Source organism: Erinaceus europaeus, chromosome 17 (genome assembly GCF_950295315.1).
Source record: "Erinaceus europaeus chromosome 17, mEriEur2.1, whole genome shotgun sequence".
In the NCBI taxonomy this organism is placed as follows: domain Eukaryota; kingdom Metazoa; phylum Chordata; class Mammalia; order Eulipotyphla; family Erinaceidae; genus Erinaceus; species Erinaceus europaeus.
The window spans coordinates 35,374,429-35,446,517 of NC_080178.1; the positions used below are offsets into that span (position 1 = coordinate 35,374,429).

Below are 72,089 nucleotides of genomic sequence, written 5' to 3' on the forward strand. Positions count from 1 at the left end.
ACACCTGCAGACCTGCTTCACCGCCTTTGAAGCGACTTCCCTGTAACTGGGGAGCCGGAGGCTCAAACCGGGATTCTTAGGCCAGTCCTTGTGGTTCGCACCACGTGCGCTTAACCCGCTGTGCTACCCCGACTCCAGGGAACATTCACTTTTCAAGCAGTGTGATTTTTCTTACTTTTGGTTATTGAAAAAATGTTTAGATCATAAACTTGAAACTTTGTTCCTCACAATGCAATCATGTTAGAAATTAATATTTTATTTTATTTTAATCAGAGCGCTGCTCAGCTCTGGTTTATGGTGGTGCCAGGGAATGAACCTTGAACTTCAGAGCCCCCCACCCCCATGAAAAGTCTTTTGCATAGCCTATTATGCTATCTTTCCTGCCTCTGAGATCAGTCTTAAAGGAGAATCAGTAATACCTGAATTTTATGTTTAATATCACCCTTGATCATGATGAAAATAAAAAAAAAATTTGTGGGTTTGACCTTAGACCTCTAGTACTATTTCAACACGAATTAAGCAAATCTAAAATTATTCAGAATTCCATGCAAGGCACTGCTACAACTTCAGCTATCCTACCTTCATTGTTTTTAAATATAAAGCGTACTTTTAAGGCAAAGTAGACAAGTGTTTTAAGTCTGGTCTTAAATTGTTTTGTTAACACTATAAACATAAATCAGAAAGTTTGGAAGTTCTCAGCAGTGTCAAGAGGTTTGATTCATCAAAAGATTATTCTGAATAGGTACATGATCTTTCATTTCTAAATATCCCTGCCATTTCTGACACCTGTATTTTTTTTCCTTGGTAAAATTGCACCACACACTGGAAAGTAAAGATACAGACATTTATTTGTATAATGTCAAGAGAGGGTAGGAATAAGAAGACTGGCCATAGATACAACCAGACTCTTGGAAATGAGAATAGGCTTTTCCTATAGCATAAATGGTGATGCAGTCACATGACCTGAACAGGTAGAAAATTGGTCATTTGATCTAACTGAGCATCACTGAGAAAGATCATATTTTCCCATGTGCACTGTCTTGGTATTTTTTCAGGAAGACTAAATTACCAGAGCTTAAAACCTGGTTAAGAACAAAGCTCATTTTCAAATTTCAAGTAGGAGACTAAGCATCCTTTAAAGTTAACATAGTTCTCTATAAAAAGGTTAGGATAGAGCTTTTCTAGTATTTTGTAAAGTAAGTTCAAGTATCTTTAATTATAAAATCTAGCTCCTAAATTGCTATGCAGTACCAAAGAATATGTGCCTGCACTTAGCCTACACCCCTGGGAACCAATACAGAGATTCTTTGAGGTGGCCAAGCCCTGCTTCATACCCATTGTCCTTTACTGCTTCTTGTTAGCCTTCATATTGTACACACATTTAATATTCGACAATAAACTTCACCATCTGTGCTGTAGGGTAGTTTGTATTGGTCATGTGTTCTGTCAAGTTGACAGAGGTGCAAAGCTAAATGTGTGACACTCTAAGAATATGCATATATTTGAATAATTTGACTACTTAGTCCAACAATTTGCAAAGATACTCTAGAGGATCACACATCCAGATAACACTTCCACAGAACGGTTAGTTTCCTTTATTTGGGGGTGAGGGGAGAACAGGACTATTTCTAGCTAGTGCTTGCAAGTTCATTGAAGTCTTGTCTCTGGTAATTAGCTGTGTGAACTCTGGCAAATTATTTTGTGGTGCTGAGCCTCAGGTTCTGCATTTATAAAATGAGATTAATAATTTCTGTTTAGTCTTTAGAAACTCTAAATCAGCTAATATAAATGAACTCATTTTGTTAACTCTAAATCCCTTAGGTAAACTGAACTGAGTATATAATATTATTATATATTCAGTCCAACAGCACATTCTTGATAACCACAAGAGGGTCCAGGGAAAGAAACTGTTTATAAATCTTTCCCTTTCCCTAAATTAATGTTGGAGTGTTTAGGGAAATTCTTACATCAATGAGCCTTAGTAACTAACAGGTCAAACTCCTTTGCGACTACAGGAAAATGCACAAATACATAAAACTGCCTATTAAATAGGAAAGGGAGGTGGAGGGAGATGGAGGGGAAATTACTGACACCCATTTATACATCCCTTAATATTGTTTTCTCCGGGTGTGTGCTTGGATTTTCTACATCTGAGTTGCTTGGGGGTACTTGCTAAAATGCTAGCTCCAGGACCCTGCCTCCCCATCATCTCTCCTGGGGGAGAAACCTACACTTTAACAAATAATCAGGTGATTTTTTTATGCCACATTAAGAACTGCTCTCTTGTACCTTATTCTAAAATTTAAGGTCTGACCTTATTTAAGGTCGAACTTATTCAGCTTTAAAAAAAAAAAGCTTTAAAACAGGAACTTAGGTAGATGATTAACAGCGTTTGTCCAATGGCTAATTGAAAATTATCTTCTGGACCCCTGCCACTTACTGCTGTCCGAAGGCTTGACTAGCAGCAGATCCAGACCCCAAAGATTGCTTTTTCTGGTGGAAGTGGAGGCGGGGCCAAGGTGGAGTTTCAACAGAGCCCTCCCCCCTCCCCATAGCGTACTTTAAAATAGAAGGCTTTTTATTTATCTTTGTTGCCTAGGTTCATTATTAAAAGGGCTGGCTTATGTGTTTGTAAGTTGGATAGGGAAGGAAGTGGAAACATCTGCAAAAACAAGCAATGCCCTGGAACGGAACTCTTCTAATAAAAGATGTATCATTTTAAATGCGCTGAATTTTGATTCTGGTAATTCGTGCACAAGAGTGTCTATTTCGAGGCACCGTGGAGCCCTCTCGTGGACTCCCACCCACTTTCCCATTCACCGTTGAGAGGGCTGCTTGCGCAGCCGCTCCCCCGGCGAGCTAGCATGAAGCCTCTCTGCCTCTGCCCAGATCAAATGGAGCTCCTCTCTCAGGGGGTGCGAGTATTACCTCCGCCATGCAATTTCCACTATCAATAATTTAACTTCTTTGCTGCGGAACAGAAGGAGTACATACCGGGCACCAAAGACTCACCCCCTCCCTTCTTTCTAACCAAAGGGAACGTGGGGAACACTAATACTAATACTATTATTAATACTATTAGTAATACTAATACTAATAGTCTGGGAATTTACAGGCCGGAGTGCTTTCCCTCAGTAGCTGCCTTGATGTTTACTTTGACAAGTAGTGACTGAAAAAGGTGGGTTTCTTTTCTTTCTTTCTCGTTTCATTTTTCCTCTGGTTTGGTCTGATGGAAAGCGTGTGGCTCTAGTGAGGTCTGTCATTGCCTCTGCTTCCCAGTCGGAGCAAGGAACTTGGTGTAACGTTATCTGGAGGGCGTTCATCAATTAAGAATGTTGTTATTATCTTGATGGAATTCCTATTAGGCAAACTCATAGAGGTCAATGCACGAACTCTGTTTAAGCCGGCTTGTTTAAGGCAACGGAGTAAACCAATCCCACCCTCCAGTCTGTACGATTTCATTGTGTGCTCTTGTGTGCCAGCTCCATCGTGCGGGAAGGTGCGGGAAGTTGTGTCTGTGGTCCAGGCAGCGCACGCCCTCTCCGGCAAAACTTGGGTGCTGGGAGGAGGTCGGGAACAGTTGCCAGGAAGGGTAACAAGATCCCGGGAGTCAAATTCGCACTCTCTCTCTTCTACTCTAGCGCTCACTGCCAGGGTTTCGCGAAGGGCGCGGGGTTCCCGCCTAGGGGGCTCGGTCGCCCCTGGATGTGGCGAAGGGGCATGTGCGCTGCGGCCCGGTAGTCCTGCGGGGGTGCCCAGGGAGGGCGTGCAGCTCGCGGGGCTAGGTCCTTGAGCCCCTGGGGCTGGCGGCGCTGAGTTCTTGGGCCGGGGGAGCCCCGGGAATCCCGAGGGCTGAGCCGGGAAGAGGAAAAAGCGCGGCGTCCCCTTTAAGCGGCAGCCCCGCAATGGGCTCGGTAGCGCTGGCGAGCCGGGGAGGGGGGGGGGGGCAGGGGGCGGCGGCACTGGACCAATCCAAGCGCAACCGAAGAGCTAAATAATGTCTGACCCGGTCTCGAGGCGCAGGCTGGAGCTCTGGGTCCCCGCCGCCGCCGAGCCCGGGCACACCAGCCCGCACGCTGTCCCGCCCTCCCCGCTGCGCCGCGGGCTCCTGAGCGGGGCACAGGGGTCAGACACTTGAGCCACTATTGCCACCGCTGCTGTGGGACTGGCGGCTAGCGGCACCGCCACGGGAATCCAGGCTGGGCTCGGGGGCCAGGAGCGGGACAACGATGTGACTCCGTCGCTGGGGACCCGTGAGCTTTGTGTGGACTCCGAGGTAAGCGAGCACCGGGCGTAGATACTGACTCAGGAGCCAGCGGTCCGCCGAGGAAAAGTTGACTGGGGCGGGGGCAGGGGCGAAATTAGGAGAATTCAGAACGCCTTCCTCTCCCTCCAGGACAAGGGGGTGGGCTTGGAGTTGCCCCCACCCACCCAGAGGAAGTTTCTCCTTCCATCTCCAACCCTGAGTGGTAGAGGGGACCCCTATTCCTGGAGAGTCTCGGAGTAGTGAAGAGAAGGCTAAGAACAGCCTTGCAGTTGAGCAATGGGAGCTGTGATGGGTGAGCCCCGGGGTGGGAGGTGGGAGGCCCCCCCCCGCAAGCCCCTCCCTCCCAAAAAACCCTTCCGCAGTAGAGAAGGGGTCGTGAGTGAGAACGTGTAGAGCACCAACTGTCGGGGGCCCTGGCTGAAGTGAGTTTTTCGGGGATGGGATTTGAATCCCTCCCATGGGCTGTCCTGTGATCAGATATGAATCCGACCCCCGTGTCGATTGGCGCGGGGCTAGGGGGAGGGTGCTGCTTATGCTCGCAGCCCATATCCCAGTCCTCTGGACTAGAGCCGGACTTCACATGGTCGTCTGCTCTCCACGAGCTGAGACCTAAGTGGATTATTATGCGGGTCCAGGGCTGATCTATCTTGGAGAACTTGGGACACTCCGGCCGCTCAGGGCTGAAAAGAGGCTGAGAACTTTGCGGGGGTGACTGTGCTCACCTTTGCCTACACCGCGTGCCTTCCTACCCCTCCCTCCCTTTCGGGTACCTTTTAGGGAAGTAAAAGTTTTGACTTTGGGGGCTGGGCGGATCCAGCGCAAAGATGACTAGAGTTGGTCTTTGGGGGTGCAGAAAAGAAGGAAAAGGTACGTGAATCGTGTCTGAAAAGAAATAACTGAGGACCCTGAGACGGATTTACGTCCGACGGACAGAAAAGGGCAGTTGCACCCTGGGCGTACCCTTAACTCAGAATAGCCTCAGGCCACTATTGAGTATTCCAGTCTGCCGGAGGGTACTATGGTTGTGTTGGGGTGGAAGGACAAGGGTGCAGAGGTGATGGGGTTGAGGGGGAGGGGCAGGGCAGGGAGAGCGGCTGTAGGGTAGGTAGAGGCTGCCCTCTGCTGGCCAATCAGCCCACAGCAGCTGCTGGGGGGCGAGAAGTGGGTGGGGAAGCGGTTAGTGGTTTTGAGGGATTCTTTGGGAGTTGGTAAGAGGGACTTGTTAATGTTTTGGACTGCCTACTTGGATGAATTTTTGACTGTTAGAGCCTCTTTTGCACCAGTGCAAAAAAGTTTATCCCGCGCTGGGAAAGCTTTGACAGGCTGTGTTTGGTTGTGTGTTAAGTCTTCCTGGGTCTTATTTTAGGGCCCTTCAGGTACCTTACACTTGAACATTTCCTGACAAGAATGCAGGAATGTTCTTGGCTAGAAGCAAAGAAAAGCATATTTGTGAATGTTTATTAATTCTTCTGGTACAGTGGTCTTTTTAAAGCCAAGCACTGTATAATTGGGAATGTCGATTTTTAACTGCACATCAAATGTACGATGTTAATAAGTACTATCAACTGACTCGGTTTCATGGAAAATGCCCCTACCCTTGTATTTTGTTATCTGAAAAAAATAAAAATCTGTTTTCAATACATCAGTTATTAAGTCAAAAGTCATTCAGACCTTAAAGTTTTATGCATAGTTTTCCGCTTTTATTTATTGAAGTCTAATTACAGATTTATTTCACATAAACTTGGAAGTCCTCAGTGTTTACCTAATGATACTTCATTATCATTTTTTTTTAAGTTGGAAAGCTTCTGAGACGGTGACATGCAGTGCTTCACGTTCTTTCACATAATAGATCACACAACACATAGAACTTACACTTCAAATTTTTGACCCTAGGAATAACCCTTTAGAAAAAGTCACTAAGACCTCTTCCCTGAATATACATGTCTTGTTTAAGAAATTTCTTTTGTGAGTTTGCCTCTGGACTAGCAGCAGAGGTAAGAGAAAGGAAAGAGACACTTGTTGAAATGTAACCATAACCTTTGTTGGAATTTGTAACATGTTAGTCATCATTACTGGAATTCCAGGGCTATAAAGTTGTTGTCTCTCTACTTCCACTATATTTTGCTAAATGTGATAAATGTTGGTAAATACAGATGAATAATACATATTATAATAGGAGAAACCTTATGTATGTAGAGTTATTTTCAGTTATTACAAAATGTTTTATATTTATAAATGATACAAGCAGAAAGAAATGATTTCCAGGTAAACAAGACTTACGTACATGTTTTGAAACATTAGAACACTGCAGACACACTTAGACATCATACTTTTTTCTTTAAAAGCAAAATAGCAAGAGTGGTGTTTCACATGCAGGGCTTGAATTACCAGCTGGAATTTTTGTTTATTATACAATGATATTTGATATCATTTAAGATATATAGTAGCTCAACCACTGCATATTCAGAAAACAAAGCATATAGGTAGTTTGTTTTAAGATGTCTTTTTAATAAATGGAACTTGGACTGACAAGCAAAAGGAATCTAGAAAATGGCAGTTGCTTAAAATGATCACCTCAAAGTGATTTATAGCAAGGGAGTTAATTGACTAAATCTCATAATGATCAATGGAGGGCAAAATGGTGCTGAGATATTGATTCATTTTGATTTTTTCCAAGGATAGGGAAATCCTGTAAATAATGCAAATCTTTACAATTCTGGCTCATATTCCTTGTACTTTCTGCTTAGTGGGGCACCACTAGATTGTTAACTATTACTTTCTTCACAACTCTTAAGAATCTGAGCATTTTGGTAGTCCAAATGCAGATAACTGATAATCTCATTTCTTTCTGGCAGAAATAGTTTGAGTCTTTAATTCAACATTCACAACAAAACTGAGCATGTCCTGATACCTAACAGTATAGCAGAAAAGTTAATTTATGTATTTTAAACTTGTCTTCAAAATGTGTTACTGCCCTTACTCCAGCTCTATTATCCAGGTAGTGGACCTGTGGAACATAAACACCAGAGTTTTGGATTTCATAGTCTCAGTCTTCTATTAAGTTCCATATTGAAGATGTTCACAGTGGAAAGGTCATAGACAAGTAGTTTGTTGACATTTTAAGATTTAGGGAACACATCTCAGAGCACAGAGAAAAACTATTTTAGACTTCCTGAATGAAAATAGAGAGCACAGAGCAGTGTATGGAAAACCAAGTGTCTTTCCGAGTGAAAAACACTTCCATTTCAAATGTCCATAACACTTTATTTATAGTAGTGGTTAACAGTTTTCCTTCTATGTCTTTCTTTATGGAAGATTTCAGTTTGCTAAGGGGGCTAGCCTAGCCCAGTGCTAGTCACTATATCCTCCTAATAGGGTAATTGCTAACTTGTTTCAACTTGTTTTCAAATGATTGTTATGGAGCACTCAGTTTCCACTAATTGCAAAATTGCTGCTTAATTGAAGGACTCTCAGCCATCTATTGCAGCCATTCAGCCACTGGCAGGTTTTGTGATCTCAAACTGTGAATTGCATTTTAAAGAGGATTGGAGGGGGAGAATTCCTGGGAATTTTACACAGAACTGCTGACTGTGTTCAGATGGAGGAAATCATTTGAACAAGAGTCACATTAAGTTGTGTTGTGATAAGTTTTCTTTATTAGAATGAATAAGATACCCAGATGAACTTCAAAAGTGAATCAGCAAATTTATTGGTTATACTCTGCAGCCATTTACTGTTTAGTATGGAGTAATGTTAAGCAATAAATGATGTTGGCAAATGAAATCCTTATGCTATTTGCATGTGGGGTTTAACCCTAGGAAACTTCCCTGTCAGTATTCTTAAATTTAGACATGTGTCCTCAAACTCCCCTTAAACCACTATGTAAGGAATAAGCTTGTTTAATCCTAAATTCATACTTAAGTACGCCTAATGCTTTCCAGAATATTTAAAACAGAAGCCTTAGAAAAGACATGGACCTGGTTTGGAAGACAGCATAATGGCTATGTATAAAGATACCTATGACTCTGAGGTCCAAGTTCAATTCCCAGCACCACCATAAGCCAGAGCTGAGCAGTGCTCTGGCTCTCCCCACCCCTCTACCAACCATTAAAATAAAGTTAAGTATTTAAAAAAAATGTCATGGACCAAACAATTAAATACTATAGAGAATGATTGTTGATGACAGATTCAAGGCAAAAGAACTAATGTATTAAATTTGAAAAGCTTTCTCAAGTAACAGTGGTAAGTTGGTATGTTTTTTAAGTGGAACAGGAAGATTTTCTCATTTCTGTAGAAAAACATGAGTTTATGGACAGATAAAAAATATGGACATTTTCATCTCAGTGTAAGTGTTGAGGGACTGGAAGACTCAAAATCAAATCCCTTGGATACTTGAGTTCTTGGTTAGACATACTGCATACTATACACTGAATACTGAGAAGTGGCTCATTACCTTGATGCTTCCTCATGTGTTGCCTCAAGTCTGAGGATGGATTGTACTAGATGAAATGGGGCACTGGATCAGAGTGTTTGGGAGAAGTAAAGTAAATTTACAGGCTTTAGTGACAGCCATAATAAAGTAAAAATTTATTTCCAAGGCCCACAGGGTAACAAATGTTACATAGTTTTCTCCAAAGTTTCACTTGAAAGAACTTTTCATTGGTTGTCATGGTAGTAATATCCTGATTTTGAAAGCTCACAGAACCTAGTGGCTCTTAACATGCTTTAATCTTGGTTTCCTTTGGTCTCACTGAAACTTTATAACGACCGTCTGTGTTTTTGACATGCCTCTGCAGTTTTGGAGGGAAGAAGCAGTCAGAGGAGGATTCCTTTGATTCTAAGACCATGTAACTAGGAAATGTAAAAACTACAAGGTTAAAAAAAATTCACTTAACTTCCAATTGACTTGTTAAAACAAAACTAGAAGGCAGACATCCTGCCATTTAATTAAGACTTCTATGTATGAAATTTAGATTGTCATTAGTAAATTCACAGGGAACAAATGGACAATTTCTGTTAATTAAAGCAACCCATCAGAAGTTGCAGCAACACAGCAGTACCACCACCTAGACAACAAAATCACCCAGCTTTGCCATTCATAAGATTTATTTGCAATTTGAGCCACAGTGGCTAGGATTTACTTGCTACCCTATTCACATTTGGTGAGTGTGTGTATTGGGTATGCGAGTTACCAATACATTTGGTACTGTAGATGAGATTTTAAACAGGCAAATCCACAATATCTACACTTAGAATTCCCAGTGTTTAATATGACCAAATGTAGAGTTGCCTGCCAGGAATAAGGACTAACCTCCTTTTTAACACTTAATAATTTTAAGGATATGTACTCTGAAGCTTTGAGTACAAAGGTTCTGATTTTATTCACTTGCTGCAGGCAATTCATTACATTTTCTGAGATACAATATCACCAAATAAATTGAGTATAGAGACTTTAAGTATGTCTTTGATCTGTGATCTAATTTTAACTTTAATGATTTGAGAAGCCTAAAGAAAAAAAAAAGGATCATAGATGTAGCAAGACTTTACACACCAGAAAGCAAGAAAAAGTAACACAGAATCTTCTTCTGAATAAAGATATAAATCTGAACTTGCAAAACAAACAACAAAAAACTGATGTTCGAATAAAAATCCAATACTTACAAGTTAGCTTGAAATTCTTTTATAAAAAATATATGTTTGATTCATTTTTGCATGATTTTACAATAGTATTTGAAGCAGTGTTAGTAAGAGAGAAATTTTTAAAAATATTTTTTTCTTTTGGGTGTACCTTTTAAATTTTCTTATTATATTTGTTGGATAGAGACAGCCAGAAACCAAGAGAGTAGAGGGGGACAGAGAAGGAGAGAAAGAGATACACCTGCAGCCCTGCTTCACCACTTGAAAAGCTTTTCCCCTGCTGGTGGGGACCGGGGACTTGAACCTGGGTCCTTGTGCACTGTAACGTGAGCTCAACCAGGTACACCACTACCTGGCCCCAAGAGAGAACTTTGACAACATACTTTGATTAGAGTTGTTTTAAATTCTTACTAGCAATGTAAGTGATGAAGGAGTTTCATAATTATTGGTAAATTTTATTTTGCTAAAGGATAAGATATAGAATAAGTAGGGCAATTCTTCTTCTTCTAGCGTTTGCCCTTCTTCCGTAGCCAGTCAACAGCGTCAGGTTGAGCCTGATGTAAAGTTTCGAGACCACCTTTGAATCTGGAGAGGTGGCAGTCGTTGGCTATGTGGGTCATAGTCTGTCTGTAGCCGCAGGGGCAGTAGGGCAATGATATATTTTAACACCTATTGTAAATGTCCTGTAGCTTAGTCAGTTCTAATTTTTTTATTTTTATTGCATCCAGGGCTATTGCTGGGACTTGGTGCCAACACTATGAATCCACTGCTACTGGCAGCCATTTTTTCCCACTTTATTGGATAGGGCTGAGAGAAATAGAGGAGGGGGAGATACAGAGGAAGAAAGAAATATAGACACCTGCAGACCTGCTTAACTGTTTGTAAAGTGACCCCCCTGCAGGTAGGGAGCCTGGGGCTCAGAATAGGATACTTTCCTGGGTTCTTTCATACTATGTACACTTAACCCCGGTGCACCACCACCTGAACCCAACTCTAAAATTTCTTATGCACAATACGATTCACACATTAAAATTATCATGCTTGAAACATAAATATTGAAATTGATTAAGATAGTATCTACTGTAAACTTACTACTAGATTTTCATTTAAATGTTTTCAAATTTTTGGATGCCCATGGAAGTGCCAGCTATTGTGCCTTAGGGAATGGAAAAAGAGTGTTAGGTGTGTTCCAATTTCTGGTAAGTGGGTTACCAAAGAAAAACATTATATTGTCTTACTTTATATCATCTGTAGGAGCTCTTAGGTGCAGAAAACTACTTTTCAGAGAACAAAAAATACAAAAAAATCGTGATTGAGCTAACTTGGAATAGGTGACCCTGAGACATAAAAACGTAGCCCAGAATGGCTTTTATCTCCTTTAGCAACTCTAAGTACATGATGGTAGCTACCTGTAATTCTGGGTTAAGAAGACCTCCAATGCTTCCCAGCTCACTGAGAAAGAATGTCCTAATTGATTGTGCACACATGGCTGTGGGATTAGAGTGGCAGCATGTGTGATATGCTTTTGACATCCTTATTTAGAGAGCATTCTCTTATGACACTAATGTATGAAAAACTGGCATTTGGAGGAGTAGATTTATTTTGTAAGATCAAATCTAAGACCAGTGACATAAAGATTCATACTATCTAGAACTTCCAGTTACAATTGAATTAAATAAACACTGAATCCTTACTGTATATAAAGTACTTTATTAGGAGGAGTTATATTCTAACCTAGTAAAAGAGAAACTTCTTGGAATATCTTTTCTTTTTTTCTAGTTTTTTTTTTTTCTGTAATGAATATTTAGCTAGAGGTAGAAACCTTTTTAGAATGGGTGTATAACCCCACACCTATGGACATCTAATTATTGATATGGAGGTCCAAATGATTATATGGAGGATGAAAGTCTCTTCAATAAATGGTGCTGGGAAAATTTGGTTGAGACATGCAAAAGAATGAAACTGAACCACTTTATCTCACCAGAAACAAGTCAACTCCAAATGGGTCAAGGACCTGGATGTTAGACCAGAAACTATAAAATACTTAGAGGAAAATATCGGTGGAACACTTTCACATCTAAACCTCAAGGACATCTTTGATGACACAAACTCAATTGCAAGGAAGACTAAAACAAAAATAAACCAATGGGACTATATCAAATTGAAGGGCTTCAGCATAGCAAAAGAAATCATCACCCAAACAAAGAGATTCCTCACAGAATGGGAGGAAATCTTTACATGCCATACATCAGACAAGAGAATAGTAACTAAAATATATAAAAGCTCACTTAACTTAGCAACAAAAAAACAAATGACACAATTCAAAATTGGGGAGAGAATATGAACAGAATATTCACTGTAAAAGAGATACAGAAGGCTAACAGACATGAAAAGTTGCTCCAGGTCACTGATTGTCAGAGAAATGCAAATAAAGACAACCTTGAGATACTACCCCTGTGAGAATGTCATACATCAGAAATGACAGCAACAGCAAATGATGGAGAGGTTGTGGCCCAAAGGATCCTAACAAAGACACAGAACCAGGGCCAGGTGTTGATGCACCTGGTTTGAGCGCACATGTTACGGTATGCAAGGACCCAGGTTCAAGCCCCCAGTCTCCACCTGCAGGGGGAAAGCTTTGTGAGTGGTGAAGCAGGGCTGCAGGTGTCTCTCTGTTTTTCTGTATCTCCCTCTTCTCAATTTCTGGCTGTATCTACCCAATAAATTATTTATTTATGACACTACTTATGAAAAACTGGCATTTGGAGGAGTAGATTTATTTTGTAAGATCAGATCTAAGACCAAAATAAAATAAAATAAAATGAAAACAAAAAACAAAGACACAGAACCTAGATATAAACCAGGGCCCATAAGGTAAACTGGTCTTGTCAGTATATAAGGTACAGTTAATTATAAATAGCATTAAATGACATAAATCATCATAAGGTCTTATATGGTACAATAAATCCTAACCATGGGATTTTCAAAGTAAACCAAATTTCCAAATAACTTGGTTATAGCAATAACTATCTATTGCCTTTTTAAGCCGTAAGACAGCAGGAACCTCCCCCATTCTCTATAAAACCCTTTTTTTCCCAGTCCTGGAACCTCTGGGGTGTAGCTCATTTTCCTTTATGTTTCTCTCAGTCCATACCATTTGATATTGCATCTACTGATCTCAACAAAATCAATGCAACAAGTACCACCTCTACATGTTTCACTTTAGACAGTGTCCATAGATGCCAGGCATGGAATGTCAGCCCTTCAGCTCCATTATTCTGATGAGGTTTTTCCTATTTCATTGGACTCCTTAATTCCATTTCAGGTGGCACACTTCCTAACAAAGCCTCAGAACCCAGATATAGACCAGGGCCCATTAGATAGAGCACATGTGCATATGTATCCATAAGTTAGGGGAAATATATATATACTTTAAGGTGCACACTAGTTTGTAGTGTAGCAAGCAAGTAGAAAGACCTGGAAAAGACACCATGAAGTACTTAATCAAATAGTTTCTACTTCAGCCTAGATACCCTCCTCACCCACTTCCTATTTCACTTCCCTCAATGACTCTAAGGCTAACCTTGTCAGATAAAGAAAGGACTACAAACATTGGATAAAGGCAAGAGACCGACATGAAGGTCACTACCAGGTCACCCCATCATCTGGGGCCCCAATCAGTGAATCTTGGGATTCCCATATAGATATGATGGGCCTAAACCTCTAATTGATCCCTCTCTCCACCATCACTGGTCAACTCTTATCAAGAACAGCATCATGGACCCACTTGTGGGCCTCTACCTAGCCCTCAGTGTAGAACAGCAATGGTACGGATTGCCTCACTCTCCAAAGGGAGACTGGTCAACATACGCTGCCATTCAAGGAAGACAGGTCCTATGAATGCAGCCTAGAATGTTCCTAGCAATGACCACAGAATGTGAGCTCAGAGGTTACACAGACTCCTGTGCTGAATATGGGCCCCAGATCAGATCAGTGGGGTTTAAAGTTAATGGTACTTATATAATTTTCCCATATTTGGGAGCTACTCTCTGCCCTGATCCAGCTTTGTAGTCCTATGTCCACCTGCATGTTAGCTATCGGGCTCAGGCAAAAATAAAGTCATGGGCCCCTTGGGATATACCTAAAATAGACTTTCTAGCTTCATCCAAAATGGAGACCCCAAATCTCATCTGCTATATTCTTACTTTTTGGTTCCTGATTATTAAATAATTTGTTCTGCTTAATATCTCAATACTTTTCAGCTACCAAGTTGTAGATGCTACCATGACACCAATCTGACTTCCCTAGGTAGATGACTCACCAATGTGTCCTAGAACCTCACCTCTCCAAAGCCCTGCCTCACTAGGGAAAATTAGAAACAGGCTTGGAGTATGGTTTGACCTTCCAACACCCATGTTCAGAGGAGAAACAATTACAGAAGCCAGACCTTCTACCTTCTGCACCCCATAATGATCCTGGGTCCATACTCCCAAGAGTGAAAAAGAATAGGAAAGCTTTGGGAGTCAGGCAGTAGCACGTTAAGCTACTGCTTAGCAAGTTAAGCACAGGTGGCACAAAGCGCAAGGACCAACATAAGAATCCTGGTTTGATCCCCCAGCTCCCCACCTGCAGGGGAGTCATTTCACAAGCGGTGAAGCAGGTCTGCAGGTATCTATCTTTCTCTCCCCACTCTGTCTTCCCCTCCTCTCTCCATTTCTCTCTGTCCTATCCAACAGCGATGACATCAATAACAACAACAATAAAAAAGGGCAACAAAAGGGAATAAATAAATAAATATTTTTAAAAAATTGCAAAAAAAAAAAAAGAATAGGAAAGCTGATGGGATGCAGAACTCTGGTAGTGGGAATTGTTTGAATTTGTACCTCTTTTATCTAATAAGCCTGTCCATTATAATTAAATCAAGTACAAAGAAAATCACTACCCTGGTCCCCAGGAGTTTGGATGTATTCCCACTATTCCTTGCACACTAGATATAAAAGTGCAAAAGTGACCCAATCAGGGAATTAGAGTTGAGCAGTAGTTCTCCACTGGCCTGTAAGCTGACTGAGTTCTACATATATGTACTTCCATCCCAACACATACGTTTGCCTCTGTCTGGGACATTCTATTCCTTAACTGTTATTGTTACCAAATAAGCCTTAATATTTCACCATATCTTGCTGAGTACCATATACTTGTAAAAATAAAAATATACAAAAATGTTCAAAACAACCATAAATGGTAAGAAATCTGGAATTATCATTAGTAATAATAATAATAATAAAAAAGAATGGGTGTATAGTAAACTTAGAGGTTGGTGGTAGGTACACTGTGAAGTACCTTTGTACTCATTTGTTCAGTGCATAGTCTATAAGCATGCACCTTATTATTAGTTGGCTAATAAGAACAATTTTATTTCCATCTTTGACTACTCTGAGGTCTGTGTGGCATCATGAATTGAATATCAGAGATCTGTCACCCCTTTCTTTGCAAAATTGTATGTTCTTATGTCCACACTTATATGTAAATGTTTTTCCTTTGAGTCAGATAGAATAGAATGTTAGACAGAAGCAAGAGTTTAGATCAGGTTCAAATATCTGAATTGCTTAAGAAATTTACTTTGACATTAAATCTCAGAAAGAGTTTCAGCCACTGAACTATATATAAAACTTCTGACCAGTTACCTTCCACTTCTAGGAACCAAAAACACCTTCAGATATTATTATAGTATTTCAAAGAGTTTCTCTTTTAAAATAAAAGTTGTAACAGAAATTGACTCCTTCAATTCCACCTGGTTTCTAACATCACTTTTTTTTTTTAACTACAGTATTTATAACTTAACTTGCTCCTCTGTAGAGCAGAGATTAGCCAACATGGAGATGTCATTAACACAGAAGTTTAGATCATAGAATATAAAGCTTACTATAAATATTCATAAATGTTTATTGTTGAGGATCTTTCATACTACTTTCAAGAATTAATATTGTCAGTCAACAAAGTAAACAGTTAACTGTTTACATTCCCTTTAGTATGCTTATTTTTCTCCTTTTTCAGAGCTTTTCCTTTTTGATTCTTTTACTCATTAATTCATCAAACACTAATTAAGTGTCCAGTATGCTCCAGGCACCAAGGTCAATTATTTCCATATATTGATCCATCCATTTTCAGCTGCTATTTGATAAGAGACTCCATTGATTCTCCTATTTAAAGATTTCCATTACTTATTCATATACTCATTTCAAAAGAGGACTGGTCTTTAAATGTTTCAGTTATGAAGTACATTTTAGGAGATTTTAGTTTCTTTTAAGTAGTTAATTTTTTTCATTTCTCTGATTTTCAGGTATCATTTTACACTCACATTTAAGACCATGAAAATTCTTGTCATATATTTCCATAACATTTTTGCTATTTGAGGCTATTTTCCCAAGGAACTCTTGTAATAGTGATTATAGAAGTCACAGTGTAAGAAATTCTGGACCAGTGATGTGAGTTGAGTGGATTTTTGCCTTACATACAAAGACATGTTTGGTACTCTAGTATTCAGGAATTTGTCTTTCATTTGACAGTGTTTATAAATTCTGTATGAGTTTTCCCCCAGAAGAAATTTAAGTCCATTTACTAGAAGGTTGCATGATTATGGTGACTAATAAAAAGTAAGGGGGGGGATCACTTTAGTGAATACTATCTTTCTTTCATATCCACGTGTGTTTAAATCTAGTCGTAGTGTTTCTTTAGCATTTGTTCAAAACTACTTTCCATTTATTTGCTCTTTTTCACTAGGAAGTTAAAAGGAGCTTTTGTTCAAATACATGATATAAGAATCTATATGTGGTGTTCATGAATCAAATAAATATGTTACTATAACTATAGTCTAGAATTATTGACTTAGAAATGTTTCATCTTGATAAACAACAAGAAAACAAATTTGTATATAGTTATTTTGTGAATCTTAAAATTTATAGTACCAAGAAGCAGTAATACTGTCCTAATATCAAACCAATAATGATGCCTGTAGACTTCTCTTCAATCCTAAACACAACTCTTGAAAAGAGTATATGGTTTTTAATGTATCAACATTATTCCTGCATAGTCTTAGTTTCGATTTTACTATGATAAGGACCATAGGAAATGAACTACTGGAAAACAAAACTAATGGAGGACCAGCAAAATTGTTCACTTGGATAGTGTGTGTACTTTCATGTGTACAATCCAGGTTTGGGCTTGATTCTCATAGTATTTAAGGAATCATCATTTCTATGGCCTCTTTCATTCTCCCTTTGTCCCTCTACCTTCTAAAAAGTAAAAATAATAGTTAAGGGGAAAAAAAAAGAAAAAGAAAGTACTATTGAAGAATTGGTGAGCAGAGTTCCCCAAAGGTAGGTGTCCTCAGAATTTAACTTGAAACTTTACAAGGAAATACAGATTAAGTCTTTGTTCCCAAGGTTTTATAGATTTGAGTCTGGGCATATGTCTAAAAACTTCTGTAGGCTGTTTAGATGTGCAGGTAAGGTAAGGTATAAATAGCTTATCTATAAACCAAATAAATTAAATATCCTGTGATTTAGAGAAACTAGTATTTGGATTAGAACATAGTTAGAAGGGATTTAAAGCCTTTGAAACAATCAAACATCCAGAGGCTTTGAGGTGAGGGACTTGCTTCTTCTTCTAGCGTTTGCCCTTCTTCCGTAGCCAGTCAACAGCGTCAGGTTGAGCCTGATGTAAAGTTTCGAGACCTCCTTTGAATCTGGAGAGGTGGCAGTTGTTGACTATATGGGTCATAGTCTGTCTGGAGCCGCAGGGGCAGTTCGGGTCGTCTCTGGCTCCCCGGCGATGGAACATAGCAGCGCACCGGCCATGGCCTGTTCGATAGCGATTGAGGAGGACCCAATCATAACGTGCTAGGTCAAAGCCGGGTTGACGCTTGCAGGGGTCTGTGATGAGGTGTTTGTTCTTTACCTCAGCTGACTGCCAACTCTGTTTCCAAGAGTCTGGAACAGAGAAGTTCAGTGTAGGCGTAAGGGATCAGATTGGATGACGAGACATCAAGCGTTGGACAGGGTGGGCGAAGATATCCGCGTATATTGGCAGGTCCGGTCGAGCGTAGACGTGGGAAATGAACTTAGATGATGCCGCATCCCAACGAATATCTGGCGGGGCGATGTTGCTAAGAACTGGCAGCCATGGAACCGGGGTGGAACGGATGGTTCCAGAAATTATCCTCATGGAGGAATATAATTTGGAATCGACCAAGTGGACATGGGGGCTACGGAAGCATACTGGGGCACAGTATTCTGCAGTGGAATAGCATAATGCCAGAGATGATGATCGTAGTGTGGAAGCGCTCGCGCCCCATGAGGAGCTGGCCAGTCTTGCAATGATGTTATTCCTCGCACCCACCTTTGCTGCATACCATTATATATTTTCCTAAAAGATTATTTCCTAGTCAGAAATCAATGAGAGCAAAAGACTCAAGACAACATTGCTGAGTCCAAGGAGTCCAAGGAGTCTAGGCCTTCTCCTCCTCCTACACCTCATAGTAGGTCTGTGACCTTGTAACAATTTTTACTTCTAGGCTCTCTGCTTTGACCTCTTAGTAGGATAGTTGTAGGAATTAAATGTTTCAGTACATCTAAAGTGCTTAGAACAGTGCTTGGCATAGTAAATGCCTAATGAATTTTAGCCACTATTGTTATTATTAGCACATTCCAGCCCCAAAAGAATATCTTTTATGACTTATTAAGACAATAAAAGAGCTTCATCAGCATACTTTTTGCCTAAAATTGCTTCACTTTGTGCCACAATCTATTTTGTTGTAATCCTTGGGGTCTAATTTGTTTATCCATGACACTGTCCTTTCTTCTAACTAAAACCTCCTCATTCTTTTAAGACTCAACTCAGATATGATATAGCAAAGCACATGGCCTATATGAATTCCAAGGTTATCCATGTCTTATCTCTCTGATTGATAGTTAATTAGATAAGCAGTTGTATAACTACTAAACATTGTTGGGTCTCTTTTTGGTATTAGATTCTATGCCATGAACTCTTACTACAGTGCTCTAATCTAGAAAAATATTTGAGCACATCCTACTCAAGATAATGTTTGACATTAAAACAACACTTTCTGAGCATAACAGAAACTTCATGAAGCATTCCAGGCCTGGGACCTGAATTTCTGCACATGATAATCAAGCTAAGGTCCATTACTAATTATACCTGTCACTTTGGACTAGTCACTTAAATTCTCTGTGCCCAGAATAATATTGAGAGAATCCTTTTATGCCCTATTATGTCTATTTTTATATTGGGGGGAGCTTCCTAAAAGGGTTCATGGCCTAAGGAAAACCCTAAGCTCTTCTCTTGGTGTAACTACTTATTCCTTTCCATGAGAAGAGTGATTAATCTACCAGTGAGACTCAGTAGATTTGTCACCATCTGGATTGTACATCATATAAACCAAAGCAGCAGATCACTGTGATGAAATTGAAATCAAGTTTTTCTTACTTTGTGGGACTACCATGTCCAAATTTATAGGTTCTTGGCATTCTAACCACTACGTATCAAACAATAAATTCAGGTCGGCCTTCTCAGAGGTTCTTCTCAAACCTATTTTTCTGTCAGCATCAATTTGTATCCTAAAGCACTAATTCAAGCTAGTAAGAAATAGACATAGCTATGTTTTCTAATACTGCTATTCTTGCATGAAGTGACTCTGTACTTTGATTCCCATTTGGATACTTGTTTCTATTCTGTTCTCAATTCATAATCCCAAGGGGAAAATGTGTAGTTACCCCAAGTATAATTATAGGAAGTTGAATAAAGGATAATTTTTTTAAAAGTCAAGCAAGATATAATCCTTGCCAAAAGAAACTGTGTTGCCAGTTAACTTTTTTCTTTAATATATTCTAGTTTTAATGTTATATTAAAGTGATAGATACTTTGAAAGCAAAAAAAATGATCTCATACATTGTCTTGGTCCCCATAGCAGACTGATGCATAGAAGGTGTCATATATAGTATATAAAGGTTATGTAAGTATTTACTAATAATTTATGCCCTTTCATCATGGAAAAGATAAAAGATTTCAACATGGGAATTTCAGCATTAAATATTTCTTTCTATTTTTTCATCAAATATTTCATATTTAAACTGGAAAAGCACTCTAAGTCAGTTCTAAGTAAGTATCCATAAATGAACCCCCAAATATTATTAACACTGAACTCTTCATAAATACTGTGTGTTATTTATGAGTCATGCTAAGAGATGAGCAGATCTCATAGTATACAAAATATCATCTATATGGAACAAAATCTGGGTCATCAGCTTGCCTTGCTCTATTATCTCTTCTCTCTTCATTTTTTCCCCATAAGGATTGTCCTTTGCCTGTGTCAATTACATCATGTACTGCACTAAACTTAATTGTTGGTTTATGTGTCTCACCTGCTTTATATTCCTTCCTTCTAACTGTGAAGGCCATAAAAGCTAGGATTCTGCCTCATTTATGGTGATGTTTCCAGTGTTTATGCTCAGAGAATATTTAGTAAATGGAACATACTGAGTTTTTTTAAATTAACAATGTAATAATTATTAACAAAGTTGTAAGATAACAGAGGTACAATTCCATACAGTTCCAAGTGCCAGAGTTCTGTGTCCCATCCCCTCCATTGGGAGTGTCCCTGTTCTTTATCCCTCTCTGGAAGTATGGACCAAAATTCTTTATGGGGTACAGAAGTTGGGAAATGAGAGTTGGGCTGTAGCGCACGTGGCGCAAAGTGCAAGGACTGGCATGAAGATCCACTTCAAGCCCCTGCAGGGGAGTCCCTTCACAGGCAGTGAAGCAGGTCTGCAGGTGTCTGTCTCTCCCCCTCTGTCTTCCCCTCCTCTCTGTCCTATCCAACAACAACGACAACAAGAATAACTACAACAGTAAAACAAGGGCAATAAAAGGGAATAAATACATAAATATTTTTAAAAAGACAAGGTTAAAAAAAGTTAGGAAAAGAGTGAATTTTAGGAGAAGACTAAAGCACAATGATCTGAAGTTTTAAGCTTGATGCATTGATATCCAAACAAAATTAGATAGATAACCTAACTGGAAAAATAGGCAACCTTTGTGCTCAGGAGAATAGGGGAAGAGGAAGAAATAGAATTCTGAAAATACCTCTGATTTTTTCCCTCATGGAACAAACATGGCCTACAACCCAGTTTTCTTCACATGAGAGAATGACAGAAACATAGTTACATATGATCTTAGCTTCAATCAGATGACCAGAACTACAATGATAAAACATAAGCTTGTATTCCTGACTTTAACATACATATTCTATATGTGTCTGTTCATTACTTTTGTATTTCTGTAAATTTATTTTTTTAAATAATTGCTTTTGATGTTGTAAACCTGAAACTAAATGATCAGCAGTATAAAAATTAAAAGTGACTGTGAGTCCAGCAGTACTGCGCAGCAGGTTAAGTGCACGTGGCACAAAGCACAAGGACTGGCATAAGGATTCCGGATAAGGCTCCCCACCTGCATGGGAGTTGCTTCACTGGCGGTGAAGCAGGTCTGCAGGTGCCTGTCTTTCTTTCCCCCTCTGTGTCTTCCCCTCCTCTCTCCATTTCTCTCTGTCATATCTAACAACAATGACATCAATAACAACAACAATAATAACTACAACAATAAAAAGGGCAACAAAAAGGAAAATAAATAAATAAATATAAAAAATATTAAGAAAAATAAAAGCAACCTTGAGGTAAGACTGAATTATTTCTCTTAAAAGCAACTGACAGTTATTTGGGAATGCCTCCAACTCCTTAGGCCTTTGACTTTCTTGTGATGTTTGCACATCAATTTAAGCTCAGGATTCAGCCATTAAATAATCCATTAAGAGTTACCATGTTAATTAATCCTGTTTCACATAAATCTGTTTATTTTTAATCTGTTTAATTTTAATTTTAATTATTGTTTTTTACTTTAAAACTGGATATACAGAGAGATTGAGAAGGAAGAAGGAAATAGGGAGAGCAAAAGAGAGACACTTGCTTCACCACTTGTGAAGTTTTTCCCCTGCAGGTGGGGACAGAGGGCTTGAACCAGGATCCTTGTCCATTTTAACACGTGTGCTGTTAACATGATCCTGCTAACAGGGTCCTTGTACATTTTAACATGCGTGTCATTAACATGCACCACCTCCCATGAAGCTGTTTTAAAGTTTTCCTAAAGTGAATTACATCTAAACTTGGTATAAGTTCTTCATAATCCTTATTGATTGAATAAGTGAATTATTAACTAAAATGAACCCTCTAGAGAAATTTCTGCAAGGAAACTTAGTCTGCTATAAAACATGAAGCTGGAGTTAGGAGGAAACTGTATTTGACCCAAACTGACCTGGAAAATCTTTATTTATTTTATTATTATTATTGTTATTAGATTGAGATAGAAATTGAGAAGGGAAGGGAGATAGAGAGAGGGAAAGAGACAGAGAGACACCATCAGCCCTCTGCAGGTGGAAACCAGGGGCTTAGAAACTGTGTCCTTACACTGCATTGTGTGTGCTTAAGTTGGTGTGCCACCGGCTGGCCCCCCACCTGGCACATCTCAACATAGATTAATGTCAAGGTCTATTATTGCATTGAGATGTGGTCCCAGAATGCATTGCATTATTTAGACTTCTTAGATCAGCTAGAACCAGGTACCACCATAGGACTGTCCTTCATCAAAGTAGAAAGCAACTCTTCAGTTCCCTTTACTGATAGCCCTCTGGTTTCTTAAATAGACACCCAGAAAACAGTACCAAATTAGGGCACCCTCAGTGAACTTCCTTTTGTGGTTATTTCTGTGGTTATTCCACTTGGAGTGTTCAACCTCAGGAAGGTGAGGAAAGCAATGATTTAGACTTTCATGATTAGCTTAACATTGTCGTGCAGCTTTGACCAATCTTTTAATAAGAGATCTGCTTTCCAGATGATGGTGCATATGGAGAGGGAACTTACTTTTTCTTTAATTTTTTTTCATTGAGTTTTTAAATTTGAGGTAAAATTAGATAGCATTTTTAGAAGTGTTTGAAATTTGCATTTGATTTTTGAGTTAGAAGTCTACTTGTAAGTGAAAAACATAAAAACTTTGACAACTATAATGCTCACAAGGACCAACGGCCACATTATTAAAGTTATTCATTTAACACTAATCTTATATTTACATTTAAGTCTATATCCTTAAATTTTACTCTCAGGACATATCAGGTTTACAGAATTTACACTGTATCCTACTGAAGATGAACTTGTAAAGAGTCATTTAACTATGCTTTCCTCTTTAATCTGACTTTGCCAGTCTGTTTTTGTTTCCTATTGAAGGTTTCAAAATTAATTTCCTTCCACCATCTTAGTGCTTCAGAATAGAAAAATTGGCAGGTGAGAGGGTCCAGGTTCAATTCCCTGGCATCACTACTAGTCAGAACTGAGCAAGATTTTGATAAGAGAAAAATATTTAAAAAATGGAATGAGACATTTGGGGATTGGCTTTATTCCCCTTCTTTGTTTGGCCATAGTCACCTTTAACACCTTGAAATGCTTTACCTCAACAGCTGTTTTTAGTGTTTCCCTTTGTAGTTTATAAACCCCTTTCCCTTGTGTGGGTGACACTTGGCATGATGTGGTGATTTGGGTGGGGTGAGAACTCTTATTCACATCATGTTGTAGACATTTATGGATTAGTTCACCCATAAATTTGCTCAGCTTGCTGGCAAAAATTATCATTTATCTGTCATTTCATAGAATTATGGTTCTTTTTCTTTTTTAAATGTTTTTAAAGTTTTTAATCTTTATTTTTATTTATTTTATAGAGGTAGCGAGAAATTGATATGTAGAGAGAGAGAGAGAGACAGAGAGACAGAGAGATACCTGCAGCACTGGTTCACCACTTGTGAAGCTTTCCCCCTGCAGGTGGGGACTGGGAACTTGAACCCGGCTTCTTGTGCATTGTAACATGTGCACTCAACCAGGTGTGCCACCACCTGGTTCTTGATTGCAGTCACCACAGTATACACAGCAAATTACTGGTGTGAATCCCTTAAATATCAGCTGTATCTTATTAAAGCGGGAGTCTTTGGTGCCAAAAATGAAGCCACTAGGTTGATTTTTTTAAATTAATCATCTTTAATTTTTTACTGTTAAATTTATGTTCATAACTCAAAATTCAAACAAGAATGAAAAATGTCCATTGAGAAGTCTTACCCCACTGTGCTTAGCCTTTCTCCATCCAATGCATATTGTCTCCAGGTGATCATTTGTGTTAGTTACATACATGCTTTTTCTGAAGTGTTTTATATAAATACAAGGAAATATAATATGTATCCCTTCATTTTTTAAACAAAAGGCATTATGTCATGTACTGTTTACCTTCTCTTATCAATTATGTCACATTTCAGTGAGTTTTCCATTTTAGTATCAGGATGCTACTAACTTCTTTAAAATTACCATGGAGTCTAGTATAAATATGTACAGTAGTTTATATAATTTTCTATAGCTAGAAATTGGATTATTTCTAATATTTTGCTATATGTCTTATTACAGTTAATGACCATATATGTGCATTGCTTTGTACATATACATGTGCCTATGTCTATAGGTTATTCCCAGAAGTGGAATTGCTAGGCCAGTGGGATAGATAGTGTTTAATTGTCCTGCAAAAGTCCTGCAAAGGAACATTTATACTCTTACCATCAAGATATGAGAGTGTCCGTTTCTCTGCAGTCTCAGTAACAATGTGTTTCAGTCTGAAAGATGAGAAATGGGAAACAAACATTTATTTGAGGTCTCAGTCACTTTCATTGCCCCTTTTTGTAGTTGTAATATTACACAGTTCCAAAAACTGGCACAGACATCAGTTCCACTGGAAATAATGCCTCACTGTGACCATGGGTTATGCCAAATCTAGTGACACATATGGAGTGGACCCACGTTACCACTTGCAGAATTTCCCACAGTGGAAAGTTGAGCTTGCATTCATTATTCACCTAACTAGCAGTGCTGGAGCTAAAGAGCACAGCAGTATTTACTGGAACAGAAAAGGAAATTGTCCCACCACAGTGAACAGTGTACCAGGCTTTCAATGTTCTTTCCCCAGCTGTTAACATTATTTCTAGGGATAAAGTTCAGGAACTATATTCCAAATCACAGAGGAACTCTTGCTAAATATGGAACTTTTATACTCAGGGGGATGTGATGCTCTTTCAAGAAATGATTTTTCACTTCCCCCAAGATTTGTAATTATGTGATTAGTTCTTTATTAGGTAAATTAAAACTGCCAGGGTACAATGTCAATATTGAATGATGATGCAATAATGATTGACTTAAGTTTCCTGGCAATTCTGTATCATACAAATAGGATATCCTATAAAAAATACAAATTTTAGCTTGGATAACGCCTCCACAATTTTGAAAAGCACTAATCTGGATCATCCTCACACAACTCCTTCCTCACATAAAATTCCCTTCAGTCCACTGCATAGAAAAGTGTAGTTAATGGAGTCTGGCAGAAGAGTTATTTATCCTGAATAAACATTCTTACATTCTTCTTTTTCATGTAATTTCTAATAGAGTCACTTTAAAGGGACAAGCCACACCTCTTCTTCTATATTGACTAGCTTTACACTTGGGAGAAGCATGTTGACTGCTTCTGGCCAACACAAGAAATAATTCCTGGGCATTAAGGGTGAACTGCCAGAAGCTAGCTGACACATCTCTAGCAAATGCACATTTTATATTTTTTAATACCTGTGATGATTTTCATAACAGGAATTTCCAGTTTTGTTCTCAGGCTCCTTATAGTTGCTTCTTAAGAAATCTATTCTCTTCCAAGGACTGAGTATGACAGGAATGAAGGATTTTTTTTTTGTGTGTGTGTCTTCTGTGCCATCGTCATTTAACTTCCATGCACATTCAAGATGTCAGCCTGTTAGCACATACTTTGCATCAATTCAGTATGACTGTGGGGTTTGTTTTGCTTTTTCCATTCATGCAAAGCATAAATCCTAAGTGAGGTCTTCATCCCATGAATCCAATGCTTTTAAAAAAGCACACGAGAAGACTGCTATTGAGTCTCAGAATCCACTGCCCTGTTCTGCTCTGCTCTCCTTGAGGCCCTAAACTGCTACCTGAATAACTCCTTGAGAATGTATTTGAGGGGACCAGGCAGTGGTGCATGGGATTAAGTGCACATAATACAGAGTGCAAGGACCCATGCCAGGATCCTAGTTCAAGCCCTTGGCTTCCCACTTGCAGGGGGTTTGCTTTACAAGTGGTGAAGCAAGTCTATAGGCTTTCTGTTTGTCTATCTATCATTTATTATCATCTATCTATCTAGCCCCCTCTCAGTTCCACTCTGTTCTATCAAAAAAAAATTGAAGAAATGGATGCCTGAAATAGTAGATTCATAGTGCCAGCACTGAGCCCCAGCAATAATCCTGAAAGCAAAAAAAAAAAAAAAAAAAAAACCATTTGAGATTGTCTTGCCAAATTTCTCTTCTCATTCACACTTTATCCCCTCAATTCTACTTTTTAAAATTTCTTTATTGGGGGATTAATGTTTTCTAGTCAATAGTAAATACAGTCATTTGTACATATAGATATTCTATTTTTGAATATCAGGGCAGATGGCATGAGGTAGTGGCCCAGGGTACCAGGAGTGCAACCTACAAAGAGATCAGGTTGGAGTGCTATATAAAATAAGCATTTTATGTCACTAGCATTTTTTTTTTGCCTCCACAGTTATTGCTGGGGCTCAGTGCCTGCACCATGAATCCTCTGCTCCTGGAGGCCATTTTTTCCCCTTTTGTTGAAGCCTTGTTATGGTTATTATTGTTGTTGTTGATGTCGTTCGTTGTTGGATAGGAGAGAGAAATGGAGAGAGAAGGGGAAGACAGAGAGGGGGAGAGAAAGATAGACACCTGAAGACCTGCTTCACCGCCTGTGAAGCGACTCCTCTGCAGGTGGGGAGCCTGGGCTCGAATTGGGGTCCATACGCCGGTCCTTGCGCTTTGCGCCACATGCACTTAACCAGCTGCGCTACCGCCTAACCCCTGTTACAAGTAATTTTTAAGGCATACTGGCAACTCTGTGTTTATTGGAATCATTCTTACACTTTGTCAAGTAGAGTTGACTTAGGAGAATTGGTACTTGTGGTTACTGATCTGAAAAGCGTGTAGTTCTACTACAGTGCCCCAAACAGGCTTCCCTGGGGAAACTGTTCTGATATTTCAAACAAGTTATCTTCATACATAGTTTTGACATAGTACCCTATTTTTAAGTATGCCTAAGGCTGGTACCTTAAGGAATAATTCAACATAAGGTAGTAAAGAACAAACAAGATTCTATTTAACTCTGTAATTAGTGCATAAGCAAAACTGCTTATTGAGAGTTATCATAAAGGATTTTGTTTAGAATTTACTGATTAATTTATGTTCATTATTACTATTATTATTACTGTTATTATTTTACCAGAGCACTGCTCAGCTCTGGTTTATGTTAGTGGAGAGAGAGGGTTGAACCTGGGACCTTTGACGCCTCAGACATGAAATTCTTTTTGCATAACTATTATGCTACTGCTCAGTGTAGGACTTGTTTAAATAGGTTAAAAAAAATCAGTGTAAGGATGAATATTGGGTGATCTCACTCACTGGCAGAAGTTGAAAAACAAGATCAGAAGAGAAAACACTAAGCAGAACTTGGACTGATGTGGGTGTACTGCACCAAAGTAAAAGACTCGGGTGGAGAGAGAGTTCAGGTCCTGGAACATGATGGCAGAGGACATAGTGGGAGTTGTACTGTTGTGTGAAAAACTGAGAAATGTTATGCCTGTACAAACTATTGTAATTACTGTAAATATAATTTTACTTTATTTTATAACATAAAATTTACTGTTAATGTAAAAGATTAACCCCCCAATAAAAAAAAAAAACAGCATGGCACCAAATCAAAGGACTCTTGGAACAGAGGATAAGAAGTATACTTTTGGGGGTAGGGGGGTGGCTGGTAGCACATGGGGTTAAGCACACATGGTGTGAAACGCAAGAACTGCCCCCTAGCTTCGCATTTGCAGGGGGGGTCACTTCACAAGCAGTGAAACAGTGCTGCAGGTGTCTATATTTCTCTCCCCCTCTCTGTTTTCCACTCCTCTCTCAATTTCTCTGTCTTGTCCAACAACAATGACAGCAATAACAACAATAATAATAACAACAATGATAAACAACAAGGGCAACAAAAGGGAAAAAATAGCCTCCAGGAGCAGTGAATTCATATGCAGGCACTGGGCCCCAGTGATAACCCTGGAGGCAAATAAGTAAATAAAATAAAATAAGAAATATACTTTGGGGTCCTGGTGCATGATAGTTGGAAAGGACTCAAGTTGGGATGAGAGTGATTTTTAGATTTCTATTATGATGAGATGAGAAATTTTACCCATGTATGAACAACTATACCATAAACTATTAACCCCCTTCAATATCAATAAAATGATAAAATATAGTGTGTAGCATCTCTGCAGAATATTTTTTCAGGTACACCTCCCTCAAAACAGAAGACATCTCATCCATACCTGATCTCATATGGGAAGGAGGCCTGCAAGTCATAGTCACTTTCTCCACATTCTAGACATATGATTTTAGGCATTTTTTCTCAGTCTCCCTAGTCTCAGCTGTAAACTTGAATTAGTGAAATTATCTACTTCATAGCTAATAAATATTAGCTATTATCTTTAGTTGTTTTAAACACAGAGACCCCTGATATTACTTATCCAGTTAAAACACTGTCATCAAATTGTCCTCATTTATACTACCATACCAATACTGTATTTATTTATAGGCACTATGTAGAAACATGGTCCCCATTTCTACTGCTTAGGTTAAACATATTGACGTTTGAACCTTTATATGTATTCTATAGACATCAGTATTTAGGGAAAAGGACTGGAGGCAAACGGATATTCTCACAGTCTTAGTACTTGTGGAATCAAAGAATTTAGTGTTTCAATATAGGTTCATCCTAATGGCTTAGGTAATGTGGATATTTTCTAATCAGCCATATGAATCTTTTGTCGTCTGAAATCTAGCTGGGTCTTTTTGTATTTTTTTTTTAATTTTTTATTTAAGAAAGGATTAATGAACAAAAACATAAGGTAGGAGGGGTACAACTCCACACAATTCCTACCACCCAATCCCCATAACCCACCCCCTCCAATGGTAGCTTTCCCATTCTCTAGCCCTCTGGGAGCATGGACCCAGGGTCGTTGAGGGTTGCAGAAGGTAGAAGGTCTGGCTTCTGTAATTGCTTCCCCACTGAACATGGGCGTTGACTGGTCGGTCCATACTCCCAGTCTGCCTCTCTCTTTCCCTAGTAAGGTGTGTCTCTGGGGAAGCTGAGCTCCAGGACACATTGGTGGGGTCTTCAATCCAGGGAAGCCTGGCCAGCATCCTGGTGGCATCTGGAACCTGGTGATTGAAAAGAGAGTTAACATATGAAGCAAAACAATTTGTTGAGCAATCATGGATCCCAAGCTTGGAATAATGGAGAGGAAGTGTTAGGGAGGTACTCACTGCAAACTCTTGTGTACTTCTGCTTTCAGGTATATATTTTGCAGTAGTTTATGGGTACGTGTGCACATAAGCTCTCTCTCACAGAAACTGGTGTATATCTAGATTATGGGACTTTGTTAGAAAGTAAACTACCTGAGATGAAATTAGAGTGTACTGTAAAAGGAAAGGTCTCACCTGAGTAATGAAGTTGAAGGGTTGTCATTCCACACGTGAAGTCTCTGGGTACAGTCTGAGGTGAAGCATGTTGAGGTGGCAATCGTTGCTTTGGTTAGGTTGTGATCGACGGATGCAATATTATTTGGTTTGGATTGGGAGATGCATACGGGAAAGTGGGCCCTATCCAAGGGTTCCAGGACTGGGGGAAGTAGGGGCTCTATAGTGAAGATGTGAGGTTCCTGCTGTCTTAGGGTTCAAAAAGACAATCGATAGTTAATATTATCATCACATTATTTGTTAATTGGGTTAACTTTGAAAAGTCCCTTTGTTATGGTTTGCTGTACAGTACCCAGTATCTTGTATATAGCTGTGCTATTGGATGCTTCTAATCTACTTGGTCTAGGCTTTTGAGAGAGTCCGCATATCAAATACATAGCCTATATATTAAAAAGATTCAGTTTGTCTTTTGAGAAACTTTGAGACATACAATTGATTTCCCCCTCTCATATTAATTAACTACTGATTTATATGTCTACATTTTTCTAGGAGTGTACATAAACACCATTCCCACCACCAAAGGACTGTGACCCATCCCTCCCGCCCACTCCCACCCCCCACTGGCCCAGGAAGCTACATGTCTACCCCTCACCACTGGGTTTTTACTTTGGTGCCCTACTTACAATTTGATCAGGTCCTGCTTTTAGTTTCCCTTTCAGATCTTCTTAGTCAGCTTCTGTTGATGAGTGGGATCATCCCATACTCATCTTTATCTTTCTGACTTAGTTCACTTAACATAATTCCTTCTAGCTCTGTCCAAGATGGGTCAGAGAAGGTGGGTTCATTGTTCTTGATAGCTGCATAGTATTCCATTGTGTATATATACCACAGCTTTCTCAGCCACTCATCTGTTGTTGGGCACCTGGGTTGCTTCCAGGTTTTAGCTATTATGAATTGTGCTGCTATGAACATAGGAGTACACACTTCTTTTTGGTTGGGTGTTATGGAGTCCTTGGGGTATAACCCCAGGAGAGGAATTACTGGATCATATGGAAGGTCCATGTCTAGCCTTCTTAGAGTTCTCCAGACTGCTCTCCACAGAGGCTGTACCAATTTACATTCCCACCAGTAATGTAAAAGGGTTCCTCTGTCCCCACATCCTCTCCAGCATTTGTTGCTGCTGTCCTTTTTGATGTATGCCATTCTTATAGGAGTGAGGTGGTATCTTAGTGTTGTCTTAATTTGCATTTCTCTGACAATCAGTGACCTAGAGCAGTTTTTCATATGTTTGTTAGCCTGTCTTTTGTATTTTATAGTAGCTTTGGAGTAGAGCCAGTTTTCTGAATGGAGTCCACATGGCTCAATATATACAGGGCCCAGAAATTGGCTTACTTGTATTAATTTGGATGAACACTGACACTTAGAAAAGTTGGGGGCTGGGGCAAGGCAATGTCAGGGAAAGACAAATTATTTTCCCTCCTGTACTAAGCTACAAGTAATGAGCACATTCCTTGTGCTTTTCTGTAAGTAATTAAAATAAATTATAGAGTTGGATACAAAAATAACCTGAAGGACAACTGGATGCTTGGAACCACCAGTTTCCTCCATGTGTGCAGGAGGTTAATCCACAATAATGCTCAAAACACTGAGTTGCTACAGAAAGGGTTGCATGTCCACACATGCTCTTGCATCTACCCACCCGCTTCGATACGGCATGACTGTGCATCTCAGAGGAAAGGCTGTGCAGTGTGCATTCCACTTCAGTGGAATTTAAGAAATTGACTCCTGAAAATGGTCTCATAAAGGTGAGCAACAGAGAGCTAATGGCTTTTTCTAGCTAATTTTATCTTTTCCCCAAATTTTCTTGGTAGTAGTTTTCTAGTTTTTTCTTTTGTCTCTACAGGCAACTTTTCTTTTTCAGCTCTTTTCCACACGTATTTTCACCTCTCTTGCTTTTCAAAGTTGAATATTCTATGTACTTCAAAGAACAGCTTTGCGTCTAGAGGAATCCCTTCATTGGATGAGAATTATCCATGAAATTCTCCTTTTAGTCCTTCTGAGTTAATGACACTGAAACCTTCCAGTTTGGACTTCAATTCAGATGGATCTAATTATGTACAGATATTCTTTCTATAATGGAAATTGCTCAGATAACTAATTAACCACAGGAATATGTTGGCTATGGAAAATTTCAGGAGCACCATCTGTGGAAAAACTGAGAAGGGCATGCCTTTACCACAGCTCTGGGGTCCATTAAGTGTGTGCTTTTGTGGTGATGGTGTCTTGTGGATGTTGGCTCACAGCTGTCAAAATTCCCATAGTATCTCATGGCAAGAATTCGGTGTCCAGGAAAATGCTAAAACAACCTGTTGGTTTAAAGTTGCCAGTTCTGAAGAAGGAACATGGAATAGGACAGAGATTTCTTAGCGTTTCGCTGCTTTTGTTTTCTGAATTTTTTGAAAATTGTTCCCCAGCACTTCCCACCTCATCCCCTAGTCCACCCTTCAATGGCAAACCTCTTTTCTTAAAGGGGGCTCCTTTTATATTTTATTCTGAGAGATATTGCATGTTACCCTTGATTTTTTTTTCTCCCCCAGAGATAGAGCATGCTTATTCTTGGATCCAGGGACTTGGATAAGAAGATTTTGCTAGGCTTTCACAACATACCGTGCTAGTAGGTGTGCCTTGTTTATAACTTGGAAGAGGCCTTCCCTTAGCTGTGTTGACATCTGTACTATGTGGGGCTCAAGGTGGAACCCAATAATACTTGGGATACTGCCTGGGAAAATAGAATTCTGTATCATCTCAGCCCCACCCACTTGCAAATGACTTTAACTGCAACATTTCCTTAGTTCCCAGTGCCAGTCATTACCTTTTCTATGGTAAACTTGGTGACTTTTTAGTGTTTGCAACTAGCTGTCTTTGCAATCTTTATAAAAAGCTTAAAACAGTAGACTGTTCATGAAATTCCTTTATAATATCGATTTATGCACTGGTCATGTTGTTCAATTAAAAAAAATAACTTAACTTTTGAAATTTAACTTAAAAACCATTTTGGTACTTTGGTCTTAAATTATACCAAATTTTGTAACCCAACAAAGAAATTGGGTTGTCTGCTAGGCAGACAACCTTGCTGACAATTTGGTGTATATATTTGGGTTTTATTGTTGCTGCTGCTGTTTTATTTTGTGTGGTTTTCTTTCCCTCTACAATATTTGGTGGAAAGAGCTGAACCTATAGGGAACAGTGTGAGGAAAGTCCAGAAATATGAAATATCCATAAAGTGGCTGAATGAATGAGTTAGTTCTCTCCTTGCCTCTGTTTCTGTTTCACATTTCAGGACAGGAAGCTTCTAAAAATCAGAGGTATCTCACTGAAAGTAATATTAATGTGCCTGGAGGTTTACCACCTGCCAGAGCTGGCAGTATCATTTCCTGTGTGATTGTGAGGGAATGAGTAATATTAGGTTGTGTAAATTATCAGGGAGGCCAGCTATGCCTACATTGTCTAACAGCACTAAGATAAAAATTAATGATTGAACAGAAGGCCAGAACTAGTTGAACAGTCTTATTCAATCAATCATATTTGTAGTTATCCTGTACTGTTATGCTATGCCCACAATAGTGAAAAATATAATTGACATAAAGAGACCCAGAAAACAGTATGTTTTTCAAAGGAAAAAATGTTTTCTCACATAATAAACATCCCAACAAAGCAAGTCAAACCAAGAAGGAAAGATGAGAGCTAATAAGTCCAGGGCCCACTTAGAATGTACCAAAGTAATTAAGTCAAATTTAACCTTTTTATTTCCTTATCTTTCTCTTTATTATCCTGTCCAGTGACTCTCAATATTAATTAGTATATGAATCATTTTGAAGTGTTTGAGTCTTGTTGGAATGCAGATTCTGATTTAGGGGATACAGTGAACAGGATAGAGGAAGAGCAGTGAGAAGAATCTGTATTACTTATAATCTCTTTGTAATGTCGATACTGCCTGCCAGTATAGCATACTTTGGCATGCAAGACTTAATTTCAATCCATGGGAAACTTATTCTATTTCTATACTTATTAACTTATTTCAGATAACTTTTCCTCCAATATTTTTGTAAGAAATGTGAATTGCACTAATATACTTAACACTCAAATCACCTTCAGGTTGCATAAAAATTAATTTTATATTTGAAACATTTTTGTAAGTTTGGAGTGTTAAGTGCAAAAAGCACTATCTGCCTATAATGTTCATATCTCCTTACTCAACTATTTTTATTCTGAGTTATTGACTCTTAATAGGAAATTACACCCTGTGATTTCCTAGCAGTTGTAGAGATCAGCTCTTATCACTAAGCATAATAACTTCCTTGATAGTTTTTCTAGGTTATTCCTTATATAGTGGGTCACTGAACTTGGTGGAGCCAGGTAGACCATATCTTCTTAATTGACATTACTGTCTGCTGTGTATGGAAATTTGATAGATAATACATTGCTTTTGCTGCTTTTGTACTTAGAATATTGTTAAATCTGAATTTCTCTTTAGGATTTTATAGCAAATTGCACCAGGTATTCTTTTTTATTTATTTATTTATTCCCTTTTGTTGTTCTTGTTGTTTTATTGTTGTAGTAATTATTGTTGTTGTTATTGATGTCATCATTGTTGGATAGGACAGAGAGAAATGGAGAGAGGAAGGGAAGTCAGAGAGGGGGAGAGAAAGACAGACACCTGCAGACCTGCTTCACCAACCACCTGTGAAGCGACTCCCCTGCAGGTGGGGAGCTGGGGACTGGAACCGAGATCCTTATGCCAGTCCTTGTGCTTTGTGCCCCCTGCACATAACCTGCTGCGCTACCGCTGTGCTACTGCTTGACTCCCTGCACCAGATAGTCTAGCAAAAATAGAATCCTAATTTTAAAAGTCAGACTTTTTTTTTCTTTTTACCGAGGTGTTGCCCCACTTCGGCTTAGAGTGCTGTCAGGGATTGAACCTTGTGGCCTCAGGCATATATTTTGTGATTTTTTTTTTTTTTTACCAGAGCACTGCTCAGCTCTGGTTTATGGCAGTTTGGGGGATTGAACCTGGGACTTGAGAGCCTCAGGCTTGAAAGTCTCTTTGCATAACCATTATGTTATACCCCCACCTATATATTTTGTATATACAGACTACTGTGCTATTTCTCTTATTTTTTCTTCTCTAAAGATTTACTTTTTAATGTGATAGAAAGAATTGGAGGGGGTGGTGCACCTGGTTAAGTGCACGTTACAATGTGTAAGGACCCAGGTTCAAGCTCCCTGTCCCCACCTGCAGGGGGGAAGCTTCATGAGTGGTGAAGCAGGGCTGCAGGTGTCTCTCTCCCTCTCTATCCCCTCTTCCTCTCAATTTCTGATGGTCTCAATCCAATAAATAAATAGAGATAATAAAAAAAAACTGAAATAGGGAGAGGAAAAGAGAACATTCTGGCTTTTTCTCTTGCTTTTAAGCCACCTGCTGGACCACAAGGTTAGACTTTTTAATTGAATGTTAACTGCAATTTGTTTCTTGTAATCTAAAACTGTTTTGAACAGACACACACACACACACACACACACACACACACACACACACACACACACACATATATATATATATATAGAGAGAGAGAGAGAGGATGCATAATGGTTATGGGAAAAGATTTTCATGCCTGAAGTCCCCCTCCTCTATAAACTTAGATGAGAAGTGTTCTGGTCTGTCTCGGTGTCTCTCATTAAAATATATTCAATAGATATAGATAGATCTTAACTATACTTCAAAAGCCAATTTTAGACCACCTATTCATTTGATAGTACTTTTGTATGTGTTTGCTGCTAAGATTTCTTTATTGTAGACACTTGTAGAGAAGTGCACTTCTTGGGCAGTGTTACTCTGTGAGGACGAAATGAAGGATAAGGACTGAGGTTGGTAGTGCTGCTGGGTTTAGGTGACCCTGGCTTTCAAAAGTCTTCTGAAAAAAAAAAAAACAGTTACAGTAGAAAAGTTGGGCAATAATGATGGAGACCTTTGGATTGTGGTGGCAACTGGATGTCAGATAGGGTCTACTCTGCCTACACTTGATCATTGTTGTGCCAGATGTTTTATTTTTCCTTAATCCAAAATTTCATTCCATCATTACACCCTACTTTAAGACTTTCTACATTTATTTCAGTTGTTACATTCATAAAAACTGCAAATATTACTTGAACAAAGAGAACTAACTTATATGGAAGAATGAACCTGGTTTGTGCAAGGTACTATAGAGATTGTAAGTCAAGGTAAAATACACAATCTCTATCTTAATGGAGGATGTGGTCTAGTTTTACTTGTGCATGAGGGCTCCTACCAATAGAAAAAATCCTTTGTTAAAGGGGGAGTGAAGATTAGATAGCTAATAGATTACCAGAGCTATAATACTTTCTATGAAAGATGTATGTGCATTGATCTTTCAATTAATGATTCAGGGAAATGTACTTTTCCCTCTCATGGTAGTGATATGTATGTAACATCACCAAGAACTAAGAACAATTTCCTGGTATTTGTAATGAGGCTAAGTAGTGTCTGCAAATGTCACTCAATATTATGGGCATTCTACTGGATCAGAGAATATTCTAGCTTTAGCACTGTGATTTATAGGAAATATAACTACATACCCTTAGACATAAACTATAATACAGTTTAAAGCTCATATTTTTAAAAATAATTCCTTCAAAGATTTGGAACATTTGGATGCTCAGAGCTCATTAAAATATGTATACCAGTTTCATTTAATGGATAATCCAGGTAAGTAGAGTGAGTTTCTGTAATGATCATTAGCTTTTTTTCCCCCTTCATTTTACTTATGCAGTCCAACTACCTTTTTCATGAATGTATAATATTTAGTTTTAAAATCTTGGCTAAGCAAAATATAACTAACAAGAAAATAATGCAGAAATAGCGCATAGCTATGGCAGAAGCCATCCTTGTAGCTGAAAGCCTAATTTTCCTTTGGATACTGAGGTTCTGACCTTGTTCTAGCAAGGGAACCACAGCTAGAACAAGGTCCTCTTTTCTCCTGTATAAAATGGATATAATTATAGTTACCTGTATCTCTAGGGTCTTATGAGTCTTAATTACTTGCAAAGTGTTTGGAGATCTTTGAATTAAAAGTGCTAAACAGTAGAATTCAAGTTCACTGTAATTGTATTGGAATGAGGACTTACATTTCCACCTCTCTCTCACCTCCCTCCATCCTGTCTTTTGGCCAGTGTATGACCAATATCACCAATGCTTATAGCTCAGCTCTGCACACTTCTAACATCTTTTCATAATTTGATTCAGTCTAAAAAGTAAATAAATGCATTGATTAGTTATTAAATGATTAGTTAAATGATGTATCGACGCCCCTAACCCAACCCCAGATTTAATTATGTAATTCTTCAGTATTACCTTTATAACTTTCTAAAATATATCAGTCATTCAGTCTTACTTTTCACTGTTTCTGTTCTAGAACTATTCTCTCCAGAAATGTCCTCTGTGTCTTCCCACATTTATCCCTTTAACCATGCTGCTATCCATTCACCACTATCTTTTCTATATATATTTAAATCCTCTTCAACTACACTGTGTGTGTATATATTCAGTCTTCTTACCAAATCATTTTATAACTGGAAGTAACCTCTTCTCGCCATAGCATTTATCTATATCTTTCCTGAGTTGTTTCTATTTTTATTTTGTGGTTGCTTACATATCAGTCCTCCCTATACCATAAGACTTGAAAGTAGACTGTATGTCTCATGAAGAAGCAAACAAAAGTAAGTTCTATAGTGAAACTGAATACAAATTAAAGATTATTTGTATTGATTTGAAGGTTTCATTAAGGTGTGCTCTTAATAGGCTTGCATCATGTATGTGAGAATTAAATATTAATTTATAATTGCTTCAGTGTCACCATTATCTTTGTTGTTTATACAATTCAGATGAAAAGCCACATCTTTAACATGTTTTCTTTGATTACATGCACAAAGACAAAGCCCAAGGGCCCTGGGAAAAAAGTGTGACTTTGTCCCCCTCATATACTTGAATTATCCATATCATTTCATTCTCCTTCTTATCTTTGGTCACAGAAACTTGGTAGTGATATGTCTAAATTTTTGTATAATGTTTTTAAGGGAAGACTACATTGTCTGAAATTCTGTCCTCTGCAGTAATTAAGACTAAGTTGGGGCCACAATTCAATACTTCAGAGTAATATCTTTTAATGGTGCTGCTCTTAAAAAATTGGGTTCAAGATATATCTGCAAAAAATTATGTTCATATACTTATTATAAGCTACTTCTTTTATTACTTTTATTAGTGTATGAAGAGCTTTTCTTCTTCTTACAGTTAAGTACTCTAAAACTGACAGCATTTCCTGGTGGTAAAAACTTGAACAAGATAATAGGTAACCAATTAGCTTTGTACTACCTTATAGATCTATCTGTACTATCTGATAAATGTCTCTGAACCACAGTTCCCTCATATGCATGATGGGGATAATAATATTTTCCCCTTTATTGGGATTAATGGTTTACAGTCAAGAGTAAAATACAGTAGTTTGTACATGTGTAACATTTCATAGTTTTCCACATAACTCTCTAACCCCCCACCTAGGTCCTCCTCCACCATCATGTACCAGGACCTGAACACTACCTCCCACCCCAGAGTCCTTTATTTTGGTGCAATACACCAAATCCAATATAATTTCCGCTTTGTGTTTCCCTTTCTGTTCTTATTTTTCAGCGTCTATGAGTGAGTTCATCCCATATTCATCCTTTTCTTTCTGGCTGATTTCACTTAACATTTTTTCAAGCTCCATCCAAGATGAGGTAAAGAAGGTGAATTCACCATTTTAAATAACTGAACAGTATATATACCACTCATCTGTTGTTGGACATCTGAGCTTCTTCCAGGTTTTAACTATTACAAATTGTATTGCTATTAACATAGGTATACACAAATCTTTTTGGATGGTTGTGTTGGTTCCTTAGTGTATATGCCCAAGCAGTAGGACTCAAAAACCTTCTTAGTTAGCATTTTATTTATGTGGTTGAGTTGATCTTGTAAGCATTGGAATAGTATTAGTGATTTGCACTAATGAATTTAGTGATTAAAAGATACAGACTAATGTCTTCTTTGCAATATTTGACTGCTTCTTTATATTTTAAAATATTTTATTTTAATGAGAGCAAGGTACAGAGCAGGGCAGAGGAAGATAAGAGAGAGGAAGAAATAGGTTGGGGCAGAGGGAAAGAGCATGGGGACAACAGACTGGCAGATAGACAGACACATCAGAGCACTGCTCAGCTCAGCTCTGACTTATAGCCATGCTGACAACTGTACCTGGGACCTCAGAGCCTCAGATATGAAAGTGTTTTGCATACCCATTATACTATCTCCCCAGCCCAGCCTCTTTATCTGTGTAATAAAGTTATATCTGAAGCTCTAAAATGTATGAATTCTTATGGAAGCTCTTATCTATTATTATTTCCTAATAATAAATGAAAGTGCTCCTTGAAGAAGTTACCTGGAAAAAAAAAGAAGCTAAGTCAAGATTGAAGATTCCAAATTTTGCTTTTATAACTATTAATGACTACTTTCTAAGCCTTGTATTGATTTGTTAGAAAAAGAACTACCCCGGAAAGCAGACAGTTCATGTGGATAGTATACTTGCTTTATTATGGGTATAGCCCAGGTCCAAGTCTAGACCTCACCACAATAACGGGAGTATTGTTGGTGTTGTGCTATCTTTCTCTTTATCTGTTTTTCTATCTGAAGAATTTACATGGAGTTGTAAATTCCCAATAAAAACCAAAAGAAAAAGAAAAAAATGAGAAGAAAAAAAAACAGAGCTACATAGGAAATTGTAGGGGCTATTAGTAAGTTGTAAAATTATTTAGTTTTGAATTATTCAAGTAAAGTTTTGCTATATTAGGAAATGTGGGAAATTGCTCATGGCTGATAATTGCCATCCTTGAAGTCCCTTTAGAGCTTATAATTTGGGTTCATCACAGCATGTACTTGATTTAATACTTCTAGTGAGTTTATTGGTCCTATCCAAATAGAAAGACTTTGCATGAAAATTATATCAGAACTATTTTTCTTCTGGTTTAATAAACCTATCAGTTAGTTTTCACTGAATACTATTATGCTAGTCTGTGTTAAGCATTATGGGGGGACCATTTATGATTCATTCCCTCAGAGAGTTTATTATTCAATTGAGGACTGTTTTGAATCAACATATATAGTTAACTGCAAATGAGCAGGAGATAAATACGAAATGAGACATGTAGTGTGGACTTTTTGGGATGGAGAAGAGTGTGTGTTTAGAGAAGATGGCATGTATGGTTTGATGCTTGAGCCAGTTATACAAAAAACAAGCAAGATACAAAGAAAGGAGTTTACCAGGAGAATGAGACAGTATTCTATGTAGGGCTCTAAGGACTCTAGCCTCATCAGAGCAGAGGTGAAGAAGCATTGGGTAACATAAGAAAGTGATCTAAGTGGTCCGGGAAGTGGTGCAGTGATAAATCTTTGGACTCTCAAGCATAAGGTCCCAAGTTTGATCCCAGCAGCACATGTGCCAGAGTGATGTCTGGTTCTTTCTTTCTCCCCTCCTATCTTTCTCATCAATAAATAAAATCCTAAAAAAAGAAAAAAATTCTTTTTACACATGTAAAAAGTTACATATGGGGGACTAGGAGGTGAAACACCTGATTAAGCATATGTTACTATGTGTAGGAATGTGGATTTGAGCCTCAAACCCCCACCTGAAGGGGAAGGCACTTTTCTAGAAGTGAAACAGTGTCTATCCTTCTGTTTCCCAGTCTCTCTCCCCTCTTCTCTCAATTTCTTTTAGTCTTATCAAATCAACAGAAAGGGGAGGAAAGGAAAAAATAGCTACCAGGAGAGAATGGAACTGTACTGCAGGCATCAATCTCCAGGGATAACCTTGGTGGCAATAAAAAATAAATTAAAAGGGGTCAGGAGGTAGCGCAGCGGGTTAAGTGCACATGGTACAAAGCGCAAGGAGCTGTTTAAGGATCCCAGTTCGAGCCCCGGCTCCTCACCTGCAGGAGGGTCGCTTCACAAGTGGTGAAGCAGGTCTACAAGTGTCTGTCTTTCTCTCTTCTCTGTCTTCCTCTCCTCTCTCCATTTCTCTCTGTCCTATCCAACAACAATGACATCAATAACAATAATAATAACCACAACTATAAAACAAGGGCAACAAAAGGGAAAAAAATATAGCCTCCAGGAGCAGTGGATTCCTGGTGCAGGCACTGAGCCCCAGCAACAATCCTGGAGGCAAAAATTAATTAATTAATTAAAATAAAAAGTCATATAATAAATGGTTTCTGAATAGTTTTGAAGAAACTCTTTAGTGACAACAACAGATACAGCAATAGTTTAATTATATGTATTTTTGTTTCTTCATGATATATAAAATGGTTTATTTAATGATAATATCTTATACTTAATTAAATATGATATTAAAATTAGTTGAATACAACAAATCTTAGTGCAGTGTACATGGGTGGAGTAAAGTATTCTAAATTTACATTTTTTTCCTTGACCTACATTTGTGGTACTCCTGGGCTTACATTTGGACTGGTAATGTTAGGAGAAAGGGTTTTTATTCAGTAGTGTAAGTACTGTCTGCCAGGAATAGAAACCTCCTTGGAGGGTCATTTCTTTGATGGTTGCAGAATCTAGAACATTTGCAAAGTTTAGTCTTAGCAGAATGGATCTCTGCTATTTTTTTTTCTTTTTCTTTCAAACCTGTGTACCCTTCCTACTCTCAGACTATGTGCATTCCAAGCAGCTCTAAACATGAGATTCACTCTCATGTAATGTAAGAGTGAATCTACACAGACATTTGTTTTTGTGAGCATGACAATACAGTCTTGTAGTTTTAGGAAGTATGGTCTCTTACAAAAGTATAGAGCAGAAACATTTGGTTCTCAAAACCAGAGTGTTCAGCCATTTCTGCAGTATAATCTGTTTACTCGGAGGTAGGTTACCTTCCTGTTCAGTAACATGGCACTTTATGAATAGGCCTTTTCCTCACAGATTGGCTTAGTATAATAGCAGTGGCAATATGTGTGCCTTTTCTAATGCCTGTGCTCCAGAAATGAGAAGTAGGAATTAATTCTGAGTGTTGAGAATTAGAGGGGATTGTATTTACTACTTAGGGACACGATGCTTCAGGTAAGTGATTCTGAAGTCCTTCACCATCTGATTGTACCCTTCGGTTGGTCTATAGGTATGTTTTCATTTTGCTTGTTCATCTATTCTAATTATCTTTCCAGAGCATTCTTATAGGTGTAGAGCCAAATGTGTAGTATATCAACCCTCTGGCAAACAGGAAAAGATTAATTTTGTGGTGTGCTGTTAAGGGACTTCCCAAGAAACTTCAAAAGCACAGAAAGCAGCATTAGCTGCCTATTCCAAATGGTGCAAAATGCCACTCAGTTTTAAAGGTGTGATAAACTCAGAGCCCCCCCCCCTTCTTCTCTCTTACAACACACACACACACACACACACACACACACACACACACGCATACATAGGCATATATACAGTATTTCCAGTAAAAACCAAAACTCAGCTTTTTTAGATCTGTGTGTGAGCCAGAGAAGCCAAAGAATGAGTGTTAGCAGAGATAAAAATGGATTTGCATATGAGAGGCATCTGAAATTGACTTCAGTGTCTTTTTAATGCTGACTTTTCCAGTTCTCTTTTAAACAGACACATTGTTTTCATGATATCAGCCCCAGGCATAGACACTTCATTAAAATTAACATGTAGAAAATGATTTCTGTTTGAAAATAAGCAAAACATTTTCAGTTATGACCACCCAGGTGTCATAGAATGAACATCTGTTGGGAGCCCAGAGTTCTAATACAAACTTTTTTTCATGATTTGAGGCAAATCCTCAATGGCTTTTGATTTCTCTATCTGGAAAACTGGATGGCTTAAGGAAAGTATCCTCCTTTTCTCTAATAGATTATTTCTATAGGAGAAAAATAAAGTCAATATAAAGCCTCCTTCTACTTCTCCTTCTACTCTCTTTGTTTCATTGTGCCATTCTTGCCTAGATATAACTACAAAGGCCCACTAAGACCCTCAGGCCACTAATGTTCCTATTACATATTCCTGCAAAAGGACCATGTTGCTACTGAAAAAAAATACTATTACATTTGCAGTTGTTGCCTAGTAACATTTCTGATTTTCTGTTTCTTGTGACAGCCTGAGCAGAGATCATTAAAAATTTAACTTAGAAAGCTGCTAAAGTGGGAGGAAAGGGGGAGAGCTTGATGCCACATTTTTTCACTTAAGACTACACCTAATCTCAGGTTTCTAGGCTAAATCTAGAGGAAAACCTACACATCTTTGGTTTATGTTAAGCTCCATATCGTACACTACTGACATTACTTTGTATCTAGTGTAACTGGAGTTTATCACCAATGGATAAAAAAAACCTTGACCTAGAATTGCAATCAGAATAATTATTGCATCTCTGGAAAAAAAAAAAAAACTAACTGGTTTTGTATCCTGTTTTTGCTTTCTCCCCACAGATCCACCAGGTGAGAAGAGTGATGACCATCCTTTTCCTTACTATGGTTATTTCATACTTTGGTTGCATGAAGGCTGCCCCCATGAAAGAAGCAAACTTCCGAGGACAAGGCAGCTTGGTCTACCCAGGTATGCGGACCCATGGGACTCTGGAGAGCGCGAATGGGCCCAAGGCAGGTGCAAGAGACCTGGCATTGGCTAACACTTTTGAACACATGATAGAAGAGCTGTTGGACGAGGACCAGAAAGTTCGTCCCCATGACGAAACCCCTAAGGACGCGGACTTGTATACTTCTCGAGTGATGCTCAGTAGTCAAGTGCCTTTGGAGCCTCCTCTTCTCTTTCTGCTTGAGGAATACAAAAATTACCTGGATGCTGCAAACATGTCGATGAGGGTCCGGCGCCACTCTGACCCTGCCCGCCGTGGGGAGCTGAGCGTGTGCGACAGTGTTAGCCAGTGGGTGACAGCAGCAGATAAAAAGACTGCAGTGGACATGTCGGGCGGGACGGTCACCGTCCTTGAAAAAGTACCTGTATCCAAAGGTCAACTGAAGCAGTACTTCTACGAGACCAGGTGCAATCCGCTGGGTTTCACGAAGGAGGGCTGCAGGGGCATAGACAAAAGGCATTGGAACTCCCAGTGCCGAACTACCCAATCGTACGTGCGGGCACTAACCATGGATAACAAAAAGAGAATTGGCTGGCGATTTATAAGGATAGACACTTCTTGTGTATGTACATTGACCATTAAAAGGGGAAGATAGTGGATTTATGTTGTATAGATTATATTGAGACAAAAATTATCTATTTGTATATACACATAACAGGGTAAATTATTCAGTTAAGAAAAAAATAATTTTATGAACTGCATGTATAAAGGAAGTTTATACAGTACAGTGGTTCTACAATCTATTTATTGGACACATCCATGACCAGAAGGGAAACAGTCATTTTTGCGCACAACTTTAAAAAGTCTGCATTACATTCCTTAATAATGTGGTTTGTTGCCGTTGCCAAGAATTGAAAACGTAAAAAGTTTAAAAACTAATAATAAATTGCATGCTGCTTTAATTGTGAATTGATAATAAACTGTCCTCTTTCAGAAAACAAACAAATACCAACAAAAATTTGAACCAAAACATTCCGTTTACATTTTAGACAGTAAGTATCTTCGTTCTTGTTAGTATCACATCTGTTTTGCTGCTTTTAACTTCTGATAGCATTGGAATTAAAACAATGTCAAGGTGCTGTTGTCATCGCTTTACTGGCTTAAGGGGTAAGGGATGGGAGGGGTATATTTTTGTTTGTTTTGTGTTTTTTGTTTTTGTTTGGTTTTGTTTTGTTTCTTTCAGTTCCCACAGGGAATAAAGATGGAGAAAGAATTCCTTCAATATACATTCTGATTGATGAGTCACTTATGTATTGTATGGATATTTGCTATATCAATCTGAAAAGTGAATAAAAATTAAGGCAATTGAACTAAACGTTGACCCCCACTTCCCATCATGCATCTTATAAGGGCCCTCTCACTCTCACTCAGGTCCTCTCCCTCCTTGGTCAGGGGAAAATTATTTTGTTGGAAAGATCTGCATTTACTTAAAGCATATTATCCCCCCCAAACCCTTTTGATTCCCCTCTTTATTTTATTTTCTCTTGAGGAAGAAAAATTAGTTTTGTGCCCTTGGAAATATTTTACCAATATTATGAACAAGTGAGCAAATTTGTCATACCATGTCTCTGACAATAAGCTTAGAAAACAGTGATTTCTTTCTTTCTTTTTTTTTTTTTTAAGTAAAGGAGCAACAACAACTTTTTTTTATGAGGGGTAAACATTTGGGTAAATCATTATACAGCATAAAGAAAAAATTGTGGTAAGGCTTCAAATGTCTTTCAAGTAAAGATGGAGTTCTGTATGGGCCCAGAAACACCTAGATTAGAGCAGGAGTCCACACTTCCAGTGAAATGAGACTGAACAGCTAAAGGGAAGCTGTGTAGAGTGGATAGATCACTTCCCCTCAATGCAGGAGGAATTTATGAGTGGCCATCCTGAGGTCTAGGTTGGGGTTTGAAATGATACTTGAGACATTCCAAGAGGACGGCCTCTGGAGTGCCCATTAGAAGTGGCCCTGGAATGACATGTGTCAAGTTGCTTGGACCTCGCGTTTTAAGTTTTTAAGTGCCTACATTATCTAACTGTGCTAAGAGGTTCTCGCTGGAGGACCACGCTCAAGTCAGTTTATGCCTTCCACCCCTGAATAGTATTAGATAATGCTGGACTAACTTGGAGCAGGTTCAGAACCTCATGTGGATTTGTGATCATGAGGCTCATATGATGGTATAGAAGCTATTTGCTACACAAACACTTAACTGTTTTGAAATTAGGACTTTGAGGAAACCAGGGTTTTTGTCCTTTGGGAATTTTGGGTAAGGGGAAATGTAATAGGAGAAGACTCCCCTGCCATATCCCAAACTCAGGTTAGATGATTAAGGCTACTGATATAAAGTCTTGTCCAGAAAGAAGATTTTAGGAAGGTGCCTTCACATTCAGGACACTCCACAGCTTGAAGGTATCTTGCTTAATGGAGGAGGAGACAGGATAGAATTTAATTCCCACTCAAGGTCACAGTCATCTCCTACCCATCTTGGCTGTTCATGCAGAAGAGCCATTCTTCACCTCTGCTATAGTGGGTTAGGAGAAGCAAAGTTAGAATCCTAGAATAGTGACCCTAGGAAATACAGACACCAGTGAAAAGTAGTGCTAAACCCATTCAAACACTGTGCAATCCTGAAAATGTCCTGGAACGGTGTATCAGAAAACCTCACAAAATTGCTGCATCTTCATGTAGGATAAGGGATAAACAAAGGAAGATGTCTACCATGACCAGAGAATGAAGAAACTATCAACAAATAATTTCTTGTTTGTTCAGTCTTTCATTTAGAACCAGCCTGTCTTTTACAGTACCATTGGAATACCTATCTTCAACAGAAGGAAAGCTTTATGTAGTATAGGTTTGTTTTGTTATTTCAAAAATACTCTTTGTATTTTAACATGTAATGAATACTTGGAATATATGCTGTACACTCGTTTTTGCATCCTCTTCTTAGGGGGATAAATTTATTAAAAACAGTAACAAGCAAAAAAAAAAAAAAAAAAAAAAAAACTAGTCCCTATCACAGCCACAAAGTGCTGAGGTTTTCAAGGCCTGATACTGGCAGAGTAGGGGACAATCAGCAATGGTGTAGCCAGTGGCTTTCTTTTACCCAAGAAGATACATCTCAGTCACATGCTTGGTGGTTTATGTTGACCCAAGATTTATTTCATTAAAAATATTTCTCTGTTGCTGTTCATTTTTGTTCTGTTTTGTTTTGTTTCTTAAAGCCTTGCTGTGGTCTCTTTGTGGCAGAAGTGTTTCTTGCATGGCAGCAGGCCTGTTGCTTTTTTTATGGTGATTCCCATTGAAAATGTAAGTAAATGTCTGTGGCCTTGTTCTCTCTATGGTAAAGATATTATTCACCATGTAAAACAAAAAAATATTTATTGTATTTTAGTATATTTATATAATTATGTTATTGAAAAAAATTGGCATTAAAACTTAACCTCATCAGAAGCCTATTGTAAATACAAGTTCTATTTAAGTGTACTAATTAACATATAATATATGTTTTAAATATAGAATTTTTAATGTTTTTAAATATATTTTCAAAGTACATAAAATCTGGGGGTTCTGGGTTTTTTTTCTTTTCACTGTAAAACAAACATGAAAAAGTGTTTAATTAAAATACGTGTGTTCCTTGCTTTAAGACCTTCCTGACAACTAGTCTTAGCAATTGCATAGCCTTCCAGAGAGGTTGCTTATTTCAAAGCATGGGAAGCCAAGTCTGTGAGCTTCCAAGAAGCTGTAGGATTGGCCCTGTCTTCCACAGTGGAAGATGGGTGTATCCCTTTCTAGGACACTTGAAAGTTTTCCCTTTTGAAGTGATATCCTTTCATCGGATACCAAGCCATGTATCCTAGCAACATCAGGATCCATGAATCAGGGCTCCTTGGCTCTATTTGATTATAAAATAACTGTTAAAAACTCAAAGTGGATTTACTTAGGAATAATGAGAATAAATTGGCCCAAATTTAGAAAGTCAATGACTGAAAAAATATGGAAATTCAATATTTAGAGGCAGGTCATGTACCCTCAGTTTAGAAATGGTGCCATTTGCATTATGTATTTGTATCCATTGCATTGATTTAATTTTTGTATGTGGAGTGTGCAGATTTTATATCACAGTACCCATGACCTAACAAAGTGCGAGTATTTCTAAAAAGATTTGCTTGTGTGATGACTACCAAGCCACTGGGTAATTTAGTTAAAGTGTTAAAGTTATCACTAAATCTTAGGGAAATAAATGGAAGATTTTAAATTAGAGAAAGGGCCATTAAGGGAAAAAAGCATCTGTTCCTACTCTTTATACTCCCCATTTGAACACAGACAGCCCTATCCAGAACGTGGTGAGTTATATCTGTGCAATGTATCATTTCTATTTCAAACATACACACATGGTTTCCTCTTGTATTGTCTTATAAATAAGGATCAAGGAAGTCATAACAAACATTGACTTGTGTTGTATATATGCAAGAACAAATTGGATTAAGATGATTTACTCCATCCTAATCTGTCCAGTAAATTTGAAAAGTACTCAGTTCTCTAGAAAACCTTAACTGTCGGTCAAGGCATGAGACCAGCCATGGAATTAGAACTTGGGTAAACTTAGTATTTCACCAAATTTCAAAGTTGAAGAAAACTAAAATATTGTGGACAGAGATGTAGGAATTTAATGTGACATTCGAATTACTTGAAGTTAGAGTCTGATAAACTTGACAGGATGTTTCATCAGAAGGTGAGGCCAGGAAATAAACAAAAATGGAGCCATCTACTAAGTTAACCAGCATGTTAACAAGAGTAGCCCATTTGTGCTCTGTTCATTATGTAAGCAGGTCAACTTGTTTAAACATTAAGACACCTAGAAACAACCCAGATTATTAATTTAATCTTTTGTTTTTTTTACCATTTTGATAAACCTCTGTGGTCAGTTGTAGTGTTTATGAAGACTATTAGTTTTACTAAGTCTACAAAAACTATCACACTTCTGAGAATAGAAGGTAACTCTTAGAATGGATCAGTGTTAAAATTTCCCCTGTTCATTTAAGTGTTTACTAAAATCTGGATAAAATGTCAAGTACTTTATGAACAACTACAAGGGACTCATGGCCTGGTCCAGACCAGCCAACACTTGGGGCGAGAGCCTAAGGTAGATGCTACATGTTCTCTCATTGAACCTGTTCTAGAAATCAGCTAAAATGAAAAAGGTTGCAGGTTTAGGCATGCTTTTGTTAAGTAAAGAATATTAATAACTGGGATAAGAAACAATATATGTACATAAAATTAGGTGAAGCATTTGTTTGTTTTGGGAATAGTCATCCATAGATTTAATAAAAATATTTCACTGCAAAATTAATATTAGAATCTGCTCCCCCCTCCCCCTTTTAGCTATGGGTATTAGCTGCTATTTTAAAGTTTGACTGGTTGGTTTTAGGGGGGAGGCAGGATTGCAGATATGACTATTTTTGGTTACATTGAGTTGACTGGTTGGTGTGAACTTCCTACCAAAGAACCAAACTCAAAGATTGGATTAACCAATTTCCTCCAAATTAGCCCAGGTTTACATACATTCTAGATAACATATGTCCTACCCATGCATTTCTAGTCTTCTGAGTATCTATTTTCTTAATTCTAGTCATGACTTTATTTATAGAAAACAAATCTTGATTTTTTGATATGCAAACAAACATCTTGAGTTTTTGATATGCAAGTACATATAGCAAATTTCCTGAAGAATGTTTAAATATTAACCAAAAAATATTGTGATCTGGTGGAGGTAGATAGCATAATGGTTATGCAAATAGACTGTCATACCTGAGGCTCCAAGTCCCAGGTTCAGTCCTTTACCCCACCAAAAGCCAGACCTGAACAGTGCTTTGGTAAAATAAATAAGTAAATAAATAAATAAAATATTGTGATCTTACACATTATTCTCTACATTAAGGAAAACAAAATCATTTCTGTGTTGCTTTTGTAGGATTTTCACAAGCCTTCCTCAACTCTAATTAATTATGCACTAAGCACAAAGCAGCACATCAGGATCTCCCCAACCCAGCATTAGATTTTCTGAATAACAACAATTCTATAATGTCAGTAGTGTGGATTGTAAAAGCCGGTCTTTCAAGTAATTATATCTCACCAAATACACTCAAATATAGACAGGACATTTGCATTCACTGTATATTAATGTGACCTGCTAACTTTTTATGCCTAGAAAAATAAAAATACTCTTACTTTAGAAAAACAAATACCACACAAAATACTATAGCTAATGATGGCACTTTTTTATCCCATGAATGACCAAAAGATGTTGGTTGGAAGCCTAAACTTGAGGTGTTATGTTCTACATTTAGAAATCCTAAGGTTGCTCAGTAGCGCTACTCTTAGATTCTGTTTTCTGTTCAGATAGTTCCTTAGAGACCAGAAACCAGTCTGCATAAAATGGTAGTACCCAGGAGAAATATTTTTGTCTAGCTTAAGTGCTCACATTTGGAAGAATCCATATCAAGTACTACAATACAGATTCAAATTTAGACACACTACATTTCCCATTGATCCCCAACATTAAAACAAATGTTTTTGAACTGGAACTTGTTGCAAGTCAGGGAAGAAGAGGGAAAAAATAGAAGGCAAAGAAAAACTTTGCCAAACAATAGATACCATGTCCAAAGGTACCAACCAGCACGTCCTTGGTAGAATATATATAGTAGTGGTTCTTTTAAAGAACCACTTTTTTAAAAATCACAGTTGTTGACACATGAATATGATGTATTTATTTTATTTACAAGAGTACTGTTTAGCTCTGGTTTGTGGTGGTGTGGGGGATTGAGCCTGACACTTCAGAGCCTCAACCACGAGAGTCTGCACCACCCACTTATTTATTTTTTTAACTTTTATATATTTTGTTATAATATTTTACAAGATTATAAAATAATAGAAGTATATTTCCACACCAGTTCCACCACTAAAATTCTATACTCCACCCCCCCCAAACAGTTATCACCATAGCTCTCCCAAGGTCATAGATGTGTGTTGATTATACATATATATTTTTCCTTCTTATTTCAAGTTCATGTGTTATAATTTTTAATATTTTAACTTATTTATTACTGAAAATTTAACTTATTTATTATTGAAAATAAACAGAAATTGAGAGGGGAGTGGGAGGTAGAGAGGAAGAGACACCTGCAGCCTGCTTCACCACTTATGAAGCTTTTACCTAGCAGGTGGTGACCAGGGGCTTGAGCCTGGGATCTTGCGCACCATAATGTGAACACTTAACCAGGTGTGCCACCACCTGGTCACATGTTTCATTTCCCTATATTCAATTTATGAATTAAATCATCCTGTGGTTGTCTTTCACTTCCTTCCTTACTTCACTGATCATAATCACTGCCAGTCCCATTCATTTAGTCACAAAGAATACTTATAGTCTCTCTTTTTTAACTACTGAATAGTTCTCCATAAGCCACACCTACTACACTTTCACCCCCACCCTCCCACCTCCCAAATGTAACTACCATAGTTTTCACAAGTCTTAGAAAAAAATTGGTTGCTTCTGGTTGTTTTTTTTTTTTTTAAGAAAATTTTTATTACAACTTCTGGATGTCCTTTTTTCTCTTTCCTCTCTGTGATGGTGCAAAAACAAAGGTTCCATATCACAAAAGTTTGGGATCCTGATGGAACTGGAGTTCAGAACCTTCTGGTTATCTTTCCCTAACATTTCTCTCTTTGGAAGTATGGACTGAAATTCTTTATAGGGTACAGAAAGAATGCAGGAGGTCTGGCTTCTGTACTTACCTCTCTGCTGGACATGGATGTAGGCCGGCCAGTTCATACCTCCCACCTATATGGATCTTTCCCTAGTGGAGTAAGGCTCTGGAGAGGTGAGGTTCCAAGACACATTAGTGAGATCATCCGCCCAGGGAGATCAAGATGGAATTGTAGTAGTATATGGAGCTTGGTGGCTGAAAGGCAGTAAAATGTAAAGCAGGACAAAATATTTAGTAACAGGGACTGAAGAGTGGGAACAGAGCTAATGAGAGTAGGGGCCCTAGGGTGGAAAGAGGCTAGAAGGTCTATTTTGGGTATATCCCTAGGAGCCTAGGATGATGGTGTGAGAGTAGGAAATAGAAAGAACTTGAAAGCTGGGTTAGGGCTCCAAAACTTGAAAAACTCTATAAATAAAATTAACGTTTAACCACGTAGATCTGGCCCAGGTCTCATGTAGCTTCATATTTAGGAGCCTGTATAACTTCCGGGCTCCTGGCAGTGTGAGCTTATAGTCAGTGGTCACAGCTAGGAAGATTTTAGGCTATAGACATTAAAGGATCAGTCTTCCTTGAGTGATATATATAATGACCCAGCCCCCAATTTGGAGAGTGGGGCAGTCCCTATCACTGCTCAGTTGTAGTGAGGGTAAGGTCCTCATCTCCCTAATGAACCACTTTTAATATATATATATATATATATATATATATATATATATATATATATATATATATAAAAAGAAACACTGACAAAAACATGGGATAAGAGGGATACAACTCCACACAATTCTGACCACCAGAACTCCATATCCCATCCCATCCCCTGATAGCTTTCCTATTCTTTAACCCTTTGGGAGTATAGACCCAGGGTCATTATGGGGTGCAGAAAGTGGAAGGTCTGGCTTCTGTAATTGCTTCCCCGCTGAACATGGGCATTGACACCAATATGTCCTGAAGCCCTGCTTCCCCAGAGCTCTGCCCCACTAAGGAAAGAGAAAGACAGGCTGGGAGTATGGGTCGACCTGTCAAAGAACTACTTTTTAAGAAGTGGTGAAATAGTTCACTTGGATAGTGTGTTGCTCTGCCATGTGTGCAACCCAGGTTCTAGCCCAACCCCCCACTGACTGATGAAGTGGTTGATCTCTTTCACACACACACACACACACACACACACACACACACACACACACGTACGTATCACTCTGCCTCTCTAGAAACAACAACAAAAAATTCTAAATTTTATTTGTTTGTTTCTTCAGAAGAGAAAGAAAGAATCAGCAGATTGATCCAGTATCAGGAACTAAATCTAGGGCCTTACACAAATCCTGTACTGTGTCACTGAGCCACTTCTCCAGCTACACAGTACAATAGCTTTTAAGGTGCTATATGCTCCAGACCAGCAGCAACTCTAGGTGCATGAAATAAATGCAGATTCCCAGACCCCACACTAGATTTACTGAACCAAAAGCTTGTGAGTAGGGTTTAGCCAATGTGTGTCCTTTATTTTTTTTTGTCCCCAAGGCTTTGCTAGGGTTTTCTATTTGCAGTTCCAATACTCTCAAATGCACTTCCCTGCCCCGCTTTTTTTCCAGGTAGAAAGTAAGCGATAAACACTAAAAGAGACACCACAGCACCACTCCATCGCTTGTGGAGATTCACCTGTACATGGTAATCCCATGCAAAAAGCAGAGGCTTGAACCCAGGTCCTTGCACATAGTAAAATGTGTACCTTACTGGGTTTGCTAGTTCCTGCTCCCCATCTACTTTTTTTTTAATTTTTTCATCTGTGATTAATAGTTACAAGATTATAAGATTACAGTGTATAGTTCCACACCACACCCACCAGCAAAGTTTTGTGTCCTCACCCTCCCACCTCCTAAAGGTAACCACCATAGTTCTTACAAGTCTTAGAAAATATTTGCTTTGTTCCTCTTCTTCCTTCTCTTCCTCTTCCTCCCCTTCTCCTCTTCCTCCTCCTCCTCCTCTTCCCTCTTCTTCTTCTTCTCCTTCTTCTTCTTCTTCTTCTCCTTCTCCTTCTCCTTCTCCTTCTTCTTCTTCTTCTTCTTCTTTTCTCTCTCTCTCTCTCTCTCTCTCTCTCCAAGTTCATGTGTATAAGTTCCATAGATTCCACATAGGAGTGAAGCCATCTGGTAGTTGTCTTTCATCTCTTACTTCAATAAGCATAATCGATCACCTCCGGTTGTATCCATTTTGTCCCAAAGGACATAGTACCATCTCTTTTGCCAATCTGCTTTTTTAACAAGCCTTTCTGATGGTTTTGATGTCCATTCAGTCCTGAAAAACACTGCTGTATATTCTAGATAATAGAGGAGAGGCTGAAAGGGTGAGCCCTCACCTTGGCCTTGTCACCAGCTTTTTCCCCAGCCCTGAAAACCTCATTTCAAATCCTCTAGAGTTCCATTTCCTTAGAAACACAAGAGCAATAGGTACTCAGTATTGGACACATGCCCTGATAATTTAAAAGCAAGTACATAAATGTTTGCCAGGAAAGCTCACTGTGGTTTATAGTCAACCTTTTTTTTTTCCTCTCAAAGTTACAGTAGTAGTAGATTCAGAACCCAAAGCATGTAGTCAGTTGTAACACATCTGGAATGCCTGTGTGAAATGAGAAGCAACATGCAGCAAATTAATAAGGAAAAGATTATTCCATCTGGGAAGCTGGGCTCTGCACCTGCCAATATGGCCCTCTTTGTGAAACAGAGTTATATTGGTGACAAATGAAATAAGTTCCTTGAGTTAATCAACTATAATGTCCAGTGGAGGAGTCCTTGGTTCACCCCTCCTGGAATGACCAGATTGAAAATGTGAAACATTTCTTCCATTTTTGTGAGAAGCATTTCCTGATAACAGGAACTGGTTTGTAGGAAGTGGGGACTGGAGAATAATCTCTCCCCACATGTACCCCATCTGTGTGTGTGTGTGTGTGTGTGTGTGTGTGCTCGAGTGTTCCTGCACACATTAGTTGCATACTACTGATACATTTGATGATAGTCAAAGACTGGGATGGGTATGTTTTGTTGTCTATGAAGCTGAATGGACACCTGAACTGAATTTGCCTATCTAGCAGTCAGGAGTCTTAATAGTTCAGTTGGTCAACTCATTTCCAATCTCTAAACTACCATGTGCATATTTGTCATAAGACTGAAGGGAGTTGGCAGTGGTGTTCCTGTTTGAGTGCATACATTACTATACACAACTACCCAAGTTCAAGACTCTGTTCCCCACCTATGGGTGAGGTGGGCAGTGTGTGTGTGTGTGGGAGGTTCACAAGTGGTGAAGCAGGGATGTAGTTCTCTTTCTCTTTTCTCCATGTCTCTCCATCCCCTCTCAATTTCTGTCTGTCCTGTAGAAAAAAATAAAAGGGAAAAAATGGCCACCAGGAACAGTGGATTCTTGTGAACACACTGAGCCCCAATGATAGCCCTGGTGGCAAAACACACACACACACACACACATACACACACACACACACACACAGAAAGAGAGAGAGAGAGAGAGAGAGAGGAAAGGGTGGCATAAAGAACTGATCAGAATGTTCTTGGAAGTAAATTCTTTCTTCCTATATAGATGAAGAAGTTTTCTAAAACACATAGAGGCGGAGAAACGGGGTGGAGAACTCATGACTTGCCATGCATGAGGCCTAGCTTTAAGTCTCAGTACCACATCACCACACAGGAGTGTCATAAGACTTGGGGAGCCTCGGGTACTATGGTCTTGGTCTCTCTATCATTCTGTGTGTGTGTGTGTGTGTGTGTGTGTGTGTGTGTGTGTGTGTGTGTGTTTATTTGAATGGGATAGTTGGACAAGAAATGGACAAATCATGCAAGCACAAGGCCTTGACACCACAAAAATGTTGGGGGTGGGGTAGGGGGAGAAGGGCCAGGAAACATTCCAAAAAGTTTCTCTCCACTCTTCTCATTAGTGCTCTTATTGCTTACCTTTTGTTATAGAAGCTATGAGGCACAGCATGGGAGTGGCAGTGGCAGTGGAGGGCATGTCCCAAAGAAGGTTTTCATTTCATATGCAATTACTGAACATGTTACAGCTGTTTGACAATCAAGCAGAAAATACCTTGAAGAAAGACACCTTAAGAGCAATCTTTTTCTGTCTGGCTCTAAACTTAACTTTCAAAGCCAAACAGTGATATTTATCTATCTCTTCAGTCACTCCATATTACACTGTAGCAGTGTTTTGCTTAGTCACAATCAAGAAACTACCTCAAACTGTAAGTCACTCTTTCTATAACCCTCTGAAACAAGACGCTTGTAGCTCCTTTCCTTTGGTTTTATTGCACCACAAGGACATACTCTCAATTTGTTTCACTGCTGGTCCCTGCACTCAGTATCCTCTTTTGGGGACTGTGACTTCAAAAGTAGGGGAGACACATAAGTTATAGCATCATCACACCCAATAGCAGACTCCTTTAGATCAGACTTTGGAGAAAGGCCATCCTCAATGGTCCTTTGACCAGCTTAGGAGACAAACTCTCTCTCTTGGCAGGGTTGAGAATTCCTCATTTCTGCAGTCAGGCTTGTATTTACTCCTGATTTACATTCATTTGGGTCTAAATCTCAGAGAATTCTTTTTTTATTTGAATCCATGAATCCCCTACTCCTGGAGATTTTTTCTTTCCATTTTTTTTTTTATTGGAAAGGACAGAGAGAAACTGAGAGAGAAGGCGAGAAAGACGGTACCTATAGACCTGCTTCACTGCATCTGTGTAGGTGGGGAGCCAGGGGCTCAAACTGGGCTCCTTTTACTTCTCACTATGTGCACTTAACCCAGTGAGCAACTAACTGCCCAGCCCCCAAGTCTGTTTTCTAATTCTATTGTGTTTCTGCTCCCTTTCCCCCTCCTAGTGACTTCAGGATTCTTTTTCTTTTGAGATCCAAATGCTCATTTCTCAGAAAACTACATATTGTAGCTAAGTACACATATCACTATGTGTATGGATCTGAGTTCAAGCCCTTGGCATTACCCACAGGGTGAAAATGTCATGAGCAGTGGAACAGTGGAGTAGTGGAGCAGTGGAGCAGGGGAGCAGTGGAGCAGTGGTACAGATGTCTTTCTCTCTACCTATCTCTTCACCCTCCCTCTCTCTATTTCTCTCTACTTCTATCAATAGTAAAAAAAAGAATAAAATTGTTGACCTTAGGGGCCTCGATGGTGGCACACCTGGTTGAGCACACATTACCACACTCAAATACTCAAGTTCAAGTCTCTGGTCCTCACAGAAAAAGCTTCACAAGTGACAGGTCTCTCTCTCTCTCCTCCCTCCCTCCCTCACTGTCCCCCATCTCTCTCAGCATCTTTCTCTCAATCAAATAAAAGAAATAATAAAAAATTATAAAGGGGGCTATGTGGTGGCATACCTGGTAGGGCATATGTATCAGAGTGCACAAGGGCCTAGCCAAGCTCCTGGTTCCTACTTTCAAGGGGGAAAGCTTCATGATCAGTGAGGCAGTGCTACAGGTGTCTCTCTCCCTCTCTTACCTCTCTTTTCCCTTTAGAGTTCTCTATCTGTCTCTAGCAAATAAAATATTAAAGACAAAAATAATAATTAAAAAAAGAAATGACTGCCAAGAGCCATGGATTCATGGTGCAGACAACATGCCCCAGTAATATATCTAGTAGCAATAAAAAAAAGTAAGGGGGCTGGATGGTGGCACACCTAGTTGAGCACACACATTACAGAGTGCAAGGACCTGGGTTCAAGCTCCCAATCCCCACCTACAGAAGGAAAGCTTCACAAGTGGAATTAGTACTGCAAGTGTCTCTCTATTTCTCTCTTCCTCTCTCTCTCCCTATCCTCTCAGTTTTTCTCTGCTCTATCAAAATAAATAATAAAGTTAAAACATCTTTTAAAAAGACAACAAAAGTGAGTTTAAATCCTGGAATCTGACTTCTGGGAACTGAACCCTACCTCTGCTACTAGTGCTGTGTATCTCTAACAAGTGACTTGACCTCTCTGTGTTCCAAATTTCCTCACAGGTAAAAATACTAACACTGACCTCATATGGTTTAAGAGAAACAAGCTAATACTTGCAAAGCATTGGGGAAATGATAAGACAATGGAATAGTCCCCAAAAGGGGCTTAGAAACTCATACTTACTCTGCTGCCAGCCATAAGGTGGGCTAACCCAATGTAGATAACAGAAACACTAACATTTTCTGACTCTTAGAGAAGGTTCTACTCTGTGTTTCATTAGCATCCAGGGACAATTTATATTTTCTGGAAAACTCAAAGAGGCAACTCTTGTTTACCCACTAGCAATACTCCTTGGCAGTTAAATGGCGACACACAAGTAGACAAATGAAGAAAGAGATATACTACAATAAGGCATTTTCCTAGACTGTACATTCCAAATGAAGCCCATTATCTTTAAGTGTTCATTCCAACTGAGTGGAAATGACAAAAGCCAGGCTGAAATGGATGCACTCAAATAGTCTGAAAGTGAAGCAAGTAGGCACAGCCACATTTCTAAATATAGTAGTGACATATAGAAGGATCCCATCTCATTCTTCTTCTGCTGCATAGCATAGACATGCATACAGCCCATTACACAATGATAATGACCATATTGTGGGGAGCAGGGAGAGGACTCAGATTATAACTTGGCCTACCTCATCTCTCTCTCTCTCACTTTGTCTTTCTCTATCTCTCATCCTTTAGCTTAAGGTAAGAAAAGAAAAATGGCCACAGTGAGCGGTGGAGTTGTGTAAGCACTGAGCCCCAGTGATAACTCAGATGGCCCCCAAAATAAATAAATAAAGGTTTTGGGGTAAGGCAGTGGCATACCCAGTTAGGCCCAAATAATACCAAGCACATAGACTGGGGTTCGAGCCACTGTTCCCCAAATGTAGTGGGGATGCTTCACTAGAGGGGAAGGAGGTCTATGGGTGTCTATCTCTCTCCCTCTCTATCTCCCTCTCCCATCTCAATTCCTCTCTGCCATGTCAAATAAAATAATAAAGTAATGGGTTTGAGGCAACTTATGTAGATCTACTCAACCCTTACAAAAACCCATCAAACAGATGACAGCATTAGCACTCCCACCTTAGATATGAGGAAACTAAGGTGCGGAACTCAGTACAGGCAGACAAAGAATAGGGCCAGGAGCCACTGTCTTACTAACTATAGAATATATAGAAACAGAAGGAATGGGGAATAGCCACATCTCTGTGAGGATATGAGCTTCCATTAAAAGGAAAGGACACTCTAGGTATATACAGATTTGAGCTTTGGGATGAATATGGCTTATTGTTTTAAGGGTTAATACACAAAGATACTCATGTTGCACAGAAGCCCTCTCCAAAGTGTATACAACCTACTCAGAACAATCTGAGGCCCAGTTGATTGCTAAAGCTTTGTGCCAGCTGTTTCCAATACGTAGGAATGGGGCAGCTGCTGCCCCTCTTACCTCATAGCAACTCACTAGGGCTTCCTCTGAGTTGGGTAGGCAACAGGCAAAGAGTCCTGGAACCAGTTCCTAAACTCTCTGGATCAAAAATTTATCAAGTTATTTTGTGTAAAATAGAAAAGAAAAAGTGACCCAGGTCCTGAAGCATATGGAATAGTAATAGAGGCCAGCCTCCGTGGGAGCCATCTACACTCCCTGCTTCTCTGTATTTCAGTGGTTAGCCCTCCTATATAAGCTAGCTGAGCTTGATTTCAACCTCAGAATCCTTCTCAAAGTTAAGTTCTCTAGAATCACTGCAATTGACTAGAGATAAACCCAAAAGATCAACTCAGTTTGCTTTCTCAGCTTCTCTAATTTCTCAACACTAGAGCTGACTCATGGTGGTATAGATTAGAAAGCTGAAGAGGCAGCTCAGAACATTCCTACTCATGACCACAGAATCTGAGCTTAGATCTACAGAGATGCAGAGGTCACATAGGCTCCTAAGCTGAATATAGGCCCCAGATGAGATCAAATCGATGGGGTTTACAGTCAATCATATTTATACACCTTTCTCATATTTGGGAGCTACTCTCTTATCTGATCCAGTTTTCTCATCCTTTTTCCAGCTATGACATCATCTCCCCAGACAATAACTTGGATACACCTGCATATCATATTTCAGGCTCAGGGGAAAGGAAAAAAAAACTAGGATAGCCACAGGCCCTTTGAAATATAACTAAAATATGCCTATGAGCTATATATAAAATGGAGACCCCCCCAACTCTTCATCTGCACTATTCCAGCCTTTAGGTTCATGATTAGTCAATAATTTGTTTTGCTTTATATGTTAACTCTATTTCCAGCCACTAGGTTTCAGATACTAGCATGATGTCAACCAGACTTCCCTGGACAGACAACCCCACCAATGTGTCCTGGAGCTCTGATTACCCAGAACCCTGCCCCACTAGGGAATGAGAGAGGGAGGCTGAGAGTATGGATTGACTTGTCAACATCCATGTTCAAGGAGGAAGCAATTACAGAAGTCAGAACTTCTACCTTCTGCATCCCACAGTGACCTTGGGTCCATACTACCAGAGGGTTAAAGAATAGGAAAGCTATCAAGGGAGAGGATGGGATACGAAGTTCCGGCGGTGGGAATTGTGTAGAACTGTACCCCTCTTATCCTATGGTTTTGTCAGTGTTTCCTTTTCATAAATAAAATAAAAATAAAGAAAGAAAGCTGAAGTTAAACCATAACTGTCATATTGGCACAGAATTTGGACATGAGAAGGTAAAGAATATTCTGTTGATACATATAGAGAGAGTGAGTGATATCCATGGCTTTATTTAGACCGATAAGTTGTCTGAAGAAGAGGCCAATAAAGTATGATTATTCCAGGAATTGGTTGAATGCAAGGAAAAGGGTTTAGCAATAGTATTACATTACTATTTTGTACCAGATGTCATGCTTGATGCTCTGCATGCTATCTAAAATATATGCCATCCAGGAGGTGAGTGAAATAGCAGATATAAGGAAACTGACAACACATATCTAGATTACTTGCTCAAAGGTCACAGATAAATAATAAAGTAAATAATAAAGTCAAATTTGAAGCCATCATTATAGTCTCATGGCTACCATCTTTTTACCTCAAGTCAGCATTGTTTTACTTTTTTTTTTAATTTCTCAAATGGCACCTAAAATTCTCTGTAAATTGTCACATTTATACTAACAATTGCTTAGCAATCTTGGTTTAATTCTATATTTTCTAGCATTTTCACCCCAGCTTATTGAAACATAGCACATAACATTAAGTTGAAATGTTGATTTGATAACATTTATGTATTTTATATAAATATGTAATACTTTATCTTACATAGTAAAGACCTGTTGTCTTAAGAACATTCAAATGGAGAGTCAGGAGGTGGCACAGTGGGTTAAGCACAAAACAGCAGCAGGATCCCAGTTCAAGCCCCCGACTCCCCACCTGCAGGGGGGTCGTTTCACAGGCGGTGAAAGCAGATCTGTAGGTGTCTATCTTTCTCTCCCCCTGTCTTCCCCTCCTCTCTCCATTTCTCTCTGTCCTATCCAACAACAACAATAATAACAATGATAATAAACAACAAGGTCAAAAAAGGGGAAAAAATAAAAAGCATATTCAAATGTACAATATAGTTGGTATTATTGACTATAGTTAGTGAACTCTTACTAGATCCCTACAACTTACCTTATAGTTAGCAATTTGTATTTTTTGACAGATATTTCCCCTTTTTCTCAGTCTCCTTAGAAGTCACCTTTCCAATCTCCATTTCTACAAGTTCAGCTTTTTAAGATTCCAAATATCGTACAGTATTTGCTTTTCTCTGACTTTCTTTACTTCTTAGCCTAATGTCATCAAGGCTTATTGCCACAAACTCTTAAGGCTCCCAGTTTTTTTTTTTAATTTATTCCCTTTTGTTGCCCTTGTTGTTTTATTGTTGTAGTTATTATTGTTGTTGTTGTCATTGTTGTTGGATAGGACAGAGAGAAATGGAGAGAGGAGGGGAGGACAGAGAGGAGGAGAGAAAGCTAGACACCTGCAGACCTGCTTCACCGCCTGTGAAGCGACTCCCCTGCAGGTGGGGAGCCGGGGTTCGAACCGGGATCCTTATGCCAGTCCTTGTGCTTTGCGCCATGGGCGCTTAACCCGCTGCGCTACAGCCCAACTCCCAAGGCTCCCAGTTTTAACAACCAGACCAGTGACTCTGAATTCTGATCTATATATTCAAATTGTTTAGGAGACTTCAAAAACCAAAAGAAACCAAATCAAAACAAGCAAACCAAACAAACAAATAATAATAATAAAAAAAAGAACTATGCCTAAATGAATTAAAGTTTCTGCTGGGAGTGGAATCTTGTTGGTATGCATGAGACTCCTTCTGTTTCATTTGGTTTAAATCCCCCCTGCTTAACACTATTCTATTTACATAACCACTTCATTCTATTTACATAACCACTGTTAACAAGTTCCACCCTCCCTCCAGGGCATTTGTAGTTCAGTGATAGGATTCTCGCCTAATCTGCCCCCTCTTTGTCACACTCTGATTTTCACCAGTCACTTTTCTCTCCACCCTCTCTATGTCACATCCTGTTTCCACCCTACTTGGCAAGTATATATAAAGACAGCATTGTGAGTTTTACAGTACCTTTAGTTTAGCTCAGCTCAGCTTAGATTGCGCTGCGTCCTGCATGAATAAAGAGATACTGCCTACAGTTCAACCATGAGTCCCTGGTCGTCTGTTACCCGCCCATGAAGCCAGCCCGGCGAAAACAACATAACCCATCGAAAACAACATATGGCGCGTACAACGTGGGACCGGACCTGTGCAACTCCCAGATAAGTGAAGACTTTGCCTACCTATGTACTATGGTCTTCTCTTCTACTTATGAAGAGGTTTGCCAAAGCCTCTACTGTTTCATCATGAGACAGTTACTCTGTCTCTGGAACATTTTGCTCTGGGCCAAACTTTGTTTCCCTGACCGGGAACTTTGGTTTCTTATGACTGGGATCATAGAGCTTGGGAGATGCACTGAGATTTCTCCTTGGACTTTCTGGATTCCCTCTCCCATGTTTCCTGAGGAAAAGGACTACATTTTGCTCCAGGCCACAATTTGGTTCTTTATGACCGTGATCGTAGACCTTGGGACATGCATGGGGATTTCCCCTGGGACTTTCTGGACTTCTTCTCACATGTTTCCCATGGAGAAGGACTACTCTAATTTGAAGAACATTCTCGAGTACCCTGGCAGTTCCCAAGTATGGAGACACGTGGTTAGTTCTACTCTCCTGATTGGATTCTTTCTTCGATGGGAAGACACTTTTAAAAATGGGTGCCTGAAGCAATCCAGCCGGAACAGTCAGAAGCACCCTAAATGGAATTTCAAGGACCTTTTTGGACTAGGACGTCCTCCGGAGACTCTTAATCCTACATGGTGAGATCTTGATAATCTGGTTCAAGTTGCGTTTCATAAGAGAATGATTTGAATGACTGAATTTTTGTTTGACATTGACTTAAAAAAATGCTGGATGCAGCCATGATTTCTAGAGACATCCAGAAACAATCCAAAAAATTGTTTTTTCCCTCCTTTGATTTCTCTTTTACGTCTTGACATGAATCTGAAACGTTTAATCCTGAAAACTGTATGAGTTATGGGTGAGGCAGATAGTGCAATGATTATGTTAATTATTCTCATGCCTGAGAAAACATAGCCCGTCGAAAACAACAGAATCTAAGTGGAAAAAAAAAAAAAAAGAACTTCCCAGTGGTTCTGTTGACCAGCCAGAGTAAAAACTGTAGCCTTGGACTATTCTCCTTCTATGTAAGTATGAGTCAGATATCAGTGAATTCTGGTCCTGACCTGGTGAATGACACTTGGGCATTGGCTTCTAAAGAGCCAGCTAGGACCCTGGTTTTAGAGAAAGTCAAATACAAGTAGGAGCCTAACCATAGAATTAAGGAAAACATGTCTACATACAAAAGTTGGCATTCAGAGTTAGAATAAGATTACCAGAAAGCTTACTTAGGAGTGATCCCATCCATACGCAGAGGAGCAGGGAGTCAAGATAGCCCTTCCTCTGTTTCAGACCTCTAATACAAACCTTGCAGGGCCTGGGTCAGTATACTGAATCCTGAACTATGGTCCTCAGTTTTCTTTAAATTCAGGACCAGGAACAGGAGAGGACCTAACTTTTCAAGAGAATCAAGCCTGCAGATGTGGTTCAGGTGAACCAGCATTGCAGAAAGCAGGGTTCCCTAGCCAGGAGGCCAGCAGATCATAATCACCTTGCTCCCCTCCAAGCAACCAGCTCTAAGACAGCAAGAAGCTTCTACACTTCATTTCACTAATACTTACCTTATTTTTCTGGACCCAAAAGTTCAAAGAAAGTTTCGAACAAAGAAAAGAATTATACAAGAAAATAATATATAGTTTTAAAAAAATCCATGTTGATTGTTTGCAATGTGTTTTCTTCAAAAGTGTTTTTTTTAGATTAAGATTTGTCTTTAGCTTCTCCCAATGTTTTTATCTCTCACACACATTTCCCTTGAGGTATCAGTCAGTCCTGAATGACACTTACCAGGGGAAAAGAACAAACAAATTCATAAGAAAACAACACACACGCACACGCACATGCACACGCACCTTCCTCTCACATCCTCTTCCTGGAGGTTTCTTTTAGCAGTAATGGGAGGATATGCCTGGCTTAAGCAGGCTCTGGGCTAATTAAAATTGGAAATGCTCTGTGCCAGCAGCCACCAGGGTGCTAATGCCCAAGGTCAGCTGGTGGAGGTTAAGTGAGCAAGTGCCTGACATCTTCCTCATGTTTTCACAACAAGAATGTGAGTCCTACTAATCACTAGCCTGTTGGATCAGAGTCTATTTGGGGCCTTCCTTTGTCCAATGGAAAGTTAGGGGTGGTGTCATCTGAAACTGCCAAGGAGCATCCAGTTTCACCCTTATCTGGGGCATGTCCCTGGAGGAAATGGAAGCAATGTCAAGGAGACCAAACTGCAGGTGTCAGAACTTCCCTTTGTTTCAATTTGTGCGTCATTTCTTTTCATTCATTTCTTTCATTTTCAGCTCTTTTCCATCACTCCAGTTCAGGTCTTGATTATATATTACCTGTACTATCATAGCTGCTGGATAGGCATCTGCAGCCCACCATCCCCTACTGTTCCCAGATTTATCTTCCTCTGACAGAAGAGTGATCTTCTTGAAGGTTCAATTGAAATTATGAAAGTGAAAACTCATCACAACACATTATGCAAATAACAATAGTAAAACAAAAGTGTATTAACTTGGTGGAAGACAGGGGTATAATCCCTACTGGTGGGGATAAGGGATAAAGTCCAGTATTTTAGCAAGAGAATAAAATAGAGTGAGAAGGGTTTTTTTTGCCTCCAGGCGTTATTTATTTATTTATTTATTTGTTGCCAGAGCACCGTTCAACTCTGGCTTATGGTGGTGTGGGGGATTGACCCTCCAGGAGTTATTGATGGAGCTGGGTGCCTACACCACAAATCCACTGCTCCTGGTGGCCATTTTTTCCTTTTTTTTTTTTTTTTTTGGATAGGACAGAGAGAAATTTAAAGAGGAGGGGAAGACAGAAAGGGGGAAAGAAAGACACCTGCAGACCTACTTCACTGCTTGTGAAGTGATCCTTCTGCAGGTGGAGAATCGGGGTTCAAACTGGGATCCTTCTGCCAGTCCCTGTGCTTCACTCTATGTGCTCTTAATCCATTGCATCACTACCCGGCCCCAGAAAATCTTTTTCAATTACTATGGCTAAATTTTGTTTTCAGGGTTTATTTTACTTTATTTTTTTTTATTGAGAACATGTTACTCCACAAGACAGTTGTCTCAGGGACACAAATTCACATCTCCTTAAAACTTGTGCCTGCCCGGCTGGGAGTATGAATCAACTTGTCAACGCCCATGTTCAGCGGGGAAGCAATTACAGAAGCCAGACCTTCCACCTTCTGCATCCCACAATGACCTTGGGTCTATACTCCCAGAGGGTTAAAGAATAAGAAAGCTATCAGGGGAGGGGATGGGATACGGAGTTCTAGTGGTGGAAATTGTGTGGAGTTGTACCCCTCTTATCCTATGGCTTTGTCAATGTTTCCTTTATATAAATAAAAAATAAGTAAGTAAATAAATAAATAAATAATTGTGCCTGCCCATGTCCCCTATCACTAAAGCTACAAATGGAGAAATAACTTCGAATCTAAGTGTTAGTGCATGTTCAAAGGCTCAAGGGTACAAAGAAGCCAGCAAAAATACTAGTCAGTGCAATCTTTCAAGTGAGAAGAAAATTTAAGGGTAAGGGTTAAATAATAGGAAAGCTATCAGGGGAGGAGATGGGATACAGAGTTCTGGTGGTGGGAATTATGTGAAGTTGTATTCCTCTTATCCTATGGTTTAGTCAATGTTTTTTTATAAATAAAAAAATTTTTTTAAGCATTTGAGGACAATCTACCTACAAGTTCTCAAAAAGGTACCCAAGATAAGCTGTTTTCTGCTCAGCAATTGTATATCAATATGTTAATCCTGATGAGAAATGTGGAACATATTATGTTCATTGTTCAAATGAACAATTATGTTCATTTCTCAAAGGCTAAGAAAGCTAGATGATTTGCCAAGTATCACTCTGTATGCACATAATATAACCAGAAAATAACTTCAGAAGAAATGTGCCATGTCAAATGAAAAGCAGTTTAGTTTTGTTTATAAAATTCTTTTTTTTTTTTTTTGCCTCCTAGGTTATCGCTGGGACTCGGTGCTAGCACTACAAATCCACTGTTCCTGGCAGCCATTTTTTCAGTTTTATTGGCTAGGAAAGAGAACTTGAGAGGAGAGAGAGAGATTGAGAGGGAGATAGATACACCTGCAGACCTGCTTCACCACTTGTGAAGTTCTCTGGCTTATGAAGCTTCCCCCACTACAGATGGGGTGCTGGGGGCTCAAACACTGACCCTTTTGTAGGTCCTTGGCATTGTACTATGTACTCAATTATGCTGAGAAGCTTCTATCTTCCAAATCAGGGCACTTTCCCTTTGGTGAATTAAGTGGACGTCTTCATATATAGGGATGTTCCACTAAAAAGAGTAGAAAGATGGTAAATTAGCAGTAGATTGTTGCTCATTGGTTCAATTCCCAGCATTACATAAAATAGGCAAACAAACAATAACAACAACAAAAATAGTAGCCGTCATGACAGTTTGGCAGATAGGGCACATTCTTTCACCCCAAGTTTGAGCCCCCACACTGCTTTGAGTGAAGAAGTGCTCTGGTCTCTCTTCCTCTTTCTCCCTCTCCCATAAAAAAATAAATGATTTTAAGGCAAAATAAATATAATGTCATCAATGGCAAGAAAATGTCAGATCTCTCATTTTAAAAAAAGATAAAAAATGTTCCCACATTTTATAGAATATTCAGGATTCAATTTTATGACACCTTCAGGACTTCCCAGGAAAAAGTAGTTCTTCTCATCCCAGATATCAATTATTTGGATTTGTATAGATGACTGAGTCCTTTGTTTTCCTCTGTATTCTTTATGTCCAATAGCCTTATGCCATAGAGTATTCAGTAATTATCTACAAATTTGAATAATAGCACTACATTTTAAGTTCCTTTTAGACCTAAGTGGCTACAAGGAAAAAGTTAAGCAGCAACAGAAGGTAGTCAGGGAAACCTGCCTGATAATATAATTGTACCTAGTTCCACATTAGACATCTGGGAAGTTTGACAAAAAAAAAAAAAAAAGAAAGAAAAGAAAAAGAAAAGAAAAGCTGTCTAGACATCATCCCAGAACAAGTGAATCAGAATATCAAGGGCTCTAGGGGTATTAATAAGGCAATGATATAATTTTGAAGGTTCCCAGATAATTTTGTGGGGCAAGCAAAGTTGAAAACTATGGACAGTTACTAGAGATTTGATAGAGAACAGGATAATTTGAGGATAGGTGTGGCTTCTCCCACCTTTTGTTTTTATTTCTTCCTCTTTTGGTAGGTGTTTTACAGTTTGCATATGCAAGTTCATATGGACATGTCACATCCACAAATAAAGTCAGACCATTGAGTCTTCATCTCTGCATTCATTTTGTATGAGGAACAAGGTGATACAGAGGTGCAGTGTGCAGTTTTGGTTAGACTTGGCTTGGTTCTCAATCTCACTTTCTGCTTTGAGGTTCTTTTTGAGACATCAAAAAGGATAAAGGACTTAGTAAAGTTGAGTTGGTCAATTTTCCACACATCCATTCTTGTAAAACACCATTGAGAGGGAAATGAAAGGAATAGCTTCTTCCTGGTTTGGATCCATTCCACTTGACTCTCTTCCTGGCATTGTAAAGCAGAATTCTTTTCAGTGTATTTGACTGTGAAGAGATGGGTTCTTGAAATGGACTCTGAAAAAATAAGGATGAGCATGTACTGAGGGAAAGCTGGGACTTGGGAGTCAGCATATTGGAAGCCTCAATTGTGCTCTGCCCTTGGTCAGCTGTGGAATCAGAGCAGGTCTCCCATCAATTCCTTCAGCCTTGGTCACCTCCTCTACAAAAGAAGGACACTTAGTTCAATGAACTTAAGGTTCTCTCCATCTCTAAATACTTCAAAAAAATTTTTGAGGCAATATGTGAGAAATATTTTGAGACTCGACTAACCACTTCTAACAAGTTAAATTTTCTGAAACTTGCTTACACATGTGCAAAAACTCTAGAGGGGAAACAGGGCGGGCTCAGTTAGGTCTTCAAATGGCTCCCTGCTTTTGAGAAAATCACACTCTCTCTGGGTCTTGCTATAATATGATGTTAAACTGCACCCTCTTTACCATCCATTTCAGCTCTGCCATCACAGGGATTGACATGCCTTAGTGCCTGAGAGTTCATCATATGCATACAGAATGTAAACATAAGGCAACACTCAATGCATAAAAGAGAGATCAGAATTCAAGGTGGAGAAGGTAGTAGTTACCTGCACTAAGTCAAGCTCAAATGCAAGCTTACAAAAGGGAGAGAAGTAGAGAGGAAGGAAAGTGGGGGAGAATCCATAAATAAAGCTTAAATTCGATATAAATTTTATCAATTCTAAGGAAATGACTTATAACTGCATTTTAATTTAAATATGACAATTATAGCACATTTTAGATAGAAAGCTCTTCAAATGAACAAATATGCTGTATATGAAATCAGCTCTCTTTGTGGGCTTAAAAATAAAAGCACTCATTTTGGTAAACTCAGCTGACATTTTCAAAAGAGAGCTAACAAATCCCATAGTCTGCCAATTCTTACTGTCAAATAATTACCATGCCTCGATTTCTTAGTTTACTTTTTCTCTCTTGTTTGGTTTTTCATTTCCCTGTATGTATTTACTGTTTTGATTTTATTTTTATTTATTTATTTTTAAATTCTCTCAACCTATATTTTCATTTTCAGTTGAGAGAGTCCACTTTTTAAAAATATTTTATTTTATTTATTTATTCCCTTTTGTTGCCCTTGTTGTTTTATTGTTGTAGTTATTATCGTTGTTGTCGTAGTTGTTGGATAGGACAGAGAGAAATGGAGAGAGGAGGGGAAAACAGAGAGGAGGAGAGAAAGATAGACACCTGCAGACCTGCTTCACCGTCTGTGAAGCAACTCCCCTGCAGGTGGGGAGCCGGGGTTCGAACCGGGATCCTTATGCCGGTCCTTGTGCTTTGCGCCACCTGCGCTTAACCCGCTGCGCTACAGCCCGACTCCCCTGTTTTGATTTTATATACTTGTTTTTATGGGCCAGGTGGTGGCACACCTGGTTAAGCACACACATTATAGTGCACAAGGACCCAGGTACAAAAGCCTCATCCCCACCTGCAAGGGGGACGTTTCACAAGTGGTGAAGTAGGGCTGCAGGTGTCTTTCTGTCTCTCTATCTCCCTCTCCCCTCTCAAATTCTGTCTCTATGCAATAATTAAAAAAAAAAAAACAACCTTGGTTTTTAAAGACTGAGCTTGGCATATTGCACCAAAGCAGAGGACTCTGGGGAAGAAGGTTATGGAGGTCCTTTGGAGGACCTTGGTGTCCTGGACCATAATGATAGAAAATACTCTCACCTAAGCTGGGGTGAGAATTTTTTGCAAACACATCTATCATAGTAAAATGAGAAGTTGTACCCATGTATCAACAACTGCTCTGTAAAACATTAACTCCCCAGATATGTGTGTATATCTGTGTGTATGTGTGTGTGTGTCTCTCTCTCTCTGTGTGTGTGTATGTAAAAGAGGGAAAGACAAAAAATATCAGTATAAACAGTTTTTGGTAGTGAATTTAGTATACAAGTTGTTTTTGTTACAAAGCATTTAATAATACAAGAGAACTAGAATTTATTTACTCAGTTCCTTATTGTTGAAATTTCAAGTTTTTATTAAAATGTTTCTTTTATAATGGTGGCTATTTTTTTTTCTACAACTAAATCCTTTAATGTAATGGCTCTTCTTTCTTGCATTCTCTTAAACTTGCACTTCAGTTCTAATTTCTTTTTTTTTTTCTTTTCTTTTTTTTTTAAATTTTTTATTTAAGAAAGGATTAATGAACAAAAACATAAGGTAGGAGGGGTACAACTCCACACAATTCCCACCACCCAATCTCCATAACCCACCCCTTCCCATGATAGCTTTCCCATTCTCTAGCCCTCTGGGAGCATGGACCCAGGGTCATTGTGGGTTGCAGAAGGTAGAAGGTCTGGCTTCTGTAATTGCTTCCCCGATGAACATGGGCGTCGACTGGTCAGTCCATACTCCCAGTCTGCCTCTCTCTTTCCCTAGTAGGGTATGTCTCTGGGGAAGCTGAGCTCCAGGACACATTGGTGGGGTCTTCAATCCAGGGAAGCCTGGCCAGCATCCTGGTGGCATGTGGAACCTGGTGATTGAAAAGAGAGTTAACATACGAAGCCAAACAAGTTGTTGAGCAATCATGGATCCCAAGCTTGGAATAGTGGAGAGGAAGTGTTAGGGAGGTACTCACTGCAAACTCCAGTGTACTTCTGCTTTCAGGTATATATTTTGCAGTAGTTTATGGGTACGTGTGAACATAAGCTCTCTCTCACAGAAACTGGTGTATATTTAGGTTATGGGACTTTGTTAGAAAGGGAACCACCTGAGATGAAATTAGAGTGTACTATAAAAGGAAAGGTCTCACCTGAGTAATGAAGCTGAAGGGTTGACATTCCACACATGAAGTCTCTGGACACAGTCTGAGGTGAAGCATGTTGAGGTGGCAATCGTTGCATTGGTTAGGTTGTGATCAGCGGATGCAATATTATTTGGTATGGATTGGGAGAGGCGTACGGGAAAGTGGGCCCTATCCAAGGGTTCCAGGACTGGGGGAAGTAGGGGCTCTATAGTGGAGATGTGAGGTTCCTGCTGTCTTAGGGTTCAAAAAGACAATCGATAGTTAATGTTATCATCACATTATTTGGTAATTGGGTTAACTTTGCAAAGTCCTTTTGTTAGGGTTTGCTGTACAGTACCCAGTATCTTGTATATAGCTGTGCTATTGGATGCTTCTAATCTACTTGGTCTAGGCTTTTGAGAGAGTTCGCATATCAAATACACAGCCTATATATTTAAAAGATTCAGTTTGTGTTTTGAAAAACTTTGAGACATACAATTGATTTTCCTCCTCTCATATTAATTAACTACTGATTTATATGTCTACATTTTACTTGGAGTGTACATAAACACCATTCCCACCACCAAAAGACTGTGACCCATCCCTCCCACCCACTCCCACCCCCCACTGGCCCAGGAAGCTAGCTGCATGTCTACCCCTCACCACAGGGTTTTTACTTTGGTGCCCTACTTACAATTTGGTCAGGTCCTGCTTTTAGTTTCCCTTTCAGATCTTCTTACTCAACTTCTGTTGATGAGTGGGATCATCCCATACTCATCTTTATCTTTCTGACTTAGCTCACTTAACATAATTCCTTCTAGCTCTGTCCAAAATGGGTCGGGTCAGAGAGGGTGGGTTCATTGTTCTTGATAGCTGCATAGTATTCCATTGTGTATATATACCACAGCTTTCTCAGCCACTCATCTGTTGTTGGGCACTTGGGTTGCTTCCAGGTTTTAGCTATTATGAATTGTGCTGCTATGAACATAGGAGTACAAACCTCTTTTTGGTTTGGTGTTATGGAGTCCTTGGGGTATAACCCCAGGAGAGGAATTACTGGATCATATGGAAGGTCCATGTCTAGCCTTCTGAGAGTTTTCCAGACTGCTCTCCACAGAGGCTGTACCAATTTACATTCAATGGTGGCTATTTTTGCAACCATTTGGATAGAGATTAAAGCTACCACCAGATCCTATACCTCTTGACCTCCTTCTGTCCCAAGGACACTCAGCTAAGGAGGGGCAGTGATGATATGGGAGCCAGTGTTTGGTATGCTGCCAGGGCCAGACAGGGAGGTCTTGGGCAGTGCCTTTCTCTTTATGAGGGAAACTTCACAGCCCTAAATAACAGAAAGGGTATTAAGATTCAAGAGGCCGGGAATTGGGTGGTAGCACAGCGGGTTAAGCGCACATTGTACAAAGCACAACGACTGGCCTAAAGACCCTGCTTGGACCCCCTGTTGGAGCCCCCTGTTCAAGCTCCCCACCTGCAGAGGCGTCGCTTCACAGGCAGTGAAGCTGGTCTTCAGGTGTCTTTCTTTCTCTCCCCTTCTCTGTCTTCCCCTCCTCTCTCCATTTCTCTCTATCCTAACCAAGACACATTATAGTTACAGTGAAATGAAGTAAGGATAAAGAAAGGATCCTACAGGCTGCAAGAGAAAAACAAAAAGTGGCATACAGGGGGAAAACCAATAAGATTATCAGCAGATTTCTCCATTCAAACTCTAAAAGCTGGAAGAGAATAGCAAGATATCTCTCAAGCTCTCAATTAAAAAAGGTTTCAACCAAGGATAGTATATCCTGCTTGACTTCCATTCAGACTAGATGG

General features: G+C 39.1%; 1 protein-coding gene across 1 annotated transcript; it reads left to right on the forward strand.

Annotated features, from left to right (window-relative positions):
• Window positions 1–31,223: 31,223 nt before the first annotated feature.
• Window positions 31,224–47,037, forward strand: BDNF (brain derived neurotrophic factor). Its single transcript, XM_060176657.1, is given in 3 exon segments — window positions 31,224–31,395; window positions 31,398–31,447; window positions 43,239–47,037. Coding segments are annotated over 3 exon segments (984 nt in total). The 3' UTR covers window positions 44,001–47,037.
• Window positions 47,038–72,089: the final 25,052 nt, after the last annotated feature.